The 60948-nt window shown below is 37.5% G+C and overlaps 2 protein-coding genes across 2 annotated transcripts in view; both read right to left on the bottom strand.

Annotated features, from left to right (window-relative positions):
• Positions 1-651: 651 nt before the first annotated feature.
• Positions 652-44336, bottom strand: LOC129277376 (E3 ubiquitin-protein ligase UBR4-like). The gene is made up of 37 exons (XM_064110016.1): positions 44203-44336; positions 34545-34642; positions 33024-33127; positions 32400-32526; positions 31618-31772; positions 30788-30996; positions 29913-30180; positions 29312-29371; positions 28093-28388; positions 27413-27512; positions 26337-26477; positions 23232-23352; positions 22164-22357; positions 21618-21703; positions 20518-20600; positions 19909-19994; positions 19336-19570; positions 17447-17564; positions 16214-16316; positions 14973-15215; positions 14070-14393; positions 13234-13356; positions 12433-12573; positions 11611-11702; positions 9964-10192; positions 9231-9312; positions 8433-8511; positions 8035-8128; positions 6969-7087; positions 6434-6540; positions 5893-5988; positions 4721-4910; positions 3476-3670; positions 2729-2792; positions 2176-2258; positions 1426-1531; positions 652-996 (listed from the first exon to the last, which is right to left on the bottom strand). The coding sequence occupies exons 1-37, from the start codon at positions 44319-44321 to the stop codon at positions 652-654; spliced, it is 5415 nt and encodes a 1804-aa protein (XP_063966086.1). The 5' UTR covers positions 44322-44336.
• Positions 44337-58221: 13885 nt separating this feature from the next.
• LOC129277848 (retinal guanylyl cyclase 1-like) overlaps positions 58222-60948 on the bottom strand; it is an 11016-nt gene continuing 8289 nt past the window's right edge. Inside the window, exons 5-6 of the mRNA XM_064110348.1 lie at positions 60395-60481; positions 58222-59665 (exon numbers count right to left, since the gene is read on the bottom strand). Of these exons, the coding sequence (XP_063966418.1) occupies positions 58784-59665; positions 60395-60481 (969 nt within the window). The 3' untranslated portion in view covers positions 58222-58783. The remainder of the gene's footprint in view (positions 59666-60394; positions 60482-60948) is intronic.

The raw sequence follows: 60948 nt of genomic DNA, 5'->3' as shown, positions 1-60948 counted from the left end.
TTGAGGGGGGCAGAGGGGAAAGCTAATGATTTTACCATACAACATCACTGACTGAATGTCCACACAACACAGCATTACTACTGTTGGTCATATAATTTGATTTCACTCTGGGTGGTGGAAGACACCTGCTACCTGGGCCCCGTCTTACAAAGAGTTGCGATTCATCCAGTCAATCACAACTATGGACGGCCAGCAACGTCAACATCTATTATGGATGTTTGTTTAAAATATTTTCAAACTATGATGTATATTCATGCACTCATTGTTTTCTTGAAAATTCACTGTGCTTCTCTTCGATTACGAAGGACATTGTGCAAATTTCCAGGAGAAAAAAAAAATGATGGATTGGATCAATCGTAACTCTTTGTAAGACGGGGCCCTCGTAAACACTCCATGATGTCAAATTCAACATTAACCCTGTCGTGACCAGCTGCTCAGCGGATGCTTCGCCCTGGCTTACCGAGTCACATTCAGTGTCACATGTGCAAAACAATTCCATGATTTCCATGATGGATAGAGTGGTCAGAACAGCAATTTTGGCACATGTAGTCAACATAATATATATTTAGTATATCATAAACTTCTATGTCTTACCTTGAACAAAATGTATTTCCAATTATTTAGGTCAGGGGAAGGAAAATAAACATCGTTTTACCTCGCGAAACGAGATATCAACGCGTCTATGGGATTTGTGTACATTACGAAAATCTGTGCAAGCGACTCGATGCGACCTCGCACACAGAAAAGATGGTGCTTGAAAACGTAGTGAAGACTCGAGACGCGTCCGATGACGTCACTCATAGCGTGGGCTACGTGTATTGTATGTGTACGTTGCCTGCTCGGACCAGGCAGAGTGTCTAATCCATCATCCGAAAAATCCCGAGTCCGCTCGTATTCAGGCTTTTCAGCAGCTCTCCGCCGACGTGCATGGAGTCTCTTCGTCGGGGAATGGCCCACAAGAAGTTCATCCTCCGAAGAAGTTTCCATCCTTTCAAACTCGAAATCACCATGAATTCGATCTAATGCGTTGTCAGAATGATCCGAACTTGATTCTGACATCGTGTCCGCGAAATACTCTCCGCGTTGCTCCGCTATCGTGGACCTTCTCAACGCTAAAAAGTGAAATTCTTCGATAGTTTCTCAAACTTTGATGAAGGATTGCGTGAAAACTTTCAATAGAAGTGTGTGTAGCGACAGTCACTGAACGAGAGGCCGGACAATGAGCTCTCGGATGATACCAAACTCGACTTGTAGGGGTGTTTGGTTCGTGAAATATTCTTTTTTTTCGGAGGGACTGATTCTCGTCGCAAAAATGCGACATTGGTAAATGGCGCGGGGTTGCCGCTTGTCGCAATTTGGCGACAATGGTCACGAAAGGGTTAAAGCTAATGCAAGAGACCTTAAATAAATTTTGTATAAACTCACTGAATCTTCTCCTCCAGAGTCATCTTCCTCCATAGCAATATCCTCTGCCCAATCAGAATCAACATCTAGCAGGGCAGCATCCATGTCAAAGGAGGGGAGGGCAGACCTTTTGGCAGAGGGACAAAAAATATATTTAAAATATTTGTTTTAAAATGTTTTCAAGTAAAATAAGAATACATCACAATAATACTAAAATTAATGTTACATAAAAATTGTTCTTATATGCTCACCTTTTTTCCCTTATTTAAAAATATTTCAAATTTTGTACAATATGAATTTTAGATGAGTACTAGTAATTTAAACTATACATTATACTATTTTCTAGAAACAACATAAGCTTAAAACAGACTCAGACATTTAAAAACAATCTCTTTCCAATAAATAACTGACATTTATTCAACAATTAAAAATGTATCGAGGCAAAACCATTCATCTACATGTATGTCTAGGTAAAGCCGTTTTAAAACATAAGGTTTAATCATTGCCAATTTGATGCCATGCTAAAAGAAATTATGGAGTTGTTGCCAATTTGAGGAATATTACATAATCAAACAAACCCTATGATATTTTCAGGAAAGTAAACTGTTTGCAAGGATGTAGTGGAGGCCAGTAATTCCCAGTCACAAGGCCAATGGAAATATCCTTCCCCCATAGACTTTGTACACATGACTTGGTCCAAGGCAGAGACCTAGGCCGGCAAAATCTGGCATCAAAGCCGGCCATGACTATATCCCTGACTCTTTGACTTACTTGTCTCCTGACTGCTTGAGAGCTCCCAAAACATTGGCAACATAAGACAGTAGATAGCAGGCTGCTTCCATTACAGTATGATGCTGGTAAAGATAAAAATTTGAAAGAAAATTGATAAATGAACATTATTGACCAGAGTCCTGTACAATTGTTAAAATTGTATTATTTTCATTGCAGTCAGGTGCATTTGTACAGTCAGTCACTCGGCATCCGTTCTAAGCTACATGTATATGAAATGGACTCACTTTAACCTAGGAAAGAGGCTAAGAAAACCCCAAAGCCTTTTAAAATATTATTTCATCCTAACTCTACAATCTCTTTTAATATTATAAGAGATGGAACAATTTCATCACTGATCAGTCTTTCTTTCATCTTCATACTTGATTTTAGTCTGATAGTATGGAAAACTTATATTAAAGAAAGCAACATACGTTTAAAAGATATATTTTGTACTGTTCATTTCATTTCATTTCATTGTTCTCCTCTTAATATCTTTGCCCTTGATAAGTTCCTTGAAGTGAAAATAAAGGAGTAACATCCGTTTAGCTCTTACCTTTCCTTCGGTCACATCTTCCCCAATCTTCTCAGCTACATCTTTATGAGACAGGTAAGCTTTGCTGTTGGAAACACAGAAAGTGTAAAATATGAATACAAATCATTTATCATCAGAATAAAATCATGCTTTTGATTCCTCCTCTTCCATTGAATCAAATACTGAAATTAATGATAGCAATTAGATATTTTTATTTATTATATTAATCTAACAATGAAGATTTGGCATTGATTTTCAAAGAGAATATTCCAGTAAGAGTATGCTTTCCAAGGCCCTGTTCTATAAAGGCTAATTATAACAACACATGCACATTCATATTTACAATCAGCCGATCAAACTGAACGATTTCATAAGCTTTAAACTGATAATGAAAATTTAATATAACAAAATTGTTATGAAACAGGATACTGCAGTAATCTGTGCTGAATGCTATGTCACTGTGTAGATAGTTGTATACTGGCATAAACTCTGAGCTTGCCTTCGTGCCATGGACATGCAGTAAACTTTTTTTTTTGTATATACAATTTTATGATGCAAAGTCCCCATTGATGTTAGGAAAATATTATCCTGATTACCAACATGCATATTAATCAATGATACATGAATTATATTACGACAACATAATTGTTCTTTATAGTTTTAAGTTTTTTAAATGAACCTTTGATCTAATGAACCTTTGCAATATCAAATCTTCAGAGTATTCAAACCTTCGGGATAATGAGCTTTAACCGTTAAAACTATACTCACCATGAAGCTAGCCATTCCCCAGCAGCACTGAACAGCTCGATGTGACCGAGGCCAGAGCCAGCCCCAGCCAGGGTAATCATAACAGGCATAAGCTCAGCGATGCCAAACGTCTCGCTGCCAATGTTCGAGAGGAGCTGGGTACACATCGGAATGAGTGCTTTGAGAAGCGCAGAGGCCACGCCTTCACCAACGGCACTGGATAAATGGGAATTAATAAATTGGATTACTAACATGAGCATCAAAGCATACAACATTTCACTCCTTCAGTCCGCCCCTTTTGATGTCTTCTCGTTTTGGCGCCTCACCTTCCATTTGTGCAAAGACATAAGTGTAAGTGTACTTCACAGACTGTTTTCTTATTGAAATTTTCAATACATTTGTCAGTGTAATTCATGATACATTATGTTATTTCATGGCAGAGAATGGAGAATTATTAATTAGCAAGTCTCTTTTTTTTATGCAAAGACACACATGTAGCATTTTGTGTGAGGTTGCTGATTCTCCAAGAAGGAGACACTATAAAAGCAAAATAAAGGGTAGAAATTATGCCCCCTCCCCGCTGTTTCTTGATATACATGTACCATAGCCAATCGAGCTAATAAAATGTAACACATTTTTAGATAAAGCCAAGTTACATAGCTGGCAGTTCGTCCACTAACCCATGTATGGGATTGCCAATTTGAACAACCTTTTTCAATCACTTCGAGAAAGTTCTTTCACAATTAAAAACTCCACGGTAGAACTAAACATTATCTATGCGGCTATTCTTAAACAAGGGAGGGCTGAAGATGCGAGAAATGTACAGGTGGCCAATAAGAAAGCCAGGAGGGAGGCCAGGAAAGCATCTGTGCCAACCTCCTACATCTGCACACAGTGCTGCAGAGACTGCAATTCCAGAATGAGATCACACAGACATTCAAAGTGACGTAATGTAATCACTTAGGCACGCTACACCTTCACCTCACAAGAGCAGTGGTGTAACGAGCCAAACATTTTGAGGGAGGCCACATATGGCGTATCGGGCAAAAGTTATAAAAAGTCCACTCGCAAGCAAAATTTCAACATTCTTACTACAAAAAAACAATTTTGTGATAGATTTTGACATAATGTTCAGAAAACAATATCATATTTCACCCTTCTATCTTTCTTTTTCTTTCCTTATTTTTGGTCATGAAAATAACCGCCCCAAAGCATCTGTACATCAAAGCACAAGATGGACTGGATGCCGACGATTCCTGTACTCACCTATTCTCCTTGACGATGTAGGATGTCAAGCTCTGTAAGAGGACTCTGTTCTCCTGGCCCTTCCCACCGGGATCACTGTCTCTGATGATACGGGAGAGCCAACTCTGAAGGGCCTTGGGGTTGGAACTACCCTGTCTACCCAACATGGAGCATAGGGTGTCGATGTAGGTGTCACTTGGATGTTCCTCCGCTGTAGAATAAAGTCATTTGTTACATTTAGAAATCATTACAATAATCCAATGAAATCTATACAGTATTTGGCATAGGTATCGCCTTCTCCTTGAGATTACAAAATGCTTCATAATTTGCTCCACTAGATGCACATTTTGGCCACTCAAAAGTGATAATACTTCAAGAGAGACAAGTTGAGCAATAAAAACAGTGGATAATGCAATATTTGAAGTGCTCATACACTGCAAAAACTGTGGTGTTAATTTAACACCAGTCCAGAATCTGTATATGACCACACCAGAGAAGTGTTGAAACAACACTGGTTTGAAATTAAATCGATGCTGTTTTAACACTAATTGGTGTTGTATTAACGCCTATCTGGAATTAGTCCAAAACGAAACCAGTGTTGTTTTAACACTTCTCTGGTGTGGTCATATATAGATTCCGGATTGGAGTTAAATTAACACCGCAGTTTTTGCAGTGTATCCACTCTTAAGGTGCCGCGCTGCAGTTGTTATCACACTGGCAACAGGATTAACAACTATGAGTATCATACTTGAAATCTGTTTGTTATCATAGGCTCGTATTCTGAAGTCAGGTTTAAGTTAAACTCAGGTTTAAAGTTGTGGTTTAAGTATGGACAGCCAAAAGTATCAAATTTATTTATTAAGTTGTACGTTTCTTATGTTTGCTGTGCTCTTTCCTGATTCATCGATGGTGAAGACAATAATCTATATATATACTTCCTAGACAATTATGGATGATTTGAGAGCCAAATGAGCTGAAATATTATATCCCTACTGTTAGTGATTTGTGTAACAATTGGCTGTCCATACTTAAACCACAACTTTAAACCCGAGTTTAAGTTAAACCCTACTTCAGAATACGGGCCTTCATCATCAAGACCACAATCATCATTAAATTGCCCCCCCCCCCATGTCCTGGTCTGAAATAGCCCACTTAAATTAAAGTTAACGGTCACATCAGGATTAATAACTGACCTAGTTGCATGAGCTTATTGAAGAACTTGAGCACCTTGGTACCATATTCCACTGAAAGGTTCTCATTGGCTGCTGACAGGAGGACATCAATAAGATCTGGAATGAAACAACAAAAGGTAATTGGAGATTAAAGCTTATGTCGAGTAGTGGTCACTAAAGGATAATTGGCATAGAACTGATTAAAAGTGGTCTACTGATGTCTAAATACAATGAAAATATCCATGTCAGATGTCAGTTGAAATCTCTCAAATGTTCTGGTGAAGTTTTGACATTGAATAATTCAGATAATCACATATCATCAGTCACATTCAACGCAACAACCCAGTCATTTCTGCAGGCAGCTCCCACATAAATTCACACAGGTTGCATTCATATATCTACATGCATACATGCAGCTCTTTTGTATGCTATCCAATGGAAAGACTCAATACTCATAATTCACAAACACCAATTTCTAAACCAATATAGTAACAACAAAATGTCACTCATGAATTTCAGAACTAACATCAACAAATGATACAATATAGTCTGTTTTTCCTACCTGCTTGTTCAGTGTAGAGTTTCTCCAGAGCGCGCTTGGCAGCCTCTTTTTCTAGGTGCGATTCCATGCCCTGGATACACTCCTGATAGATGCAGTCATCCAGCACACTATACAATAAAATCAATAGAAAGGTTATATGTGAATATAATATATTTGAGATAAAAGACTGTAAACAAGTCTATGATTGCATAATTTTAACTGATGCATTCTTGTAGTACATTGAATACTTCATCAAGATGTATGTACATATTACACCATGTAATTGTATTGGATTCTAAGCAGTGTGATTTTAATAAGTGTAGTCACAAAGAAGACTATACAAGAAACTGTTGGCAAACATTTGGTAAGGTTGCATAGAGATTTAAATTGAAGTAAGATAAATGTACCTAGAAATAATGAGATTGTGGGGGATGGGGGTACAAGTCAGTGTGCTCAAGAGTAAATAAAATGTACATTTCAGAGTTGCAATAGTCAAAATCAAATCATCAACAAAATTTTGGCTCAAATAAAGGAATGTTTGATTCACCCAACTCACCTGTCATGTGCATGTTGAGTGAAGATGTCATGATATGTCTTAAACACCTGGTAAAAGAGTCTAGTCAGGAAGTCTTCTCCATCCTGTGGACCCACAATCTGAGAGACGATCGATGTCGCCTGTTAGACAAACAGAAGAGACAAGTAAAGGAGAGTTAAAGCTAATACATACATGTAGTTGTAGAAAAACAATTATGTGGAGCATTGTGGCCCTGTGTATTAGTCTTCCGACTTTGAAACACAGGGCTGTGGGTTCAAATCTCAGCCATGGCATAAATTCCTTCAGCAAGAAATTTATTCACATTGTGCTGCAATCAACCCAGGTGAGGGAAATGAAATGCTTCCGCTCTGTAAAAGGCTGTGGGGCTAAAGCCAGGATAATAATATTCAGGACCTTTGAAAGGGACGTTATATCATCAGATTTGCGCTATAAAAGAACTGTATTATTATTACTAATAATTTCATGAGAATTTCTTTAACCTCAAGGTTAATTGTCACTACTTTATATCGTCATATATCTGAATCCGCTACAATGACAAAACCTAACTTTTTAAAATGATGAAATCTAGGGGTGTGAGTGATCACAAATATAAAGAGCTTAAAAAGCTGAAGAAGGTTTAACAATGCTGATATTGAAATAGCTTCAATACTTTTGTACAGAGGAAAGCTAGAAGAGGCTGAAATGAAGCTGAAAATCAGAACAAAAAATCAGCTTAAGCAGAAAGTGAAAGAGAAACTTGGGAGAGAAATAGAGTGGTGTTAAAGTAATGTAAGGCAAGAAAAAGGGAAACAGGGAACCCCCCCAAAAAAAAACCTATGCAGAAAAAAATGAGAAATTATTTTTACAAACGACAAATATTTATCTTAACATAATAAAGATTACTCGAATAATATGGTGATAATTGGAGGGGATCCAAAAAATAAGGGTTAATGAGAAAAGCATAAAATACAAGCTTATTTTTTTCATAACTTACTCAGTCATTCAAAATGATGTGTAATTTCCCTTCAATAAAAATTGACTACATTTGAAGGAAATTTAGATATGAAAGAAAAAAAAAGAAACATACCGATTCTGCAACTGATTCTGTGCTTGCATCAAGAAGCAATGGAAACAGAACTTCAACCATCCGGTCCTTGTTGGTCTTAGACTCGGGGCACCAGCTGATTACAGAAAAATTACAGGAGTAAAAAAAAAATGATATAAAAGGGAATATACACATATACATAAATATATCAGGAGCACCAGAGCCCCAAAATGAAAAGGTTTAGCACTTGTAAGACCAATCACTAAGTTTCAGGTAACAGACCAGTGATTGATTGGATGAAAATCAAATTGCACAGGATTTTTTTTGGGTACTTTTTGGCAACTCTTTCTGCAACGGATCCTTGTTAAATTAAGTGTTTGAAGCTAAAATAATTATTTGTTTTATTTACTGCATTTTACAAATTCAAAGAGTTATCTTACTCTGAGAGGTCAGAAGTGAAGCGGACGAGTGATGCCATGACGTGTTGAACAGCTGCCGCGATGTTGAAATTCGTCTGATCTGAATACACAATAGAAAGGAAACAAACACGTTTACAGGGGCACTGAACTCAGAACACAATCTGACTCTCCTATCATAGGCCTCTGCACATTGGGAGAGTCTTGATCAATATACCCTTTCATCTAACAATCAGAAATATATAAGCCTTTTCACAGTTGTGAACAGCGCATGAGCAGTAAAAAGTCATTTGAGATAACCATAAAGGTGCTTTTTAAATTCACTAGCATAATGCATTTGTGATTTGATGATTATTTATATTCCTTTTTTTCATCACATTTTTCATCACAACCACTGGAGAGTATTACTAATAACTAAGAGATCACAATCGTTAGTATTTTACAGTAGCCCAAACAATAGCCAATGCGCCTAAAAACGGACAATGCCACAAATAATTTCCAAACTTGATCAAATTCACAAATATACTAAAGTGTCTTTTGGCAAGGCGTTAATCCACACTTTGCCAATCTCCACCAAGGTTTTAAGCTTTTATTGTATGCCTAGCAATTGAGTCTTGGAACTGTTGTTGGAATGCTCCCCAGGGAGTGGAGAAAGTGTATACATTGTGTGCACGGCCATGTCAGGATCCAACGACCAGGGTTATAATAATGACAATATAAGGACTTTGAAACATTAGTATTAAGTGCTATATAAATGTAACTATTATTATTATCATACATGTAAATGAAAGATAATTTGGGGGGGCTATTTTTCATACTTACTGGAGTACAATCCAAGGTGAGCTGCTCTGAGTGAGTTCAAGTATTTTTCTGACAAGTTGGTATCTTCCATTGCATTATCACCCTGCATCAAATAAAAACATTGATAAGGATAAAACAAGACATGAAAAAAAAATGCAAGCAAATTTGCATAACAGCATTAAAGTTTGATAAAACGATCCAATTTAAAAACAGCACTCAATAAAACTTATTATTCATGATGTACACTTTGCTACATTGCACTTGTTGCATTCCTGATGTTAAGTTAAGATTTAAATTAAAAAAACAATAACAATATTGCAGAAAAGACATAGCGTGTATTCAACATATGCCTTCAATTGTTGAGTTCCTCTGGAATCTTATGTTTCATTTTTATCTCATGTTCTTTTGTCATTTTTCTGGTTGTATTTTCTTGCATCTACATGTATAAGAAGCTCTATACAAGTTGAAATCATTATTTTTCAAAAGATGATGCAAAAAAGTAATTATTATCAGCTTTTCTCAGCTGATTCCCCTTGGCTACATGTAAGCAAGCTAGCAGTATGATGAGCAAATAAATACATACTTGAATCATGGACCTAATGCTATAGAGATGCACATTCATTGTGATTCTTTTGTTGATCGAACGGATGTGAATTCATTAACCAATGAATGTCCATCTCTAATAGGTCCATACTTGAATAGACTTCAAGTATTGTGTAAATATCATCAGAAGAAACTTTAATCAATTTCCTACCAAGGAGGGGACGGTAGGAAAGTCTCCCATCGAGGTCGCGTTCCATTTCTCCACAGCGGTTCTCACAGGGCTAGGCAGGGCCACCAGCATGGTCAGGCCGTGGGCCGAGGCTGGAGAGGCGCGGCTGGATGCGATGCGAAGCACGGCTCCGTAACCAGATAAGGCCCTCTGTGTCAGCTGCTCCAGTTTCATGTCTGAGTTCTTGTCCAGCTGGCCAAGCAGGCAAGATCTGGTGGGGGAAAAAAATCAAGATTAGAAATTATTAAAGCAGATATGAACAGACTTAACCGTTTGAACCATGAATTGATTTTGATGATCGTGACCCTCACCCTGAATTATTTGCCGATATCAAGATTATCGGCAAAATGAGGGAATACAACGCATTAGAAAGAAATGATCTCCTATTCTCATGATTCGAGCCCAACCATGTCAGCGGCTCCTTACTCCGCTGTTATCCGGCCTGACCTGGCTGAAGTTGTTTAGCTTCCCATACTAACGATAATCTCAAATTTTGTCTCAAAATCACTGTTTTGAAGGAAGTAAAATTCAACAATAGCTTACGCATAGTCCGTACACGACTCGCTGTGTATTATCGCATGAGCCTCCTTGATAAGTTAGTACACTTTGGTCATTTTTTCATGCTAAAAACTTATTAATGAAAGCAAGTCGTGGACAAAATTATAAGCTGAAGTTATTGACTGAGTATCTCTATAATGACATCATTTTTACAGGTCACCTGATATCTAAAACCCTTGCTTTTTTAATCACATGACTTGAAGCCGGTATTCAGGCTTTTCGGGTATATGCGCGTTCATGGTGAAGCCGGTATACCGGCTTTTCGGGTTCAAAGGGTTAATAGTACCACCTCAAGTCCTCTATTACTCAAATCTTGCAAGGTTCCTAATCCTAAGCGCACCATTCTTGTAGTATAGGCTTGCTTGAATGATAACATGCTAATTCACTACTCAATACATTCATACCACAATATACCTCTGGCCCCCATGGACCGATTCGCACAAAATTTCGGTAGTGGGGGTATTTCATAATGCTCTACCAAAATATGGTATCAAAAATGCTGAAATGCATTTGAAAATTGATGACGTCACACTTCAGTACTCTATATAGTCCTGCTTGAATGATAACATGCCCATTCATTCTCAATACTCAATACATTCATACCATTACATAGAAATTATAAAAAATTAAGAGCTTTCCTCTCACAAAAATTTTAGTTTCTCTACAGAAATAAAACTATGGGCTAATTCATTCTATGTATCATTGATAGTTATCTCAAAATGTTCATTTTAGGACTAGCCATTTATAACACACAATCTATGAGAGATCACGCTAAGTGTTGTTGGTCAGTTTGGCATAAAAATACCAGTCAAATTTATCTATAGTACATGTACCTGTGCAGCTCTGCAAATACCTTTAAAAAAGTTTGTTTTTTAGGGGTTTCTTTACCCCAGACCGACTGATAAAGCACTGTATATAGATTACAGCATTTCCTGAAAAGTAATAGTGTAACCCTTTGTTGTGGCCTATTATGTATTACATAATAATTTAGCAAACTATTCAATATTTCAAATACTTTTCAAAAGAATGAACATTTTCTGTACTGCTCACATTGTAACCATCACTACTTACCTTGAATAAAGGCCAAACATTTCTACAAGCTGACTGATGATTGGCTGAAGTTCTTGGGCCACTTCCATTCCTTTACGGGGGTCTTCTTCATCCTGAGTTGTAAAAGAGGGGTATATGAAATGTCAAATATAGAAATATGCACTGGTCATGATAATGAATTTGTGGAAAAGTTTCTGAAATAATAAATAAATACCCCCAACCCTGAAGCCCAAGAAATTGGGATACTTGTAAATGGGGAGACAGAGGCTGAAAATATGGATGTTTCACAGCGAAGAGTGTTAAAACAATTGTTGGATTTCCTTTCTCTGTATATGGCTCTCTGTTCCTCAATAGTCCTCCTAGATCAATGCCATAATATGAAAGATGTATTGTTATTATCTTATCAAATATAGCAATAATCCTATTTTTTAATGCATTGTCATATTCAGATAAGCTGTGTGCTGTATGTATTCAAATTAACCCTCTAAAACAAAGAACACTTTCATCATATCAGCACAACCAATGGACTGATCTGCCGTACTTTGGCAAAAGGAAGCAGGTTACAAAAGTATCATTTTGTTGTAAATGAGCAATGTGTGTTTTTCATTTAAATAGGCATCAATGCAATTTAACAGCATATTTTCTTCAATATCTTTCCATAGAACGATCGTTTCTTCCCCAAATTTTGCCTGAACGTGCAACATACAAAGGGTGTTTCAGAAACAACAATAACTCAAATTTGACTGATGTGTCACTTGCTTCCTTTTGCCAAAGTTGGGCAGTGATGTTAATCCAACTTTTTTTTTAAATTCTGGTCAGAGTGGCTATAGACTAATCACTCACCATGGCTTTCACAAATCGTTCCTGAAGTGAGATGCGTAGCTTGCCAATGACGGAATCGATGGTATAGAGCAGGTGCAGGCTGGGAAGGGTCGAGGCCGGGAGAACATCGGTCGGCTGTGCATCCAAGGGCATCTGTGAGAGCTATCGAAAAAGAAAGAGAGCTTTGGTTTTCAATATACCCATACTTGGATATTGCCATTCAAAAGAAATTAGGTGATCGCACTTTGACTGTTACTGCATCTAAAGAATGGACCAACATCCCCTCTTTTATTGAATCATCAAACACTACAGACCATTTGTGGTTGCATCGTTGTCTAGTGGTTCTGACTCTCGCCTTTCAAACAGAGGGTCGTGGGTTCGAATCCCAGCCATGGCGTGTTTTCCTTCAGCAAGAAATTTATCCACACTGTGCTGCACTCGACCCAGGTGAGGTAAATGGGTACCCGGCAAGATTAATTCCTTGCATGCACTGAGTGCCGGTGATGGTAGCTCGAGCTAAAGCCGGGGTAATGATAGCAGCGCTTTGTATCCTCTGGCAAAAAAGCGCTTTATAAATCCAGCTATTATCATTATTATTATTATTTTAAAAATCTCTGAAAATGTACCTCTTTTCCAAGTAATCATTTCCTTTTCATTTCTTTTGTATACATGCATTTGTATTGTAATGATATATTTTGATATTCAATGTTTGTACACGCTGTGATATAGTTTTACTATGGGGAGCGTCAATGAGAAATGACAGTGTTGGCCAGTGCGCTTCTCTTTAATTTCATCATCAAAGTGCAATCAATAACTAGGTACCTGTCTTGCAATGGATTCCTGGGCCATCTGTACATCAAACTTGACGGTATGACAGTGCTTGATGACGATCTCAAGGAGACTCTCGGCTTCAGTGTCTGGCAGTCTCTGTTCACAAAGGTGCTCCTGTGTATACACAAGTAGAAGTAAAGTATATGTTAAGTGTAAGTATAAGTTATGTGTAAGTATAAGTCATGTGTAAGTATAAGTTAAGTGTAAGTATAAGTTATGTGTAAGTATAAGTCATGTGTAAGTATAAGTCATGTGTAAGTATAAGTTAAGTGTAAGTATAAGTTATGTGTAAGTATAAGTCATGTGTAAGTATAAGTTAAGTGTAAGTATAAGTGTAGGTGTGGGTGTAGGTGTTGTTGTAAATGTGAGTGTGAGTATAAGTATAATCAATGTATAAGTATTGGAAGTGTTTCAGTAAACTATAAGTATTCATTTATTGTCCATCAAATGGAAATGTGTTGTGTTTACATGCCTTCATGAGCTTTAAAAAAATATAACTTTTACGATGTTATTTACATATTGTGCCTACAGACTTGTAAACATGACACTTCCAGTTTCAGCTTTGTTTTTAATACTCTAAGAAACATGTTTGATTACCACTAAATACCAATTTTTGATTGAAAATGAATTGAAATGTCGGTAAGAAATACAACAGCATGAGCAGGTACAATATATTGTTTGAAATCACTTTCATGCAACAATAACAATGAAAAAAATTCATGTGTAAGATGCCTATAATACAGTTTTAACATCAAGGATGATGAGCCCTGAATAACATGTTAATTTTGAGCAGATATATCCGAAAGAGATAGTAAAAAGAATGGTACCTTAATCCAGGTTGTGTACTTAGCAGACTGCATACGTGGTACCCATCGTAGGGAATGCAGGACCTCATGCTGGGTCAAAGGTCGCTCACTATCACAGTGCTGACCTTCAAGCAGCTTGATGTAGGCCACGGAGGGTGCCATCTGACCCAACAGTCTCCAACAGACGGTGGCTGCATAGTGGATGGAACAGCCGTCCATGTGATCGAAGGATGATGCATTCTGGGTAGCCTGTAGGTGGAACTCGCTTCCCGCCCCCATGAGCTCAATAACTGCCGAGTAGAGCTCGTTGTAGTCAAAGTTAGGGTCGTAGAGGACCTCACATGCCTGAAATATAGCATAAGATATTGACAGAAATATAAATAAGCATATATTTATGTATTCTGTGCAAGCTAAAGTTTAATATTCAAAATGAATACATTTCTCAAAATATGTGGTTATTCTCACAGACAAGTTCTGGCTGCAGATTGCACCATAGACTTGTGTAAAAAAGGATTGGGAAGCATCGATTACAATGTATGTAAGAACATGCTGTAAGATTTTGCAATTACCTGCATGTACAGTTTGGGAAATCATTATTAGACAACTTTCCTACTAAGCTCTCATTCGGCATGGTCTAATAATTATTTCCCAAGCTGTAGATAATCAGAAATCATTAAATCTCATTGCAGACTGTCATGTGTATGTAATGGAAACTCATGTTTTTTAAGACTTTTTCCCCATTTTCAATTGCTTCATCACACGAGTTGTACACGTTGTCAAACACAGAATGATCAAAGAATACAGGATCTCAGGAAACAGAAACAGGGGATTTTAATTAAGTAAGCAATGACGACAAGTACATCAGAACTTATTCACCAATGATAGTTGCCTAGCTACTCTATAGAGAAGATAAATATATCTCACCCCTTTGTCGATGCCCGGACCATTCCTATCCATCTCTGCGGAGACGAGGTTGTAGAAGCTTCGCTTGAAGGTTGATCCGTCAGCGATAGGGAAGTGGTTCTCCCCCATGGTGACCTTGCGGTAGTTCTCCTCCACCTCCCTGCAAGGGGTGTAGAACTTGGTGATGGCGATCCCACCCCGCTCCTCTTGGTAGAGCATCAGGGCGGGGTCCGACGATTGCACCGTGAAGATGTTCCATTGCACCTATGAGGGAGGGAAGGGGGGGGGGAAGGGGGGGGGAAGGGGGCAGTGAGGATGGGTTTACAAACAGAAATGTTAGTGGAATTGTATAACTTTTTTAACCATAAAATAACTTGGGGAGCTGGAGGGACTGATTGAAATTTTTGTGTAAAATTTATAACTCATAAAAGCTCCATCCACAATATTTAATGACTTTTTTTGGGGGTCTCGTGCATCGTTTGAGACTGCAATTGCCAAAAGGCAGGCTTCTGCCTTATCCTAGCGATATTCTTGCTATTGCAATGTCGGTGCCGGCTTTTGCATCGCATGGTGTATTAACATGCAAATTTAGTCAGGCCTTGGGCCTGTGGCATTTTGCCTTCTGTAAACAGGGCCTTTGCTACACATACTGCAAATACAATTACACCGATCGATAAGCCATGTGGTTATTTATTTCCGAAATATTAAATTACAAACTGTTCTTATTACATGTTTTCAATGATATTGATAATAATGTAGGGTATATATATATGGTGCACATATCCACCTTGTTAGGTACTTACATGTATGACGCTCTTATTTTTTCAATTCAATTCATTTATTTGACATCCTTTAAAAACATATGTACAAGTATACAACAACAAAGGAGTAAAAGAATTTAAATAAGAGTATAAGCGATAAAAAATTGTCAAAATATAAAAGAAATGAAAATAAAATGTAGCGGATGTAGGAAGTCAGAAAGGCCATTGAACTGTCAAAGCCGACTCCCTTGATTACTACATTATGGTTACTACATTATATTACACAAGTTTCCCTAATCTACCAATATATTAAACTTTGTGTTTTCTTTTTAATCATATCTATCTTTAAATTTATATTTTTCCTTTGAGCTATGTTCTTTTTTATGAGATTTGCTGAGTTGCTTTTTATTTTTTTAATTCAAATATCCATAGTATTTCTTTGTGTTAAATGCTTTTGCCATACAACTGGGTATGAGGTTGTTTTTCACTGAAATTACTCACCTGGTCATAAAGCGGGGGAGGAGGTTGTGAGTAGTGATGAAGGAAGTATTCAAAGATGAGGAGAAGACGACAAACAGCCAGCGGTTTCTTGGTCTTCATGTCCCTGTCAAATCAAATCAATCACAGTAACAGCATAATCAGACATGCCAACCTTCTACAACCAAAAAAGTATTCTTAGAAGGAAAAAAAAGTATTTTTTGACAAAAAGAGTATTTTTAAAAATGTGGCTCAACATAACAATCGCCAGCCTGTTGTAGTGAGGTCTGTGAAAAAACATGTGAAATGACTCCACTTGAAAACATGATAATTCCCCCTTTTAAACATGTGCCCGTAGGTGATAATTTACTTGTTCTTTTCATGCAACAAGTTACTGGCCCGACAGTGACTTTTACTGGTCTGGGACTGTCGGACCGGCGCTAGTGTCACGCGCTGTGTATAATACATCCTCCATGATCAGATTTTTTTTTTAAAGTAACAAATCATATCAAAAAAGTATTGGTGTATTCATAGCAAAAAAGAGGAATAAATACTCTAAAAAGGGAATGGTTGGCATGTCTGCATAATATAGAATGTGCAATAAAAGAGTAACTGGGATTTAAAAGGATGATGTTTCATCAATCATAAAATTGATTTTAAAAATGATTTTAACTGATAGGACATCACCTCCAAATGTATAATTGATCAACATTATAACATTAATTCATGTTTGATTCCTGACATTGTGTAACTCATCAATTTCAGTTGATGAACATCATATTTGTATTCATCAAATAAGATCATTTATAAGTATCTAAAGTCATTACAAATCAAACAGGGATATTTTAATTATTATTCAGCATATTTGGTAGTATCAGGTACTGTCAGTTGAGACTTCCACACAGCACTCTACAAATCATTGCAAAACAAGAATAAAAAGTGAGTTCTTGCAGGACAATCGTACCAATCAGATATGACCCAGTGGCACTCCATATTTATCCCAATGAGGTACATGTACTTTGCATTATGAAGCACAAATGGCTCGGTTGAGGGCGGCCAATATAGATCAAAATCTTGGTAAAGGAAATAAGTGATAGAGCAGGATACAAACCCTGAACCGTGTGACAGTTCAGAGATATATCCACTTGACCATGACACCTCTCAAGCCAGACATGTAAAAAAGCCTCTAAAACCCAGAATGTAAACAAGTCAGAGCTTTTACCATTTTGGTTTATGAAACTTGGATTTTGTACTCACCCAGATTGTGAAGCCTCTACAATGATGTTTGCACACTGTGTAAGGATGATCATCTTGCTACTCCTAGCCAAACTGTCAAATACAAACAGCAGCAGCTGAATGTGTTCCACATTCACATCTACATAGGAAGGCAAGAAGAGGTACTCTTGAAAGGTAAAATACAGTAGTTGCAGCAAATTGGAAATTAAATCAAGGTTAATCGTCGAAATATTATCATACATCTAGATCTGGAACATTAATGTAAACATATCTTTGTAAAATCATGAAATCTTAGCTCAAAATCTATAATTCTGATGATCACTAACACAGAAAAGTAAACGTGGGGCAGTGTATTAATATTGCTTCGAAAAATACCCGACATTTGATGGAATTCTGTGCTTAATTTGCTTATTTCTCAGCAAGTACGCATTTTCTTCTACTACTGGTAGGGGAAGGCGGGGTAAGTTGTGACACTTTTTGCATTTTGCATGCTAGAATTGATATGACTAATAATATTGTAGTATTAAGTACCTTGCCTTTAAATTTGATTCTTGGGAAATATTTTTCACCTATATATAACTTTCTACCCCCACACTGAAAGTCACTGTGACCTTTGAAAAAAACGATGTCAAATGGCTCAACTTGCCCCATCTATGGGGTAAGTTGTGTCACCTTCTGGGGTAAGTTGTGCCACCTTCTGGGGTAAGTTGACCCACAAAAACTATGTACAAAATGTATGCAGAAAGAACCAGCATGTCAATTTTTATTTAAAGTCTTTTCACTTGCTAATTCTCTATAAATACTAACATCCTCTAAAAGTAAAAGAACTGTCATGTGAATTTGCTCCTTTCTGCCTGCATATCAATGGCTTTTTAAGGTTTTTTTATTTTTTATTATACATTACCATAAGAATTACCATGGCTCAACTTGCCCCATGTTGGCTGGCACAAATTACCCCAGTCCGAACTTAATGCGGTATTTTCACATCCACACATTTCTTATGCATCCATCATGTAAAAGACTATGACAAGAATGAGAATCCATACCTGGACTTTCAATATTGTTCTTATTTCTTTATTATATTTAAAGACGTGTGCGGGTAAAAAGCACTGATCTATTTCACACCCTTTTTTACTTTTTTGGATGAAATTCATATTTTTCCCTCTAAAAAAGTAATTTTTGTTTCAAAGTTGAAAACAATGTGGTGGGATTAAGGGTTATGTAATGGGTCATCCATGCATGACACCATCACAATGTCTGACTCATTCATTATTGGCCTGGGGTGGTGGCTCAACTTGCCCCTATGCTCAACTTACCCCGCCTTCCCCTATTTATCTTTAAAAGCGATTCCTAGACTATTCGATCACACAATATTTCTCACATTGTTGAAATTAATTATTAATTCTTGAAAGGCAAAATAAATTTTATTTTGAAAACAAAGCTGATAAAGAGGCAAAGTCTGAGTGGTAGAGCCAAGTTTAATGTCCCATTTCATTGCCAATTTAACTATTGCAAATGCTCTTCATCAAATGCAAGATATCAAGGATTAAAACATAGATTCAGCATGTGCAACTGCCTTTGGATCAGGGCCACTCCCTCAGCACCAAGAGGAGGTTCTGTCAGACCCTGAGGTCCACTGTGACCGACTGTCACACCACATATTTCATACTCATTCAGCACACTCTGAGGTCAATGTTAGACATGACCCTCAACCAAATCTCTACTTATCTTTTCCCTCTTGTTGTGCGTCTGTTTTCAGGGCCCAATCCCATAGCACCGAGAGGGAGTGGGCCCTGTTCTTCAAAACCCTGAGGTCACATGCGAGTGACTGTCATGCCACATTCTTGATACCCACTCACCACACTCTGGGGTAAACCCTGAACATGACCCTCAACCAAATCTCTCCTTACCTTCTCCCTCTGGTTGTGTGTCTGTTTTCAGAGCCCACTCCCTCAGCACCGACAGGAACTTCTGCCAGACCCTGAGGCCGACCGTCATGCCATGCTCCTTCTCGCTGGTACCCATCCATGTCTGTTGACGCTTGACCAAGATGTGGGCCAGGATGGCCAGGGTGCGAGGTGGCAGGCTCAGGGGCCAGCTACTTGAACTTGACGGCTGGACACCAAGATGGCCAAGTAACACATCCTGCAAGGGGTGGGACACGTTTAAAATTATAATTAACTTGGCCCATTCAAGAAACAGTCTTAATATGACTGTATTTTATTATCTCTTTCAGTGTATCACATACTACAAATAGTAATACTGAATTATTTCACAAGTTTATGAAGCATGTCTCCCAAGGGATTCGAGTCTACTCAATGCTCATCTTATTGATTATGGGAGGCTAAAATTACTTTAGATCTTTAAAAAAATTTAAAACTAAAGACCCTAAACACTCTTGATAACGAATGGAGGAGGAAAAACATGCATAAACTTTAATACATCCTTGTAAAACTTTATGAGAAGCAATGAAGAGATCTTACCTGTAGTTTCGGCGATAAAAGTTCAGAAGCAAGAAGTGTGTGGCAGAAGTGAATCAGTACACTGGAGAATTCATCCGTCAGGTGACCTGTCACATGATACATATTTAAAAAAAAGTCATATTATAAATCAATCACATTGATTTCAAAGTGATTTTTTTAGTTCTTCAGTCAGGTGATATACCATTCATCAGTCAGGTGACCTACATGTATCAAATGAATGTATTTTCAAAACTTGTCTTTAAAATATGTCACAGTAAGAATGATTTCAAAGAAATTTAAGCAGTCAGGTGATCATTTCAGTCAATTCTTTCATTGACCATGATTTGAGCGGGACATAAAATTATTAAGAATGGAGAAAATAAGGGCCGAATGCACAAATCGATTTATTATTTTATGGAATTGCTCTAAAGAAACCATTCAATTTATCAATTTCATTATTCTGAAAAATAGGAAAGAAAAATAAGACTGCTCAATTGGAAAGATACAGTGTACATGTATATAGTGTGGCACTGAATAGGCAACTAGATAATCAGTGCCTGATAAATGCTAAATTATTATTATTACTATTCAAGAATATTTTCATACATATTCATTAAAATCACGACTCACTGTTGTCCATCTTGATAACGCCCTTGTCCAAATCCTTGAGGACATTAGCCAGACTAGCAGTGTGCTGCTCTTGAAACGCTAAGCTATAGAATAGACAATGGTTAACCAAATTCAATGTAGTTGTATCAAACAATTATTTCATGGGAAAGTCTTTCAAAATCAAGGTTAATTGTCATCATATCATTGAACATGTACATGTAGATCTAGATCTTGTACATTTGAATAAAGTTAATTTAGTGGTACTATTTCCAAAGATGAAAAAAAAATTACTATAATATCTAAACTGCAAGACTATCGCATTGAAGATCACCAAAACAGATAAGCACATGTGGGGCAGTGTATTTTTATCATTTCTTGGGAAAAACCTGTCATCAAGCAAAAATGTCTTGCTTATTTAGCTGATTTCTCTGCAGATCAAACATTTCCTACAAAATTCATTTGGCACATGGGTGGAAATTCCAAAGGATTCTCTTCAAACTAAGTTTGATATTGTTACCACAACTGCCATTTTGATATGGACCAATAAATGAATCTGAACAGGAATTTCTGTTTAAAATACAATCAATATGAATGTCTGAGATATAACCACATGTTCTAAGCACTGGTAATATGATGCTGTTTTACTCCCCTCAACAAATGCCAATGTGCACAATTTCCCTCAATGTAATCGAGGGAAATGCTCTGACCAACACGGTGATGAGTTACATTTATATGCCACATGCAACAGAAATCTAAATGCAACAAAATCAAACTGAAATCTTTGTAAAACATCCGCCCCCCAACCCCGACCCACGACACAAGGCTTGGCACTTAATTGCAGGTCTGAGGAGCATTTCATGAAATTACTTGTTGGATGTTTTAATTGACAAGTCTGGTTTATCCAACAGTTACCATAGTAACAGTGTTTCTCATCCAATCAAACTCCAGGAAAGTTGTCAGATCTGACAACATGTCAGATGAAAATGTTGATGAAATGTTCTCCTGAATTTTATGCTTGATGACATTGATACATATCAACTGCACTATCAATCACTAAAGATTTGCGAAATATTTATGTACAGCCCCAGGGATTAAGGCCCCAGCACTGACGTGTGATTTACCTTGGAAATTGTTGGCACAGATCCTCAGAGATTTGAAAGAGATGACCAGTGAGAAACTGCAATACATCTCTCGACAACTTCAGGTACTACCCAAAAAAAATATAACAAAATCATTATTTAATCATCACCATAAAAATACAAGTTCCATTAACTACCCATCTCATGAAAATACCAAAGATAGTTGGATTAATACAAAATCCCTAGTAAGAATGAAATATGCTAAATATCTGTTGGTTTTAGTCAGGCTGCATAATACAGACCTCAAGGACTCAAGGGAGTTTGTTGGAACATCTGCTGCCATGGCAGTGCACCCTCTGAAAAGTCAATGGCCACTGCTTAATCCTCTGAGAACTGGATATATATGAAATCTAATGAAATGAGCGCGATCCTGAATTCATTGCGAACTATCAAGGAGAAAGTAGTTCTTTGTTCTACTTGTTTGTGGTTTATCTTCTGTACATGTGCTTATTTCTTAAGTTACTTGGCGGGCATGAAAGCAACTTATTGAGGCTCTAAGCTTAGGCCCATTTATTTTTCCCTGCTTACCTCAGTCGCCTCCTCTTTGTCGTTGGGTTCCCCCGTTAGCAAAGCTTTGTTAGTATCCTGCTTGTCAACGTCTTTCTTATCGTCCGATGGAGGCGGAGGAGGGGGCGGGGCAGTGGGGGTGGAGTCTTTGGATTCGGGTTCCGAGGTGAGTGATTCCTCAAACCAAGGACCAAGTATAGGCTCACTGTCATCATCTATACCACAGAGAATAATCAGAACATACATACATATATATATTAAAAAATATCCTCTTAACTGAACTCAGGAGGGGGGCCAGTTGGGGCAGAATCCCTAGATTCTGACTTGGAGGTGAGTGATTCCTCAAACCAAGGCCAAGGATCAGCTCATTGTTATCATCACATAACACAAAGAATAATCAGAATATGAATACATATATATGTATAATATCATCCAAAGTAAACTCTGGAGGGGGAGGGGGCGGGGCAGTGGGGGTAGTGTCCTTGGATTCTGGTTCAGAGGTAAGCGAGTCCTCAAACCAAGGACCAAGTAAAGGCTCACTGTCATCATCTAAATCAAAAAGATTACGAAGGTTAATTACTACAAATAAATAAGATTAATCAGAATATAAATATTCTTCTAATAAAGCTATGATAAAGATATACCATATGGTCTGGAGAAATGGGAAATGCATGGTAGTACCAAAAAAAAAAAAAAACGTTCCAAGGTATGTGATTCTTTACATAAAGAACCAAGAATTTGGCTCTAAAACCTAAAATACAAAGAATAATCATATATCCTCCTCATTTAAAACTGGGGACAGAGGAGGAGAGAGAGGGGGTAAAATCCTTGGATTCTGGTTCAGAGGTTAGTGATTCCTCAAACAGAAGATCAAGTATTACCTCTCTCTCATCGACTAATCAACTGAGAATAATCAAAGTACATATTCCTTTCAAAGCAGGAAATTAAAACTCTTCACAGAAAAATATATTGAAACAAGTTCATTGTATCAAAAACTCATGACATTGACAAAGTAAATTGACTTGGGAGCACTCAGGTAACATTTGCTCACTACTAGAGGATCATATAAATCAGGGTTGAGGGACACACCTTCAGAAGATTCTTCATAGCTCCCTGTCTCTCCCCCGAAGCACTCGTTGAGGGAATGGGAGTCGCTCTCGTCGTCGGCTGCATCCTCCATCTCGCTCTTCAAACGGATCAGAGTACACGCCTACCAACAGAGAAGGAAATTGAAAATATTATATAAAGATGAACAACATTTTATTAACATTGATTTTAATCCTAACCAGAAAGAGCTTATAAAAACAAAAGTTTTTGAGCTGTTTTTGGTACAACGGCCATGTATAAAAAGGCATGCAATGTCATACTTGTATACATGCCCAATTTTGGTAAAATGATTTTAAAAGATGCGCAAGACTTGAAAGTAGAAATTCAACAAGCAGCACTGTCAAACAGTTTGTGACAAAATGGTCTCTGAAAATGTTAAGGGCTGACTCCACCCATCCCCCCCCCCCCGACTACCCCAGCCATTTTCAAACATAATGATGGATGTAACATGTATATTAATCTACAGTGTAGCTTTTGAATATGAAAATATCTGAATTCTAACGGTTGGCTTCCAATCATTGCATCAACGGCACATGTGCAAGAGAAAATATGAGAGGTAGAGTAGGTATCTTATTCACATATTTTGGCAGCACTTTCTCATCTCACTTGCTCCTGAAGTTATTTTTTTAACTTGTGAAACATGACTTCAAAACAAACATGTTGTGTACAATTTACCTAGATGTACATGTTAGTGACAAATTTGACAAATTTGCTTTTTCCTCATAGTACATGTATGCATTGTTATAGAAAGGGAACCAAATAACTATACATTTAGAAATATCTTCATAACATTTATTCAAAAACTTCCATATTCCCAGATACATGTACATGCCACAAACTAACAAGTTTAAAATTATTAATTCAAGCATCTACAAAGTTAAAATGACCAATAACTTATTTGTTATTATCCTCAAAGCCAGAGGTGCCACGGTCAGGGGAATTCCCTTTCAATTTTTTTTTTTCAATTCAATTTTATTTATTAGGTAAAAATCTCACTAGTAGATACTGTAAAACTAGAAATTTTCGAGGATTTCGCAGCAAGATCAGCGAGCGTGAATTTAAAAACACGCAAATTTATGAGCATCTATTTTAATGCAAGTTTTGAACCGCGGTTCAATTGCGTGAATCGTTTGGGCGTAGAGATTGCATAATTTGACCTACAGAGGGCAACATTTAAGTAAGCAAGCTTGAGCTCCAAAATCATATGCATCGCGAGAATTTGTTCCAAAGCAATGCGATCATTTTTTTTAAAGACGCATCGGTATTTAAATTACGATTTTGGTTGAAATATAAATTGCTTTTGCTGTTTGATTGGCGAGTGTTTAGATCTGTTTAGTTTTTAAGAAGTCGTTGGGTCAATTGCCAAGGTTTGTTGATCGATCCCATGCACTTTGAATAGCCATGATCCCCCGGTCCTTACCCAGTGCTCGGCCGTCAATACCAAGCCAGTTGTAACGCCTCCGTTTTGCCTTCCCCGATGTCCGCCCCGCAAAGAAAAGTTGCGCTTAATGTCACAAAAGCTCATGATTGGATCAAAACAATGCTGAATTACGCTGCTTAAAAGCTAGAATTATGATCAGAAAATGCAATTTCATTGCTGAAATGTTAATTAAAACCATTTAGAGATGGGGAAGAAGGAAGTCACTTTGTGATTTTGGAGTGTGCAGCGCGAATTCAAGAACCCGCGAATGTGTTTTGAAGCCGCCAAGCGCGAAAAAATTAATCCCGCGAAAATAACAGCGTTTACAGTAATATACACATTGTAAAATGAGAGGATCAAACACTAGGAAAGCCAGTGGCTTGAAAAGTAGAGGGATCCATAACATATAAATTACAATTATACAAATACAGTTTGGATAACATAAAGGAAATAATAATGGGCATACTAGTTGAAACAAGTTACAATATTTACAATACATGACAAAACAAAACAAAATATATCCTTTATCTGCTTGTTAAGTTCTAGTTTGAAGAAGATGCTGTTTTATTGTAGCTTTTTTGAATGAGGTACTGTATAAGCTGTAATTTTCGCGGGGGTTTTCGCGGATTTCGGATCGGCCGTGAATTTAACAACACGCGAAAATATTGACACACTTCTTAGTCAGTGCCAATGTCCCCAACAGCAAAGCTTTGCTATTGAAAACATACTGTTTATCGAGAAAGTGGAGATATGCACCTCTATATGTACAAAAAATAAGGCTTAGAAAGTACAGTTAGTGATTCAAAAAGATAGCTAGAATTTCACTTTTTTTAATTTCTCAAACAAAATCAGAGCCTAAACTATTTACTAACATTATTTTATCAATATCTATACACTCACTGTAATATTAAAATGTATTTTCCATGAAATAATTTGATTTTATTGTCATCTGATTGACTCTATACACACGTATTGGCAGCTATTTGCATACTCATTAATATTCATAAGTCACATGACCAGAGCTTTGAAAAATTAATAGAACAAAACACAAATTCTAAAGATTGCTTAACCCTATAAATTACAGATCAAACTGTGGCATGATGAATTTTCAGATTTAAAGGTAAAAAAATTGAAATTTAAACCACCTTTTTCCACAGTTTGTAACTGTTTTTACAGGGACATACTTATGTAGAAAAGACAAATCAGCACAGGGACTTTGAAGAGTAGTGATTTGCACTAATTTTACTTCTTTTAAATGCTGTGGAAATGTTTACTACATCTTCCAATCGCGAATTTAACAACCCGCGAAAATGTCGGGACCCCCCCCCCCCCCGATTCGCGAAAAATTCTGTACGCGAAAATAACGGCTTCTACAGTATTGGTGGTCATTCTTTTAAGTAGTGGGTCAAGATGGCACAGATATATTATTTCTCTGTCTTGCATTAACATAATTTTTCTATTTTCTATTAACAGTGAGAAAATAATCATTGAATATAGATGGTAACATGTGATTCATATATCGGAACATAAAAAGTGCTGCTTTTTTTTTATAGAATATCATTTAAATTAGCCATGTTGAGTTTTTAAAATAGAGGTGGGGTATGGGTAAGATTAATGGCTTTCTTTTGCAATATGATTAACGTGTTAGGGCTGGGGATTCCCCTTACCTTTTTGTATGACCCCGTGAATAGGTTGAGTAGAAGACTGGTAAGAGGGTACGCTTCAAGGATGGTTTTAACCCTCTGTGTGGCGGTGAACGCAGGCAAGATCTCAAGCCTGGCATGGGGTACCTTCATGATGCTGCTATCCTGTGTGATTGATCAAAATGAAGGGAAAAGAAAATCAGGAAACTATTGTCTATAGGGCTAATGCTGTGGAGCGTTGTGGCCCAATGGATTAGTCTTCTGACTTTGAAACAGAGGGTCGTGCATTCGAATCCCAGCCATGGTGTGATTTCCTTCAGCAAGAAATTTATCCACATTGTGCTGCACTCATCCCAGATGAGGTGAATGGGTACCCGGCAGGATTAATTCCTTGAATGCACCAAGCGCTGAAAGGCAGCTAGAGCTAAAGCCGGGGTAATAATAAACAATGCACCTCGGAAAAGATTATTTCTAGATAGATGGCACTATATAAATGCCTATTATTATTATTATAAAAGAGATGTTTGCAATTATCAATAAGGAATAAGATTTCACATGACATACCAAATGAAACCTTTCCCCCTCTCCTATTTCAGAATGAATCCGAAATCTTTTTTTTATTTAGTTTTACTTCCCCACAGATTGAAAGCAGAGGGTGTGCTAATGAAAACATTTTTTAATTGAATGATATGCTAAAGATGGAATGGTTTGATATTGTAGGTGTGAAGGTTTACATACAGAGCAAAAGGGTAAGATAAGGTTTCAGTAAGATAGCTAAACTGGGGCTGGGTACCAATACATGATAGTTTTCAGCGTCAAGAAATAATTTTTCTCTGACAGTTGCCATGGTAACAGTCAGATGCCAGTGCTTCTTATCCTATCGACAATCTCAAATTCAGTAAGGCAGACAAATGTTGATGAAACACCCCCCACCCCCCTCGGAGATCAGTCAATTGATTTGTACGAGCAGTGTGGGAATATTTTTTAAACCTTGCTTAAACACGAAACAAGCCTTGCAGAAAAGTGATAAATGAAAATGATATATCATTCAGCAAATTCATTCCTAGTATAGGAACACTAATCTACGATTTTTGTTTTACCTGCGATAGTCTCTCGATGTGTAGGTCTTCTAGGAGTTGAGTCAGAGCTTTCAAGACGAACGATGAAAGGGCTACAGTCAGGCTGCTGAAGCCTTGAGACCTACAGGAAATTAAGGGTTAAATAAGAGATAACTTTGTTTGAGAGTCACTAAAATATAGATGCTTTTGCACATTTAACAATCATTGCACGCAAGCTGTACCCCTTACAGTGACATCACACCTTTGCATTAATCCTGAGAGATTGATAGATGACAGTGTACTCAACAAAGCACGGCTAGTTTTACTGATTAATCCTGATTCTTTACTTGGGATTCATCATCAGTTCAATAATTCTCTAATTTTATCAATTTTTCACTGTACATGCTACATGTGCCTACCTGCAATCAAAATTAGACCTCTCATGATAATTCAAGTTAGTCAACTGTGAAACACTCAAATTGCTACCACATTTCACCATAGATCTAGATCTAGTAAGTGCTGAAATAGTTCAAGTAGACCAGATTTTGTGAAATAATGAAATCTAGGCTGAAAACCAAGTTTGCTGACATACACCAACACAAATGTGCAAATGTGGGGATATATATTAACAATTGCTTGGAATGCAAAAATTCTATAATTATCAAGCAATTACTAATTTTCTACCAGAATCACTTCCCTTCCCTAGCTCAATCTCCTCTTACCATCTTGCCGAGGTTGGCCTCTGAGGAGCAGCTGGTCCACCGATGTCTTTGACATCACCTTTGGTGGTCTTTGAGGCAGTTGCAGCAGCGGGGGGCACCTTCCCTGCTCCACCCTCTCCAGGGCCCTTGGATGAGGTGAAGGGTGTGGCATGGGCGGGGCCAGCTGGCTTCTCCTCCTTGTCTTTACCCTTCTCCGGTGGTACGGGGAGTGCCGACAATGCGGCCGTCAGGGTCAGGATGTGGTCCATCCCGCCCAAGGCACACCATGCCCCCATTAGGTACAGGTTTTGAAGATGCTGTGAAGAAATTAGGAACCAAAATTAGTATCGCTGATGTGGTTTACGGTACACTCCTGAAGACGGACAGTCAACCTGCCCGAAACGTCGAGTCTCTCTACTGCTTCTACTCATCATCTCTACTCGCCGACTCAAGCCAGCAACTCCTCCTCAATCCTACTACTCAAGCTGTTTCTTCAACTCATCAATCTCTTCTGGTTTACAGTCCTTTTCAGGACTACTTTCAAGAAAAGAATACTCTACTCTCAAATCTCCACTTTCTCGCCTATCCAAATCCTTTTCTTCTTCTTTCCACTGTTTCTATAACACTCCACATGGTGTACCGTAAACCACATCAGCGATTGTACATGCCACCATGCAAACCTTCAAACAACATCCAAAATTAGTATGAGCTGCAACAGCTGAATAGGTAAAGAAGTGGTCTCACGATCTGATGACACTTATGCAAAACAAAGTTGATGCACCCATGCCATTAATTGAGGTATTAATCCACGACCCAGGTCCCACTTCCTAAAACTTATCGTTAATAATAGTTTAACCATCAATGTTAACTACTGTACAATGGTATATTGCTCAATCAAAATCAAGATTTTACTGTGGCTACAAGTTCTGGCGAGGTTACTATCAGTCATAAGCTTTATGGATAAGACCAAAGTCCATCATAGAGGACTTTAAAAGCTGTCTGGTACTATAGTTTTGACTACCAAGCATTTCAGCTTTCTTGTGTGCTGGGTACACCACAAGTTTAATGACTTTTTTTCAATTGCTCATCAACTAAATGACAGGTATGAAAACAAGAAATAAGAAATTGAGATATTACAACAATAATGTATTACATTTTACTCCCCCTGATTATACTTTCAGTTAATCCACTTTATATCCTAACAAGCACATTTGATAGGTTGAAGATAAATAAAACTTACATGTCCACTGGCTCTCGTTGATGATTTGATATTGTAGGTGAGTTTCTCAAACAGAGATAGCTGTAATGAAAAAAAAAAAGGTTAATGTTAAAGCATTTCATAAACAAAAAAATAGAAGTGTTTACATTATGAAATTACCAAGAGGCGCTTTTTGCTGAAAATTATACAGGCAAGTGATTATTTTTAAATCATAGATAAATATCATTATCTGATGTACCATTACATTCATACTAGTTGAATACATTTACACATCTGATTTCACTCCATATTCAGATAGAGAGTTCATTTACACTTCAATGAATGATTCTGCTGGTATATCAATACATCAAGTATACTGTTGACCCATTTAATTTCGATTTTATTTTGAAATTTAAATGATTATGTATAAGGTGCTAAAGATATAGACCTATGCATCTAAGTACTTAAAGATTATTATTATCATTACCCTATCAATGGGTTCAAATTGTCTTGACTGCACATTTTCCACTCCCTAGGGAGTATTCCAGCCAGTCATCATCATGAGGGGCTCAAAATGCATTAGCAATTAGCATGAAGGTATTACTAAAAATTGAACGTAAATCTTGACAGAAAAACTGCTTACTCCTTTTAGAACGACAGAATTGCAGATGCTCTCGAGCTCCTCCTCCTTCATTGTCGTAATGCTCCCAACTCTAGATTCCGACGCAGACCGGGCGTGGCTTCCCCCCGCACTCATGATGCTGCTGGCTACGGCAGCGGCGATGGCTGCGTATAGGCAGCTCATGATCACTGTGGCAACCTTCTCAAGGTGGGCGGCGGTCATGGGTTCAAGGGTCGGTAGGTCAAGGACACGGTTGACGATGGTCATGTCGTTGAGTAAGGATGGAAAGCTGATGAGAGATGCAAGGTCATAGTTCTCAACAAGGTTTATAATTGAATAACTGCATGGTCAGAAATATACAAATGGCAAACAGAAATGAATGCGGTAGTATAAAAATATTGACTGCTAATGAGGATGAGGGTGAAATTTACCACTGCTGAGGTGATTTTCAGACCAGCCTTTCTATCAGCTCCAGGCCTTGGCATGAGTTGAAAGAGCAGAGTTGAGAAGTTCTTGATGCATATGAAAACACATGAAGCTACTGTATAAAACAAACAGCAGTCTGGTCTGAAATTTGGCTGGCTATATGCGAGACAGTACAATCTTTGGCAGATCAAAACGTACGTCTCATGAGACTACTAGTCTGTACAGGCAATTGTTACAAGCTACTGATATCCTGGAATCTAATAATTGACTAAGAGCATGTCTATCATATAATTTAAGCATTTTATAATGAAAGCAAATTTTATGAAATAAAGGAAATTATTGATGCTTTTACATGTATAAAGGCCATATTCTATGTTGGCACTTAGATTAAATGGCTGATTTTTTATCTCAGCACCAACACCAATACCAACACTGAACTTGAAATCTTCCAATCTTATGGTTGAACTCACTTTGCCTTGATACTATTAGCATCGTTGAATGTGTTGGGCAAGACAAACCCTTGGCCGGTCGTGGCCTCCTTGTAATTGTTGATGTATCGCTGAAGGAAAGGCAGATTCAGGCAGACATCTAGGAGAATGTCTGCCCCTCGCAGGGAATGGAGGTTGTCTATGTTCCTGGAGGCAAAGTAGGAACGACTGCCGTCTTTCTCAATGGATTTCTGTACAAAAACAAAAAGAATAGTAGAGGAGGGGATGGGGGAAATAGAGAGCAAAAAAGAAGATAAAGGGAGAGTAAGCAGAAAAGGGAGAAAATGAAAGGGAAGAAAAAACAAGGAAGAACAGAAAAGGCAAGAAAAGGTGGAAGAAAGAGAATGGGAGGAATGATGGGTGAAGAAAAGGAGAGAGGAAGTAGGATGAAATTAAGGAAGTAGGATAAAATTAAGGAGTAGGGTCATAAGGGAAGACGAAAGTGGCGCAGGAGGAGAAAAGGGAGGAGTGGGGTAGAAGGAGAATGAGGAAGGAAACCGGAAAAAAAGGGAAATGTATTACAAACATGATAACCTCAATATGCTCCTGTAATGTTTGAATCAATCATCATAATCCTGACACATATCAGACAGCCGCATAACTGTACCATTCAGTATTTTCATCTGAATAATTTCTGCCATCCTCATCATCATCATCATCATCCTCCTCCACCTCATCATCATCATCATGACCACATTACATCATCCCTATTATCACCACCATCATCATTCTCCTCATCATCCTCCTCCTCATCATCATCACTAGAGGCTCTTCTGTATCACATGGAAACTAATACCCAAGGCATCCCTTACCAAAGTCTCTGGTTCATTGTTTGCACTGGTCTTAGCCATGCCAGAGGATCCCGAGGCTGCTGTGCTGGTGTCCTTGAAGGCTGACATCAGTTGTTTCACAAAGTCCGCTCTTGATATACTCTGAGTCTCCTTCACTTTGATCAGTGTTGTCTCTTCTAGTTTTAGCAATTACAAAAAACACGCGACGACTTAAGACAACATTCTGAAACTTTTTTTTGTCCCATAATATGGCCAGCATTTCCTCAAAATGCTCAAGTACTTAATACACCATATAACAGTTTTTTGATAAAGATAAATGTTCATGAAGGTTTGGAGAAAGTCCATTAAGTAATTAAAGTAATTGACAGTTTTCATTTTTGTGACATCAGATGTAAGCAGCTGCCCTGTATGCCATGCACATGTACTATAAATCCCAATGATTTCTTTTTGATGATTCATGATAATTGAATGTACCTCTTTCGTCATATGAAAGAATGTGTCTGATTATTTAGGTATAATAATTTTCTTTTGTGTTAAAATGGCACTTTACAAAAGCTGTTGAATCAGTGAACTTAATATTACCAGAATCTGATCAGGGCCTGTTTCATAAAGAGTTACAACTATTGCAACTTTGCCACACCATGGAAACCTGGATTGTAATTCGCAACTAAGCCCTGTTGCCATGGTAGTTGCCATTAAGGTGAAGTTACAACAATTGTAAGTCCTTTAAGACATAGGCCTCAGATTAGTCAATTTCCATCACAATGAACTTAAGGCCTAATAGATCAATACTTAGCACTAACCTGCAACCTGTTTCGTAGATACAGGCATCTTCGCCGTCTTCAGCATGGCTGTCAAGGTCACGACATTTGACCTCTGAAGTTGACCTACACCAGTACAAAGACCCTCAATCAGGGACATCAGGTTCCTCTGCAAAAAAATAATTAATTATACATCAATGCAAGGGAGGTAATAATGACAATGAAATAAGAGAATTCTGGTCGTTATGAAGGGGGAAAAAATCAAACTGGAGATAAAAATCGACTTACGGAAAGAGCAAAAAATGCCACTTTCAAACTGGTGCATCCAATTTTACAGCATGAATTTACGGAGAAGTATGCCCTTTGACAAAACAAAAATGAATGAATAAATTGACCATTCTGACCAAAAGCAATATTCACAAGCTCCATCTGAAAATGACAAATGTGAATTTTTGGCGGTTTTGTGATGTCGGTCAATTTTTAGTCTTTGGTCTTGCCACGTTCATGAACAACCTAACTTGTGCTTTTTGACAGACATCCATCTATTCATTCATTGTTTAAGTTTTGAACCTTTAGTCTATCTTACTTTTTGTCATGCTCTTAAATGCCTTGAATATCTCATTATGATGGAAAAGTCACTTTATTATTTTTTGGTCCTATACATACCTGTGATACAGAACATGCCTCCTTGAACTTGAGCATACGCTGAAGACAAAAGTCCATCAAGACATGGCAAGCTGATACCACACTGCCGACCACAGATTTGGACACTGTAGATCACAAAATATAAAAGGATTTTACAACATTGTTTTCTGGGGGCTGTTTCACAAAGCCGTTTGTAAGTTAAAGCGACTTTAAGAACGACTGGTGATTTTTTCTTGTGGTAAATGATATTCACCATCAAATGTTCATTGGTGCTTATTTAGCACATAAAAAAGGTTCACCAGTCATTCTTAAAGTCGCCCTTAACTTACAAACAGCTTTATGAAACACCCACCTGGATTGAGTGGCCCAAGGAACCGAGCAACTAGAAACTCAAATACTGTATGCAATTTTCTTAATTGGCTTGTGTCATAGCATTTTGTAAAGATGGATAAAAATAAAAGATATCAAGCTCTAGAGATAATTTGCCTAGAGAGCCCTTATCATTCAAATGTATCCCAAATCATTTCTAAATTTTTCTAGACTTAATCAAAACATCAGCAGTTCAGTCCTTATGAGATAGTATTTAGGGACCTGAGTGGTTTTATATCAACTCAAATACCTTCTGTTTGTAGCACAAAAATGTTCAGACGGATCGAAACAAGAATATAAATTTGAAACTCAAAAGATAACTTCACCTTAAAGTGATTTGTACTAATCATCTTCACCCTTTACAGGAAGAAGTTAAATGCATGCTATGGCTGAATGAAATTAACCAATAATAATGAATTGCAGGGGATATACATGTACACTATAGGCCTGTTTTGCTTCATGTATATTACAAATATGCTTTCACGTTTATGAAAATGTCAAACTGCTGATCGGATTGACACTGGATGGTGGCCTTACAAACCATTTATGAAAAAGTCATGTACATTATTAATTCATCCCCTTTGCTAGACTTCACTCCTTCACTCCCCCCCCCCCCCTTCCCCTTGAAATATCCTGGATACACATGGCATGGTACTGTATAAGCCAAATTGCATTGCAACATACATTGTACCAATGACTTGGAAATTACAAAGTGGCAGGTATGTCGCAATACTACTTTACCAGAACAGAAAGCAGCAACTTCCTGTTAAGCCTGATATTTAGCCCTTTAAACAGAATAAGGAACAAAGTGTATATCCTTTGCATATTGTATTCCATTTAAATTACCAGTTAAAATATGATGCCAGTAGCATTAAATAAATTATTACTGACATCAAGACACTTTGAAATGTGCAACTTTGAATATTGAGAAATCATGCTTATTTTGAATCAACAGAACTTTAAATGAGAACATGAAATAAAGAACAGCTTTAATAAGTACAGTACCACAGATTTGACATCAAAATAAATTTCTTCAGCACTATTTGCGTATTTCTTGAGCGAAAGGTACATGTATTGGGATATGGTTTTGACGAGAAAAAAAGAAGATAGAAAAGGACACAGTGAGAAGGGGATGGGAAAGGAAAAGAGAGGGTAATCTTTGTTTATACTTACACAGCGATGAGTGGTCGGCAATGTAGTGAGCTGACAGAGCCACAAAGCAGGAGTAGAAGTTCTCATATTTATCGTCATGTTTCAAGATTTCGGATTTGCTATAACAAAAATTGATATGAAAAAATATTCAATGACGAACGGAGAGAAATGATAAATTATCTGCCTTTTACACTTAAGTAAACATTGGACAATATAGATGTTTCTTTTTTTTAATGGAGCATTGATTTTGATCCATAATTTTCCTTTGTCTTAAGCCCCTCTCAAGATAAAGTGCAGGTCCCTCTTCCACTTCATTGAAGGGGTATCCATCCCACATGAAAAAAGTTGTTTTTAGAGGAAAAGGAAATATCAGACAAGTTTTAATAGGTGATATTTTGAACAATATCAGACAAACAATAAGAAAGTTATGGATATTTATAAGTTGTAAAAATTGGTAATCGCTATACCAATGGAGACACCAAATTGGCCACATTTGTGATGTCATAGTGATGTACATGGTAGGCAAGGACTACTTTTTCAGGCACTCCAATACACATAATGGCTAAAATGTCATTAAAAAAAATATGCAGGAAAACAGCAAATTTTGATGACAAACAGATCGGGATGAGCCGGGTTCTTCTTTGATCGCCGTCAGCTACAGCTGAGTATACGGACGTGCCAGCTGTTTGGCTGGCAAGTTCGTACGCTCAGCTATCTGTGCTGACGGCGATCGAGCGATCAAAGAAGAACCTGGGCTGATCCTGATCTGTTTGTCATCAAAATTCGATATTTTCTGGCATATTTTCTTGGAAAGGTGGTAAGCTGATTGTATTTGATATAAATCTATCTTCATTATTTCTTCCTTTTTCCCCCCATCAAAAAACAAAATTTAGGAGTAATCAAGAAGGGTGCAAAAGCTCATCCTTTCTCCAAAGACGCTGTAGTTAAGCGGCGGTTGTTTGCTCCACATTTACGAGCCCAATGGCCGTCAACGGTCTATTGACGGAGGGGATGCCGTGGAGCCAGACGAAGTCTCAGCGGAGCATATCCCTGACAGAAATAGACCTATTTATCGGTCTAACCAGTAGAGTGAGTGATTGTATTACTGACCGGCCTTGTTTTACCAAACGCACGCATCATACGCGTCAGAAAATAATTTCAGATGCTCAAAACTTTGCAACATCCTTCCACAGGGAGCTTGAATAGAAAGATGATGAAAAATGGTTCAGAACACATTTTTGAATACCTTATACTGTACGAGCTGAAATTTTCGCGGTGGTTTTATTTTCGCGAATTTCGCGAATCAACCATGAACCGCGAAAATAACAACACGCGAAAATAAAAACACGCGAAAATAAACTCGCGCGAAAATAATATATCTGTGAATACGGTTTTTAAAAATACAAGGAAGCCACTGCAGATTGCGCCAGCGCTTAGATCTCTAACGTTACTCCATCGTTGGGCGGCAGTCTCAAAACGAAATACTAGTACCATTAAAATTAGAATTATACCTTCCCCTCTTGAAAGGAAAATGACACACAATATAAAATTATGACTTTTACGGGAACTTATGTTGGAGACGATGCATGGCGATGGCGATGACGATGTACTGCTCACGTACGCATCGAGCTGAAACAGTACAGACTAGTACCGTACTACGGCCGAGAAAATACAGATACTAGTACGGTATCTTTGAAGGGGAAAAACATCAATGTTTATCCTGACGATAAATTCAGAAAACTGGAGTTTTCTGAAGTTGATTGTGCGTGAAGTACTAGTAAATCCGGGCTCTGTAACACAGAGATTTTTTTATAGCGATGAATACAAGTAGCAAATACTTGTATGAGGAAACACTTTTGATTGGTTCCTCGTCAGTATTTTGCGCCAAATGCGCGTGTAATGTTGATCTTGATTGTTCAGTTCATAGCGATTGATCGCTAACCTTTGTGTTACGGGACCCTGGTCTGGCGTTGCATTCATGTTTTGAACGACAACAGCGAACATGTGAGGAAAAGAGTAATTACAAGAATACTGGTGATTACAGGAAATGTTTGGTATGCAGGATGATGAATTTTTAACTTATATCTTTCTTTTGTTAAAATACTAGTACTACTTTTAAAATCTAATAAAGGTTCATAATATTTCATAGCCAAGATAAAGAACAAACTTCCTCTACATGGAGATTTAACTTCACTTTGATTGAAATACCTTTGTTCTCTCTTTGTTAGTTTTTAATGCTGCTTTGTGTATTCGTGTAAATACATTGCAATTATTGTTTTGATTTTTGTAATCATGTTGCATTTGATCAATAAAAATTGAAAAAAAAAGAATACTAGTGATCGAATTTGAAGGCAAGCAGAAGCACACAATCGGGGAGAACTTCAACACGACAAAACAAACATACTGACGTACGGATCTCTTCTCTACATTGTGGGAAAACATCTTCCGATAACATCGATCGTTCACAGGTAATGCTGAAATAATTTTAATATATTTATAATGGTGGAAAATATATTTTCATAAAGCCTCTCGATATTTATATTCTTTAAAATATGTGTGTAAAAATATTGATATATTTGTTGTACTAGTAATCCTGTTATAGTCTACAGTATTAAAACAGATACGGGGGGGGGGGGGGGGGGTTATTAATATATTTTAAAAATGTTTTTGTTATTATTCCCGTTTTAATCCTCATATAAATAGTTTGGATTAATTATTAAGGCATGGCGCAAATGCAAAGTGAAGCGAATTGTTTCCTATAATCTATACACACACGACATCGCAATTGCAAAGTTTGGCGAACCATGATGATCAAGAGTTGAACCCTTACCTATACTAGTATTACTACTAGTAGTACTAGTACTTTACTCTCGCCGGAGTGTGCACAGTTTGGCGAACCAGTATGATCACGAAATGAACCTTACCTACTTTTACTCTCGCCTTTGCAAAGTTCGACGAACTACTACTACTAAAATCACGCATTGACCCGAACCTATTTTGCGCTCAAACGATATTTAGCCAATGAGCATGGAGTAACCCTGCGTGACTGAGTGTTGGTATTTACCATGTTACTACACTACTACAAAGTGTACTGCTTATATTTGTGCGCGTTGTGTGTGTGTGATAAAGCGCGTCGTACGTAGTAGTACTAGTAATTTCTATTCATATGCAAATTTCATTCACTCATATTTGTACCTGTACTTCATTCATTAGTTTTAAAACTTGGGAATTATATACGGATTATACCAGTTTCTTCTAGTATTTGACAACATGTTGCGTTATTTCAAACCTATCAATGACCGCCCAGCAACACTTCCAAAACCCACTGATCCTGCTCATGGTTTGCCATCTGCAGCTGTCAGGTCTGCAAATGCAGAGATTGTTTCTGCCACTGCCAGCACTTCTGATGAACCACGCAAAAAGAAGCCAAGAGGTCCGTATGGTGCATACAGCGCAGAACTTCGCGCCAAGATTGGACGATTTGCGGCGGAGAATGGAGTGGCTGCGGCAAGAAGAAATTTCACCAAGGAGCTTGGTAGGGACATGAATGAGAGCACCATCAGGGGGATGAAGGATGCTTACCTGAAGAAACTGAACTCATCTCCTGGTGTTGAGCTCTCTTCTCTCCCAAAGAAGGACAGAGGAAGGCCTCTTCTCCTTGGAAAAGAGTGGGATGAAAAGGTCAAGTGATTCATCCAAGCTGTAAGGATGAGTGGAGGCTGTATTAGCACCAAGATTGTGATTGCAGGAGCTACGGGATTGTTGAAGTCTGCCAAGCCACCAATCCTACTTGAGCATGGAGGTTCGGTCACCATCGACAAAACATGGGCGCGCTCCATGTTAGACAGGATGGGATATTCCAAGAGGAAGGGAACAAAAGGAATCAAACACCGCCCAGACGACATCGACGAGATAGCGGGCAAATTTCACAGGAGGATTGGTAGGAGGGTAAGGAAGTTTGATGTGCCTGATGCTCTAGTTATCAATTGGGATCAGACTGCTGTTGAAGTTATTCCTGCATCGAACTGGACAATGCATCTCAAGGGAGACAAGCAGGTCCCAATCAAAGGCAGTGATGACAAGAGGCAGTATACTGCTCTCCTTGCTTGTGCTTTGGATGGCAGTTTTCTTCCCCCACAAGTAATCTACCAAGGAAAGACAGATCAGTGTCATCCCAACATTGATTTTCCAGATGACTGGGATGTCACCCACACAGAATCACATTGGAGCACATCAGACAGCATGGAGCGATACCTGGATACCATCATTTGTCCCTACGTTGAGAAAACGAAGGAAAGGTTCCAACTTCCTGCAGGATCTAAACCACTCCTCGTCTTCGATGTGTACAGAGCCCATCGCACCAAGGAATTCCTGGACAAGCTGAACAATCTTGGATATATGTATGTCTTCATCCCTGCTGCTTGCACAGACTTCTTGCAACCTCTAGATGCCACAGTAAACAATGTTTACAAGAAAGAAATCCAGGCTCAGTTCAGCCACTGGTACTCCCAGAAGGTTGCTGATGGAGAGAAGGAAGGGCTGACCATCCATGAGATTGTCACCAAGATGGATTTGCGTACGTCTGTTATCAAGCCAATCCACGCCACCTGGATGATGAGGGTCCATGAGAGCATTTGTCACCAGCCTGATATAATTATCAAGGGATTCCAGGAGACAGGTATTCTCAAAGCAGTGGCCGATGCAAGGCTTCAACCCGTTCCCGCTATGGGTGATAGTGATGCAGAGGAGGAGTACTGGCAGGACCAATAGGTCTATGGCCAATGAGACTTAAGACTTGTTACTGTTATTGTTCGACTTAATCGTTTGCATTGGTTTTGGAGTTATCAGACTTTCGACTTCATGGTGTTATTGTTGGATCTAGATTGAATTTTAGTGGAATTTACTTTCACCAGAACTAAGTGTTACTAGTAGTTGAAGTGTTACTTGGATTTAAATCTTGAACATTGAACTTGAATTTGGATGGATAGTCCATGCAAGCATGAGAAAGGCAATTAAGTGAAATCAACGTTTGACTGGAATGATGTCCGACGAATTGAAAAAACAATGGTAAGTAAAATCTTTAAAAAATAATATTTATCATGTTTAATGATTTAGATCTACAATAAAAAAGACTGTTAGGCCTAGGTTATGAAAACTTTGTATAGATCTAGATCTAAGCGCATGTGTAATAGCAAGTAGTCTAACTTTGCTTAAAAGTGTCAGTTCCGATTGTAACAAGCTTCATTGCCCTTTTAGGTCTATATTTCTAAACAATTATACTAGTATACCAATATTTAAAAAAATTAAAGTATATTAAATAAAAATAAAGAGCGTAGTATATGTTTTATGTACTACATGCCAAACACTACAGAATTACAAAAAAAATAGATCTAGAGTAGAGTCCAGACCTAATATTTTTTTTTTAGAAATATACTTTTAAAGAATTTATAAATACATAGATCGAGAGAATTGATTTTAAAATATATATATATATATATTTTCCACCACTATACATATATTGAAATTATTTTAGCATTACCTGTGAACGATGTTGTCGGAAGTTGTTTTATTCGCAATGTAGAAGAGATCCGGCAATATGCTTGTTTTGCCCAGTTTCAACTTCTCCCCGATCATGTGCTTCTACTTACCTTCAAATTCGATCACCAGTGTTCTTGTAATCATTACTGTTGTTTTCCTCACATGTACGCTGTTGTAGTTCAAATGCGGCATAAAGCTGGTTGTAAACATCCGAGGATCTACATCATGCACAATCATAACTGCAGATTTTTGTTTTCTGAATAATATTTAATCGTCAGGATATACTTTGATGTTTTTCCCTTCAAAGATACAGTACCGGTATGCCGTGTTTTCTCGGTTGTACGTTGTTGCTCGATGCACGAGCGGTACACCGTCATCGCGATTGTCTCCAACCCAAAGTCCTGTAGAATCCATGATTTTATGTTCTGTGTCATTTTCCTTTCATGAGGGGAAGGTACGATTTATAAGTTTAATGGTATTTTCTTTTGCAAATATTTTCAGCAAATTATTTTAGTCTTAGACTTGTGCATAGATATGCACGATATGGGATGGCTGAGTTGCTGTACGTGAGAGTTATCGTAAAGGCTCTGACTGGGTGACTTTCAAGCGCGAAATTAACAACACGCGAAAATGTCTGATGAGTAGCGATTCGCGAAAATATCTGTACGCGAAAATATCAGCTCGTACAGTATTCTTGATATAATGAAATATGGTTAAAATAGCTCATCAGTGATTTTGCTGTTTTCTCAACTTTTCCCATAGAAACCACACATTCAGTAGTACGATACCTTTTTCAAGAAGAGACCAAACTATTTCAAATGCGAGGCCGAAGAGAGGTCCAATTAGAAGCTGATATCGTTAAAAACAAAAAACAATTTCGGCAAAATTTTTACATATTTATATTTTTACTTTTGTAGGTATTTGGGCCATTCCATGCTTTTGGGAACTGGTCACCAAATTTAATTTGTACCTCATTTCACCGCGATATGTAAAGGAACCTCACTTCGGCGATTTTCAAAAGAATTGATGCGAAATGTTTACGATGCAAAGCTCTTCACACAACTGGTTCCCTCTTTCCTCACACATTATTCATCGGGCTCAGATATCCATGAGTGGACAAGTTTTCAGATGACATCAAAGATTCTGCACGTGGGTTTAATTGGTCAAATGTGGAATTATAATTTCATAATTAATCCATCTACCCTGCATTTCCCTCCTCTTCAAGACCGCTCTACCGCTTTCAGAATGTTGAGAAAAAAAAACGATTCCAAAATCGATTCACTAAATAAATCACAAACGATATACATGGGGATGAATCATTTTAATAACCTCTTATATAGATCTACTTTTAAAAATGGGAACCAGCTCCCATTTTCCCCGAGTAGATAAAGATAGTTTACTAGTGAGATTTAATTCGTTAAAATGATCATCACTGACGATATAAAATCACATTGGTGATCTGTCTTTATATACTCTTCAAAATGGGAACCAGCTATGGGAAATTCTCTTGAATTGTACATTCTGGTTTCCATTTTCATGAGTAGATAAAGACAGTTAACTAGTGAGATTTCTTTTGTCAGAATCATCACTGACAAAATACATGTTAATCACATTAGTAATCTGTCTTTATATCTACTCTTCAAAATGGGAACCAGCTATGGAAAATTCTCAAGAATTGTACATGCTGAGTAGATAAAGACAGTTAACTAGTGAGATTTATTTCGTTAGAATCATCACTGAAAAAATTAATCACATACAAATCTGTCTTTTCTACTCTTCAAAATGGGAACCAGCTGTGGAAAATTCTCCTGAATTATAAAATGCTGGTTCCCATTTTCAAAAGTATAAAGACAGTTTAGTAAGATTTATTTCGTCAGAACTCGGAAACATCACTGATAAAGTAAATCTCATTAGCAATCTGTCTCTATATCTACTATTCAAAATGGGAACCAGCTATGGAAACTTACTCCTGAATTAACTCTCTTTGCTCGTGAAAATGGGTACCAGCATGCTGGTTCCCATTTTCACGAGTAGATAAAGACAGTTTATTCGTGAGAATTATTTCGTCAGAATCATCACTGACAAAACAAATCTCACTTTTTTTTTTATAGTAATCTGTCTTTATCTACTCTTCATAATGGGAGCCAGCATGTACAACTCTATGGAGAATTTTCCACACTGGTTCCCATTTCAGCGAGTAGAATAAACTAGTTTACTCTACTCGCTGAAATTGGAACCAGCGTGTACAACTCTACATGGGGAGTCTTTCACGCTGGTTCCCATTTCAACAAACTATCGCCTATAGAGAAAAGACGGCGACAAAATCAATCTTTCTGATCTAAGCTCTTTGAAGGATTTAGAAGCAGCATGCCAGCTGCGGTGAAACAGTGAGGAAGCTCATAAAGGAAGGTAAGGCATGTCTTGTCAAAAAGTGTCCGGTGGAAATCGAGAACTCCCGATTTCACGAATCACGATATGGTTTATCTCTAATCAAAACCGCAATGCATCATGGGATCGTGAAGGGGGCCGTAAGCTAGCTCTGCGCACGCGCACTGTCCGTAGTGCGTGGAACTAGCTTCATCATTCATTGCCCCCTTTTCCATAACACATCCCATAACGCATTGCGGTTCTGATTAGAGATAAACCTTATGCCGGTATTTGCACAGTGGCAAATTGTGTAGAACGGATAGCGATGCGTTCAACGCTAGCGGGCGTGTACATTTTGCTTATTACACGACGTCATCCAGCCACTGCCGACAGCCAATTTATGAATGAAAGTATAGTAAGCATGCGCAGTGCAAGCCTTCCATTGCCCCACACAGTATTCCACCAAAACAAGTGTGCAATTCTCTATTACCTTGTACCAAAATCGACCTAGAATTTCACTTTCCTATATTTTATATGAATTATGAAAGGTATTCTCGGAGGATCTATTTTCTCACCGATACCGCACAGGTAAGCGAATTTCGATTACTTCTTGCTTTTCCGTAGACCAAAAGCTTCGGTCTCTGTTATGTTGGTTGTTCCGCTGAACTACGTCGGCTCCACTCACCAAATACAGAGACTGAAGTTCTAGCGCGATCTGTACAGGGGACTCAATGGCCATATGTTTATGTACTTAAGCTCGGATAAAACGGGGAAGTGAAGTTGCGCGACAGCCAAAGTAAGTCACTGTTTTTCTCCTTTTAAGTTCATTTTTCCCCGTTTTGGTGTATTTCAGGCCAAAACGGAATAATAATCTCTATTTTGGTTCAATTCTTTTTCAATATTTTTATGAAATAAAGACAAAAATCGATGTGCCCCGTCGGGAGGATTTTGCATTGTTAACCCCCTAATGGTGGCTGCACGATAACGAGCCATCTGTGTATAATGGGGAGAAATTTAAAAAATGTTGAAAAACTCCTCGAAACAGACGGCTGCCAGCTGTCTAGCTTTTCCGTCAAAATCTTACGAATTAGCGTCGATATGGCATCATGTTCGTTGGAGTTTGTAGAGTCTATCACAATGTGCACAAAGTCAATTGATTTCCGGGTTTCGGAGCGTCGCGTGAATATGCATGAAATTGCAGTCTCCATAATTTTCGATCGATACTGGAGCGATCCGATCGCAAACCAAGACCGTTTCCCGCGTAGACAATGTGACCAGATATCGTTATCGCTATCGATACTTTCGCATGCAGTCCGAGGGAATTACTTTGGCAACCACGTAGTCATGACGTGATCTGCGCGATTGACCAATCAGCGATCTCCGATTCGCTGAGCTGAGACGGTCTATCCGTTGTAGTTGTAGTTGTACACAGTCTATGGACGATTTACCACTGTGATTTGTGTATTTATGGTGAAAGATTGTTGAATTTTATGAGAATAATGTGTTTGATATGATTGAATTTATGAAAAGTGTTCGGTAAATCGTTAATACGATCCACTGGCACTACCATTCATTACCAATCAATCGCGATCGCGAATAGACCTCCACTGCGCCTGTCTGTGTCTTCAGCCTTCACTCAGGCATTCGGCAATGCAAAACAAATGACACTATCTGCACTCACTCACTGCACTCCACGATCACCCAAACAAAGTCTCCCTCCATACCCATAGCTCCAATAAGACCTTATAATCACAATTATGAAATGTACTATTACCTTTCATGTATGGCATCCACGATACGGGGAACATCTGAGCTTTTAAAAGTGGTGTTTGAGGCTGTGATCAGTATTTTTTGGACCGAGCCCCAGTTGACTCCTCCAGATGTTGCGGCCATGATTGAGCTTTTCCGTAATATGGTGTCTTTAAACAATGTTTGGTTTTTTTTTCTTCCAAAACAAGATCGGAAGGGGGTTTTGTGTAGGCCTATGGGTGGGGGATGAGTGCGTGAGGGTGTTATGTTGTTATACCGAGGGTTTTTTAACTGACTGCTAAGAAAGCACGAATGCCTGTGAGCAAGCAACCAGGGGACCGACGGCTTAAGGTCCTCTCCGAGGGACCTGGTACTGAGGATAAATGCCTTACCAAAGGGCACATGTTTTTTTTTACTTTACTGAAGTTAATTATATTCAAGTTTTACATCAAATCATTTCTCGGCGGGGGGAATCATATTGGATCAACAAGTAGTGTAGCTATAGGCCTACCGTTGAAACTGTGGCCTAACGTTGGGGGAAAAATACAGCATACGAACAAAATGTGGGAACGGCATGTGGGTCAGGGGGCACAATTGCGAAATTCAGCACTGCTGCATGCCCGGAGGCATGTGCCCCCACACATGCCGCTCCCAAGACATAAATCAAATATATAAATACTCTTACACACGTTGAAAAAAGGGAATGCAAATGAAGGGGGGGGGGGGGGGCAAAAAAAGTAGATAGGCCTAGAGATGCATTTATAAAAAAAAAAAAAACAAGACATTGGAAGATCACTTAATTCCAAATGTGACAATAATTGGCATCTTAAAAGCCAAATATTTTTTTGCTTCACGGAACTCTATTTTCGTGGAAGAATTGTGATTTCGTGAACAAATACAGAAGATGAATTCTCTTGTACCTAGATATAACACGAGAGAGCTCAGCGAGCGAGAAAAAATAAGCACTATATTTTCATTTAAGAAATGGGATTTCTTGAACAAAATTATAGAAGTCAGTAAGATACGTATCCAGATAATACATTCGATCCGTACTTCATGTTGCTTCCATAATCAAATTCCCCTGATATAACTTATAATTTAGACAACTCCTATAACTCAATTCGCCTTCGTCAGAATTCCATTTCGTTAGGATCACGCTCTTCTTTCTTCTCTCTTTCTTTTATTTCATATTTTATTTTTTCTCCTGTTTTTTTTCCACAACTTAATTGAAGATCTTAGGGCCCCCAGATTTATCAATAGGTTTATTTACTACTATGGGCCCCCCCCCCCTATATAGAGCGCCACCCTGTCATCAATGGACTTTTATTAAGACCTATTAAATTCACGTTTTATTTTCCATTCGTTCGATTAAAAAAAAAGTATAATATGGTTTTAATATAATGTATATGAATTATATATCCTATGTGTTTCATTGCATCTCTTTATTCATACGAAATAGTAAACTCAAGCTACTCACTTATTTGGTGCATGAAAGGTGCAGTTCTTCCCGATTAATGTGCAATGTGCACAGCAAAACTCGAAAAGTTGCGTTTTTTGGCGTTTTCTATTCTCTGTATTTCCTTTCCCCTCTCTCTCCAGAACTAAGCGCAATGAACCAAAAATTGTTGAATGGGGAAGGCAATGCGTATAATATGGGGCAAGATTTCTAAAAAGATATAGGAGCGAGCGAAAAAAAACCCTTTTGACACAAAATTCTAATTTTGTGATAGATTTTGACATATTCAGAATAATGATATATTTCACCCTTTTCATTTCCTTTCTACCCCTTTTCGCCCTTTTTTTCTTGGCCTCGTAAACATTGAGGGGGATCCCTAAGCCCCCATCTCGTTTGTGTCTCTCTCCGTACTTTTCCTCTTTCTTTCCTTTCTCCCCTTTCCTTTAAATCTCAATTTATATCTTTACTATCCTTCTTTCCCTTTCTTTCACTTTTTCCTTCACTCTCGCTCTCTTTCCCGTTGCCCCTTTCCTTGCTTATTTAATATCCTCTTCTTTTTTTTCGACGGGACGAGGGGGGGGGGTGGAGGTAGATCCTGGATCAGCCACAAGACCACACTTTCAATAGACCAGTTCATAGTTACTCATGGACAATTTTCGGTCAAATGACCTTTCATTTCTTTCATTATGATAGGCAGATTTCAAAGCAAGATATTACGCAAGCATGCCTTACATAGCAGGATGAAGAAATTGAATGGACCAGGTGACTAGAATAGCACACCAATTAACACTTTATGAAGGTATTTGTTGCATTTCTACTTTGAATGCATATCATAGCATGTTGCACAATGTACTTGGCAAACTGTGAAAACCAGTCGTTCGTGGACGCGTTGTTGTTTTTTGTGGATGTAAATGAAAACCACAATTCAAAAGAATATATGAATAATCAAGACATCAAAGTTGGTGCTTATCTCATTAGATTTTAAACCACCATGTCACTTTAGTACAAACGACCTTCCTCTGATCATGCGTAGAATCTTTTGATCATGCGCAGAAAGGAACTACGAACTGGCTTATTCATAGGACCAGGGAAGAGGGGGGGGGGGGGTCCCACATTCCCCGATAGGACCAAGAAAATGTTTAAACAGGTGCATGGATGTTTCATAAAGCTGTTCGTAATGACTTTACGCACAGTGCCTATCACTTTGTAGATGGCTGAGCAAATAAGGTCATGCTCCAGTCGTGCGAAACAGTACGAACAGCTTGAGGAAAATATTCCCCAAGTTTTGAAGAAAAAAAATGTTTCCATGTTTATTGTTACTTCCATCGACATAAAAGAATGGTGTTGCATTACAGCAAAGTTACATGAATAATTATCAGTGGCCCCTGTATTCATTCCGCGTCGCTAAATTGTGTTTCCTTTATGACAGTTTCTTCCAATTGTCAGTATAGGGTTCATTCCGTCCAGTGGCGTAATGACCCAAATATTTTGAGGGGGCCACATATGCATGGGCGTCAATCCAAACTTGAGCATGGGGGGGGGGGGGCACAATAGCAACATGCAAGCATGTCACTTTTATAGGTATACTTTCCAGATCCATTACACTTTCGACATACTCCACCGCTACATGTACCGTATGTCACAGGGGCGGATCCAGCCTTCGCCCGGAATTTTTTTTCACCCACATTTTCCCCGATCGGCCGCTCGAAGTTAATTTTTGTTTGTTTCTTTGAAGGGGTAATATATTTATATATATAATATCATATGCCTTATTGAAAAAGTGCGAGCTTTTTGTTTATTTTATGTATTTTGTTTTAAAATTCAAACATTTTGGGCAATGTTTATGATCTTAAACGAGATGTGGATCTAACTAAATAATTGCTGCGAGCGCGAAGCGCGAGCAGAAATTTTTAATATACGTTTTCATCTGATAAAAAAGGATCTGTTACCGGCAGCTTGTTAGCCATGAAGACGTTACATATATCACCTATCAAATAATGCGAAGTGCGAGCTGAAAATTTGACATTTTTACCTGCAGAATGAAAAAGGTTAAGTATATAGCTAAATAATTAATGCGAGCGCGAAGCGCGAGCTGAAAAATTCGAGATTCAAACCTAAAAATTGGACACTCTATTCATATTTTGTAAATCATGAAAATGATGAGTAATTGGAAATCGGCTTCCTACATTAATAATGCGAGCGCAAAGCGCGAGCACAAATTGTTTTATTTATTTTTGATATACGCTTTGTTAGCCATGATGACGTTACATAATTTACCTACCAAATAATGCGAGCGCGAAGCGCAAGCTGGAAATTTTGATATTTCTACCTCAAGAATGGAAATTCTAAGCACTTTTTGTAATCGTGAAAAGGATAAGTATGTAACTAAACAATTGATGCGAGCGCGAAGCGCGAGCGGAAAAATTCTGGACACTCTATTCATGATTTGTAAATCATGAAAATGAGTAATTGGAAATTTTCCTACATTAATAATGCGAGCGCAAAGCGCGAGCAGACAATTTTTTATATTGTGATCTGAAACTGGATAATGATTTAGATAGAGAACAAGCTGCGTATCTAAATAAACGCGTGTTTCAGATTTCGACCTAGAACATGTAGAATTAGGGTAATTTAAATACATTTCTTATCATGAAAATCAATAAAGCGAGCGCAAAGCGCGAGCTAAAAATATATGATATTCCGCTCTGAAAAGGGTCAATTTAAGCTCTGTTTTTCAAGCACTTTGTGGGAAAATTTTGAGGTGGATATGGATCACAGTTAAAAAGAGCTGATAAGTTTCATTATTATTACTTTGAGTTTTGACATAGGACCGGGACATTATGTCATCATATGAAAATGATGACTATCTTCCTATTTCTCTTCCTAAGCATGAGAGCGCGAAATCTCTTAATATTATGGCCTGAAAACTGGACATTTAAAGCATTTTTGTAACTATGAATAAGATGCATGAGTTGATATATTTCAACAATCAACAGGGGCGGATCCAGCTTTCGCCAATAGGGGGGGCCGAAAAATATTTTCATCAACATTTTTCCCGATTGGCCGCTATAATCTGATTTTTTGTTGGTTTTTCAGGGGGTAGTCCTAACAAAGACTGAAGTTTTAGGTATATGTTAGTTTTTATTGTTATAAACAAGATAAGGTATCTCATATGGTCTTAATATATAACGCGAGCGCGATGTGCGAGCTATTTTTTTATTTTTTTTATGTCCTTAGAACTGAAGATTCTGAGCATTTTTTATAATCATGAACAAAGATAAGTATCCAACTAAACAATGCGAGCGCGAAGCGCGAGCCGAAATTTTAATATAGTAACGTGAAAAGGGACTCAATTAGGACTGTTTTTAGTGATTAATGAAGAGGATACAAGTATCACCAATTACATAATGAGAGTGCGAGCTCAAAATTTTTGATATTCCGACCTGAAAATTGGACAGTCTAAGCGCGTTTTTATTTAAATGAAGAACAAGCTGTGTGTCTCAAACAATTAAATGCGAGCGCGAAGCACGAGCTTGATTTTTTGATATACTCACATGATAAAGGAGCATTTTGACAAATTTTGGAAAGAATTTCCGAAGAGGATAGGTATCTCACAAATTAAACAATGCGAGCGCGCAGCGCGAGCTGAAAATTTTGATATAGCAATTTGTGTAAATCAAACAAAATAATGAAAGCTTGATGTGCGAGCTAAAATATTGTGTGCAAATTGATTTCAGAACTGGATATATTAAGTGTCATTTAATCCTCTTGAATGGGATTCATTACACAGGCAATGCGAGCGCGAAGCGCGAGCGAAATTTTTTATATAAAGTCTATTTTCCAATTCTTCCCCCTACCTTTTTCTTGTTTCCTTTCGGGGTCGGGCCGGTTTTTACGAGGCTGTAAATTACACATCATGGGTATAATACCTCTTTCCTACTTTTCTTTCTGTTTTTCGTAGTTTCTATCAAGTTAAAGAGTACACTTTTTCTGCAGGTTGTCAAAAAATAGGGGGGGGGGGCGGGGGCCGGCTCGGCCCCCTCCTGGATCCGCGCCTGATCAATGCGAGCGGAAATCGCGAACCGAAATTTCTGATAAAATTTCTGCCATGGGGATTTTAAGTAGTTTGTTTTAGAATCAATATTGAGATAAACATAACTCACCAATCAAAATGCGAGCATGCAGCGCTAGCTGATACGTTTTCACAATCTGACCTGAATAGGGATATTTTGATAACTTTATGGAATACAGGAAAATAATAGGTACCTGACAAATCAAATTTTGCGAGCGCGCAGCGCAAGCAGAAAATGTTAATATTCAGACCATAAAACAAAAAAATTTACAGAACACTTTTTAAAAATCAAATTTGCAAATCAAACAAAATAATGAAAGTTAAATTTTCGAGCTGAAATATGTTTTGTATATTGACTTCAAGATTTGATATTTAAGCTCCATATTGAGCAAGATATGTAAATCACTTAAAAGGCGATGGGAGCGCGAAGCGCGAGCAAACATTTTATATCCCGGCATGAAAGATTTTTTATTATTACTTTCCAAGTCTTCCCCTTATCTTATTCACTCGTCTTCCTCCTTTTATGTTTCCCTTTCTTTTTCTTTTCCCTTCTTCTCTTTTTTTCTTTCTTTCCCTTTTTTTTTCTTTTCTTTTGCTCCGCCAATAGGGGGGGGGGGGCCGGGCCCCCCTGGATCCGCCTATGCTGTCATGCCGTGCATACCTACATCAAAAAAACCCACCACGCATGTGCAGGTCTCCATGTGGGTGCTCGCGTGTACCCCGGCGTCGTATACGTACAGGAACGGCTCATAGACGGCTATACTGCGCTGCTTTTGAATGCGAATTTACCCACCGTTAATTGCATCGAAAAGTTACATGACAGTTGTTTTTTTTCTTTATATTTTTAAGGGGAATCAACTCTCATTTCCTTGAGAAGGTATGCACATATCCCCCCACCCCCAGATGGTCACACTTCTTTTGTGACAAAAAACATGGGGGGGACATTTGATATTGTGTCCCCCCCTGAAAAAATCATGGGGGGGGGGTGACACGTCCCCCCCGTCCCCCACCGATTGACGCCCATGCACATATGGCATATCCGGCAAAATTTATAAAATTTTGACAGTTTTGACACAAAATCCAATTTTGTGATATATGTTTCACTCTTCTATCTTTCCTTTTCCCTTTTTTTTCTTGGTCGTGGCATTTTTTTTTTTTTGGGGGGGGGGAGCGCCCCCTGTACGCCACTGATTTTGTCAAATGAACATGAACATGATGAATATTCAAAGCATTGAAGCAATAAACTAATTTTGCGACGACTCGAACAACTCGTCATTGTGGTGCAATGGGATAATGACATAAGCGGATCCAGGGGGGCCCGGGCCCCCCTATTGGCGGAGCAAAAATAAGAAAAAAGGGGGGAAGAAAAAAAGAAAAAGAATGGGAAGAGAGAGGAAAAAAAGAAGGGGGAACATAAGAGGAGGAAGACGAGTGAATAAAATAAGATGTGGGGAAGACTTGGAAAATAATTTTAAAACCTTTCATGTCACTATATAAAATTTTCGCTTGCGCTTCGCGCTCGCATTGCCTTTGAGGTGATTTACATATCTTGCTCAATATGGAGCTAAAATTACCAAATTTTGAAGTCAATATAGAAAGCATATTACAGCTTGGAAATCGAACTTTCATCATTTTGTTTGATTTACAAATTGATTTCTAAAAAGTGTTCTGTAAAAATTTCTGTTTTATGGTCTGAATATTAAAATTGAAAATTTATCAGGTACCTGTTATTTTCCTGTTTTCGAATAAAGTTCCCAAAATATCCCTATTCAGGTCACATTGTCAAAAATTATTAGCTAACGCTGCACGCTCGCACTTTGATTGGTGAGTTATATCTCAATATTAATTCTATAACAAAATCTCATCTTTTGACAGTTTATCAAAAATGTCGGCTTGCGATTTGCGCTCGTATTAATTGTTGAAAATATATTAACTCATGCATCTTATTCATAATTACAAAAGTGCTTTAAATGTCCAGTTTTCAAGCCATAATATTAACAGATTTCGCGCTCTCATTAGTCTTATTAGATTAATAAATAAGATATTAACTTAACAATCAAACTGTCCTTTTTCAGAATGGAATATCGAAAAGTTTCATCTCGCGCTTAGGAAGGGAAATATGAAGATAGTCATCATTTTCATATGATGACATAATGTTCTTAGAATGTCCCAGTCCTATGTCAAAACTCAAAGGAATAATATTGAAACATATCAGCTTTTTTAAATGATCTATATCCACCTCACGATTTTCCTTCAAAGTGCTTGAAATACAGAGCTTATATTGACCCTTTTCAGATCGGAATATCAAATATTTTAAGCTCGCGCTCGCTTTATTGATTTTCATAATTAAATAAGGAATTTAGAATGCCCAGATTCTAGATCGTGCATGTTTTTTCAGATACGCAGCTCGTTCTCTATTTTAATCATTATCCAATATATCAAAAAATTTCTGCTCGCGCTTTGCGCTCGCCTAATGTAGAAAGATTTGCAATTACTCATCATTTTAATGATTTACAAAACATGAATAGAGTGTCCCATTTTTAGGTATAAATCTTGAATTTTTCCGCTCGCGCTTCGCGCTCGTTCGCGCTCGCATCAATTGATTAGTTATGTACTTATCCTTATCACGATTACAAAAAGTGCTTAGGATTTCCATTCTTCAGGTAAAAATGTCAACATTTTAAGCTCGCGCTTCGCGCTCGCATTGTTTGATTGTTGAAATATGTAAGGTCTCCATGGCTAACTGCAAAGTCGTTAACAGATCCATTTTTGCTCAGATCAAAACACATATCAATAATTTCTGCTCATGGTTTAGTACAGTATAGTATAGTATTTATTTTCCGTATAAAAAAAAAAAAATGCAAAACGGATGGATAGCCCATTTTCAGTTTAGTCGACATGACTATACTGTTCTTCCATGGGGTCCTCGAGCACTCATATCAGGGGAATTTCTTCCTACCGGGTACCTGATGCATTTACTACACATGGGTGGAGAGTGACAAATGTCGAAACGCCTTTCCAATGTAAATAAACTCATTGTCTTCCATTTGATATCTTTTGCGTTTCTTGCTTCCCTCGAAGTACTGCCGTGGGTACTTACCCCCCCCCCCGCCTGTCTAAGTGGTTTATTTTCAATTGGTCTAATGCCAATTCGTCTAATTATATACCAACTCGTCAACTATTTTTTGGTCTTCCATCAGTTCGTCCACTAGACGGTCTAATTGCCATTTCGTTCACCATTTCGTCTAATAATCAGTTGGTCCAATAGCCATTTAGATACCATTTGGCCTAATTGGACTAAGTGTTAATTGGGCGAAATAAATAAAATGGGTATTAGACCAACTGGTTATGAGACAAAATGTTAGTAGATGAACTAGTGACTAGACGAAGTGATGATAGGATCAAATGGTTATTAGACTAAAGACCTAATAAATGATAGACGAAAGTTTGATGGACGGAATGGCATGAGACTGAATGAAGGTATATGTAGACCATGTGATATGTGGACGAGTTGGCAATAGAAGAGTTAACAATTTACCGTCTACCTATTTATTTTACGTGGAGTATACTACCCAACTTTGGCAAAAGGAAGCAAGTGACACATCAGTCAAATTTGAGTTATTGTTGTTTCTAAAACACCCTCTGTATGTTGCACGTTCAGGCAAAATTGGGGGAAGAAATTGTCGTTCTATTGAAAGATATTGAAATAAATATGTTGTTAAATTCCATTGACGCCTATGTACACAAATTGCTCATTTACAACAAACGATACTTTTGTAACTTGCTTCCTTTTGCCAAAGTACGGCAGTATACCAAGTAGGCAACGTACTCAGGAATTTTTGATTTACCCATGTCTACCTTTACTCATGCACATGTAGTATCTGGCATTCACGATTCTCTTCCTAACATTTGCAGGCGATATTCTTGAACTCATATAGACCAACAAACGAATACACATGCAACAAAGCAAGGGAGCAAATATTTCATTTTTTCCGTTTGGAAAACCCTTTTATTATTTGAAGACATTATTATACAACGTGAAAATTATATTCATGATCCAAATTCCGAGAAAGCGCACAGTAAAAAAAAATAGCACGTTGTTTAAGCCTGTCACTCTAACATTAAGTTGTTTAATTTTATTTTGTAATTGTTTAAAAATTTTAAACAACTTGTTTAAAAAGTTTAAACAGTTGTTTAAAGAGTTTGAACAATAGTTGTTAAAGTGACGGGCTTAAACAACGTGCTTAAAATTTAAAACAGCGTTTTTAAAGTGCGAGATAGTAAACATAAATGGTATAACACATGGCACATAAACACATGCGAAATGAATCATACGAGTTGGAAATAATCTAATTGGCAAGGCAAAATTCCTCTTTGTTTTCTCTCCCGTTTTACATGTGTATAATGAACACAGAGTTGTAAATGATGTGATTAATTATGATCATGGTTGTTAATGTATGTTTACTCTTAAAGGACAAGTCCACCCCAACAAAAACTTGATTTGAATAAAAAGAGAAAAATTCAACGAGCATAACACTGAAAATTTCATCAAAATCGGGTGTAAAATAAGAAAGATATGACATTTTAAAGTTTCGCTTCATTTCACAAAACAGTTATATGCACATCTCGGTCGGTATGCAAATGAGGGAACTGATGACATCATTTACTCACTATTTCTTTTGTATTTTATTATATGAAATATGAAATATTTTGATTTTCTCGTCATTGTCATGTGAAATGAAGTTTCATTCCTCCCTGAACACGTGGAATTCCATTATTTTAACAGTTTGTGCTTCAGGCAAGGAGGTCCTAATCATCAAATTCGTAAAAATTGAAATATTGTATAATTTAAACAATGAATTCATTAGACTATAGACGAACCTTAAATTGAATTTTGACTGAATATAAGTCATTGTTCAAATAGTGAAAATATTATTCCACTTAAAACCTTCGATTCAATTTTAAATGGATCCTTCAACTTCTATACCCGTGTGAAGATTTCACTCTTTTCTTTGGAGAGAGTAACAAATCAGAAAATCATATTTTGTGCGAAAATATTCATAAATTGAACATGTCGAGTAAGTCTTGAAAGTGTTAAAATCCATTCCAAACTTAAAAAAAAAAAAAAAACACCCGCGATATTTTGGCCCTGAAAATAAGTAGGTGCCATTACGGGTGCCACAAGTTAGGATGAACAAAAAACGACCAAGAAGAGGTCGGACGTGACCATGCTTTTCTTGGTCAGATCATGGACCTAGTAGGTCCATGGTCAGATCGTACCCTTTATTCTGTGTCACGGACTTATTCCTGGTCCATTTTGACTCGGAATGGGTTGAGGTACCAACAGACCCGGTTTTCAAGCCAATCTGACACGGAATTGATAGTGCACCACTTAAAGGGGAAATTTACCCTAACGAAAAGTTTGTTGTAAAAATACTAGACAAAAATAAGTAAAAAATATTCGTGAAGGTTTGAGGAAGATCCAATAAAGATTAAGACAGTTATTAGAAGTTTTTGCTTGTGACGTCAGTAGTTGCCCCATATGTTATGTAATATAAATGCACAAATTTCATTTTTAATGGTTCGTGATGACTAAAAGTTTGTTTCTTTTTATAGCGGAGTGGAAATAATTTGTCTATTGACATACTGAAGGTACAATAAAGATATATTCTCATTTTTATTTTTTTAGAAAATGACATTTAATTGATTTTTTTTTACTGCAAGATATGGGAAGCTTCTCTCATAATCATGACGTCACAAATACCAAAACTTCCAATAACTTTTTTTTAAATCTTTGGTGGATTTTCCTAAAACCTTCGACAATATATTATTTTTTCTGCTCACAATAAACTTTTCGTCAGGGTGAGGAGACTCCACACCGAAATAAATCATTATGCTACTTTGTTTTCATTTAAATTCTTTTATTTACAAATATATAGCATAACATTCCAAAGAATGAGGTGAATAATGATTGTGAAAGAAAATAGATAAATTAATGAAACAAACTGAATTGTATTTTTTAAATAAAATCTCCGTTGTCAAGACTGTGTAAGAAGAAGCTAATAGGTTTATTCCCTGCATGTTTGGTTGTCTAAAAAATATATACTGAATTATGTCGATTTGTCAATTATACATTTATGAATATCACTAAAATATGGAAATTGAAGAGTTGATCCTAGTGGAAAGACCACAATATTCCAGTGTGTGCCACAGTGTATTCACAGTGTGGAACACAATATGAAATCACCTTCACACTGTTACATTTGAGCCTTTCAACAGTGTGAATCACATAGTCGACCATGTGAAAACGCTGTGAACAGTCACACTCTCGACGTATCCGCAGTGTGAAAATATCTTCACACTGTTAAATTTGAGCATTTCAACAGTGTGAATCACCGTATAGTCGACCATGTGAAAACGCTGTGAACAGTCACACTGCCGAGGTGTCCACAGTGTGAAAATATCTTCACACTGTTACATTTGAGCCTTTCAACAGTGTGAATCACATAGTCGACCATGTGAAAACGCTGTAAAAAGTCACACTCTCGACGTATCCACAGTGTGAAAATATCTTCACACTGTTGACCGAGTATTTTAACAATGTGAATAGTATTTTCATATAGTCCACTATGTGATCACACCGAGTGACACTCTGTTCTTTCCACCAGGGGATGAATGTGATGATTAGAAGCAAAATGACGCAGTCATACCAACGAAAATGACTCCAGGGGGGCGTTTCATCAATATTTTCGTCCGACAAATTGTCAGATCTGACAACTTTCCTGGATTCTGATTGGTTGAGAAGCACTGTTACTATAGTAACTGTCGGATAAAATAGGACTTGTCGGATAAAACGTCCGACAAGTCCTTTCATGAAACGCTCCCCAGGACTGATCAAACATATAACGTTATTACACCATCGGTCGGTTTGGAGTCGGTTTCGTTGGTGTGACTGTAACAAAGATACACTCACACTAAAGAAACGGTCTTGAATCAGTCATGGCGGGCAATATTGATTGGATCATTTTACGGCCCGCTTTTTGGAACAGTTTCATGTACGTCATCATAAACACTTACAGACATTAAAAGGGTACTCCGGGCTGAGATATGGAGTAAAATTTATCGAGAAATACACTGAAAACGTCATCAGATAATAACGAAGTTATTAAATTTCAAAGTTAAACAATTTGAATAACGACTGTATGCACAGTGTGCAAACGGTGGACTGACCACATTGGTGATGATGCCATGGCATACTTTCCATTTTCCTATCTTATTAGATGAAAAGAATCATAATCATTTCATACGTGTATCTTATACCTCTCCCTCGAAACAAAATAAGTTGCAGCAATGATTATCTTATATATTAAATAAGTAATCTATTTTCTTCACTGGAGAAATATAGTTCCAGTGTACAAAAGAATAAGGCGATACGAGTCATATATATAACATTATCAGGTTCATTGTATATTCACAAAAACATGCACGTAACTGTTTTCACCAAAATATAGTGCGAAATTGTAAAATATCAAATTTGTTAATCCTTGTCCCATTTTGATGATATTTTCAGTGTTTTGTTTGTCTGATTTTACTTTATCTGTTAAAATCATATTGTTTTCAGCCTCGAGTACCCCTTTAACGGGAATAAAAATAGCAAAAAACAACCCCCCAAAAATAAATTAATGTCCTTTTCAATTCCATATAAGAAAACTCGCTATTCTTTTGAACACATTATAGCACCTGGAAATTGTTTGAACGATCCAAATCCGAGAAAAGGAAATATGAAAATGAAAGGAATAATCCATATGGAAAATATCGGAGAAAGAATACAAACGAAGGGAATGTGAAAGTACTTGAACGATACCGTAATTCTATCCATTAAAGAAGCATATTCATAATAAAAATGACAAGTCATGAATAACATTGGAAATCAACAAATAATACTAATGGCAAGTAAAAGTGGTTTTAGTTATCTTTCCTCTTTAGTAGTGCATATATAGAGATGTAACGCTGTAATTCATTGTAATAATACTGATTGCTTACTCTAAGATAAGAAAATGAGTGAAAAGTAGTGAATAATTGTTGATTCTGTAAAGAATTCATTTAGAGAGAAAATGTGATTAAAATCAGTTGAGAGAATATAACGAATTAAATATTGTTCACTCAATATCATGATCCTTTATTTATTTATTATATCTGTACTATTTCAAAAATATATATTCACTTTTTCAAAAGTAAAGGTTTTATTCCTTATATTTTTAACGGCAAAAAGAAGCTGCTGAAAACTGCTTATCTAATAAAAGAGAGCCAATGGAGTAAATTAGAAAGTAAAAAAGGGGCCTAAGCTTTCGATCCTAGCAGAATCTTCTTCGGAGGCAAAAAAAAAAAAATATATATTTTTAGAGAGTTATACAACCCGACAATCTTATTTGTGAAAAATAGCAGTACATTGAGCACGTTTGAGTTTTAGAAAAGTAGCGTGATTTCACGAAAGTGTTGAAAATCTGTTCCACCACGTAACCCTAAAAGGACCCGAATTGGTATCCCACCTTCGACTTTACACAACATCATTCTGATTTGCTCATCGTGAGAGATATAAATTCGTATGATATTTTTACCGAAGTATCCTGCAACCAAGGTACCAATAATGCTACAAAATGTTTGGGTTTAAGTTCACCCCCGAAAAATATTCTCCTGGACCCACCCTTTGATACAGAATTTGAAATGGGCCCATAAGCATTGTGACTCCATTTGAATCGAGAACCAAAGAAATATATAAAGATAATGTTGGTTTTTACAATTTTTTTCATGACGGAAACCAATCCAGAATGCTGCAAAGATAATATCCGATAAATACCCCAGCCTTTTTAGGGTTAAATCATGAAGTAAAGTAAAGTAACAAAAGATTTACATTTTTTCAAGCAAGGCAAAGGTGAGAGTGTTTTTCATTTGAACACTAATCTTGTTTATATCGTAGATAGAATTTATTTTTCGTTGCCAATATTATATCTGTTAAATGTCTTGGCTGTCAGTATATAAATGAGTTACAGATTCTAAGGTTTTGTTTGGTTTCATGGTCTACGTGCCGCTTTCATCCACGTCAACACTGTCTTGTAATGAAAAGCTCACACGCTTTTGTGTCATGCTTCCACTTTTCGTCACCCTCTTAACTTTTGAATTATGTAGTTCTGTTCCTTCCACTTCGTTTTCAACTGATTTCCTCTGACTCTGTGACCCTGATTCCCCGACGGGTCCAAGACACTTCTGATGATTCTTTAAGATTGGGACCAGATCCGCAGCCTGGATGGGTCCATTCCTCAGATCCTTGGCTGTAAAACCATTTTGCGCAGATTTAGACGGACCGCCATTTTGATTTATGAATGTCACGTTTTCGTTTAGGTCAGAACCTGCGAGTCCCGTGCAATGCACATTTTGGAACACCAGCGCGATGACATTCCATAACTTGGAAAATAACGAGAAAATGAGATTGAACAAAGTCCTGAAGATTATTAAAGAAGAGTCCAGCACTTCCACGCATCTTGTCGAGCTCTCCAAGACCAGCCCAATGCTTCCGTATGTCAATGAAATCCATAGAAGGGCATCGTTCAAATCAAGGTAAATCCACAGTGAAAGTATTGGCACCAAACAAGCGAAGAACTCAGTTGTAATGCTGAAATACTGTCCTTCCACAGAATCACATTCCTGGAGATCATCCAAAAAGGAACTCGCATCATCTTCTTCATCCACTCCTGCATTTCTCATCCATGAAAGATTGCTCTGAAACTGAAACCCAATCTTACATTCATCGTCGTCATCATTGTCTGAATCGTTTGTCCTGATGATGTCGGTGATGTTGACATTGTAGCAGTTTGCGGTGGTGGTTTCTTCGTCTAATGTTCCAAGGATGACCTCGAAACGGCGGACGAGCTCGGCGAAAACCGGTCGTTCCCGGGGGTCCATCTGGAGAAATGCAGACATAAAAATAATGCTCAGCTTTCCAAAATCTTTACTTGAGAAAATTACAGGTACATTATTTACTTATAGGCCCAACTCTTCAGCTAAAAATATAAGAAGCCACAAGGGGAATCAATAGACAAGAGGCATGCAATATTAATCTCAATAAGCACCAAAACCTCACTAAAACGTTGCAGACTTGCAGTAAAGGCATCTATCACCCCCTCTTTTCTCGCTATAATACTGCAGTTTCATTTTGTTTCTGCGCAATGAGTATCTTATCAAGAAAACCCGCACAACGAAAACGTTCATATAATTATTATCATAAACATTTCAGCACAGTTTCGACAGTGAAACATAAATAACTATTGAAACTTCTGACCAGCCGATCACGTCTTTCCTTTTGTCTAATTGATTCATCTCTTCAACGCCTCAATAACAGATTAAGATTTATCAGATAATGTGTCCGATTATCTTTACGGGAAAACTATATCATCTATATCATTGTTAGGCTGAAAATGAAGAATCATGTCTTTAGATTATGGATTGACGTCATAGCACCGCCATCTTAGAGGCTGAAGCCATTGCCTTTAGACCGTTTTTGATCAGCAGCTGGTGCATCTCTGACAACTCCGTTTACGCGTATTTTAATATCCTCTGAGGGAGGGCGCTATGAGATAAAACTTCCATATAAGCATAAGGTCTATCAAAATAAATGAAAGACTTTATACTCACAGAACAACAGTCTTCACCGATCTCAAGAAACGGGTCAGGTATCCCTGGACATTTCTCTTTGAAGAGTTCCATGTCAAGACCAAACTTCTACAGAGGAAAACAGATGAAATGAGATCAAATTTAAGAAGACTTACATGGGGGCTTTCGTCAGGTTCGATATGACTTCATAGTACAAATGACAAGATGGATATTAGAAATTGAGCATATGCTCTAATATAAAAAAAAACACCCAGGGTTATTGAAAAAAACACAGAAATGTGGAACTAACAACTATTTTCAGCAAAGTTGAGCACAAAAATTTCATGCTGTAATCAAGTACAAGAGGAATGTGATATTATAGGATTTCACTTAAAAATCAGCCCTTTCCACATGGTATTTAAAAATCTGTGTAATGAAAACTGTCATGTCATGTGGGAATCTATTCCCTCTCATCTTAATTTTTCTTAATCAAACATTTTTAAAGTTATATCAAGCATATCAAGGTTGTTTAAATGCCCATATATCAAATTTCTTTAAGGTATACTTGAATGCATCTTATGTGCACTTTGATTTTC

Source organism: Lytechinus pictus, chromosome 15, assembly GCF_037042905.1.
Source record: "Lytechinus pictus isolate F3 Inbred chromosome 15, Lp3.0, whole genome shotgun sequence".
Classification (NCBI taxonomy): Eukaryota; Metazoa; Echinodermata; class Echinoidea; order Temnopleuroida; family Toxopneustidae; genus Lytechinus; species Lytechinus pictus.
This window is presented reverse-complemented; position numbering and strand designations above follow the sequence as displayed.

What these genes read in the sequence shown, in the direction of transcription:
- LOC129277376 (XM_064110016.1), bottom strand. Translation starts at nt 44,321, where the DNA reads ATGGCCGCAACATCTGGAGGAGTCAACTGGGGCTCGGTCCAAAAAATA. An exon ending in ACTCAACATGCACATGACAG is followed by an intron (nt 6,541 to 6,968) that starts GTGAGTTGGGTG and finishes TTTATTGTATAG; the next exon opens with TGTGCTGGATGACTGCATCT. An exon ending in AAGATGTGACCGAAGGAAAG is followed by an intron (nt 2,259 to 2,728) that starts GTAAGAGCTAAA and finishes TATCTTTACCAG; the next exon opens with CATCATACTGTAATGGAAGC.